The 71,618-nt window shown below is 42.8% G+C and overlaps 4 protein-coding genes across 11 annotated transcripts in view; 2 read left to right on the forward strand and 2 right to left on the reverse strand.

The window, feature by feature from the left end:
- Positions 1–6,822: 6,822 nt before the first annotated feature.
- On the reverse strand, positions 6,823–23,220 carry LOC108923304 (uncharacterized). 2 transcript variants are annotated; one of them, XM_018733967.1, is made up of 7 exons: positions 23,132–23,220; positions 9,746–9,898; positions 7,841–9,526; positions 7,594–7,698; positions 7,315–7,419; positions 7,187–7,230; positions 6,823–6,986 (listed from the first exon to the last, which is right to left on the reverse strand). In XM_018733967.1, the coding sequence occupies exons 1-6, from the start codon at positions 23,208–23,210 to the stop codon at positions 7,199–7,201; spliced, it is 2,160 nt and encodes a 719-aa protein (XP_018589483.1). In that variant the 5' UTR covers positions 23,211–23,220; the 3' UTR covers positions 6,823–6,986; positions 7,187–7,198. The 2 variants fall into 2 exon arrangements, with proteins under 2 accessions (XP_018589483.1, XP_018589481.1); XM_018733965.1 differs by lacking the exon at positions 6,823–6,986 and having other exon boundaries at positions 7,006–7,230.
- A 12-nt stretch (positions 23,221–23,232) lies between these two features.
- LOC108923305 (kelch repeat and BTB domain-containing protein 2-like) lies at positions 23,233–29,154 on the forward strand. Of its 4 annotated transcripts, none has more exons than XM_018733968.1 (4): positions 23,233–23,301; positions 25,254–25,854; positions 27,041–27,206; positions 27,566–29,154. In XM_018733968.1, the coding sequence occupies exons 2-4, from the start codon at positions 25,682–25,684 to the stop codon at positions 28,310–28,312; spliced, it is 1,086 nt and encodes a 361-aa protein (XP_018589484.1). In that variant the 5' UTR covers positions 23,233–23,301; positions 25,254–25,681; the 3' UTR covers positions 28,313–29,154. The 4 variants fall into 4 exon arrangements, with proteins under 4 accessions (XP_018589484.1, XP_018589485.1, XP_018589486.1 ...); XM_018733969.2 differs by lacking the exon at positions 23,233–23,301 and adding an exon at positions 24,759–25,116; XM_018733970.1 differs by lacking the exon at positions 23,233–23,301 and having other exon boundaries at positions 25,516–25,533; positions 25,641–25,854.
- A 21,100-nt stretch (positions 29,155–50,254) lies between these two features.
- On the reverse strand, positions 50,255–56,799 carry psme2 (proteasome activator subunit 2). The gene is made up of 11 exons (XM_018733972.1): positions 56,503–56,799; positions 54,572–54,604; positions 54,155–54,217; positions 53,595–53,681; positions 53,147–53,195; positions 52,682–52,779; positions 52,066–52,134; positions 51,797–51,864; positions 51,605–51,659; positions 51,256–51,342; positions 50,255–50,644 (listed from the first exon to the last, which is right to left on the reverse strand). The coding sequence occupies exons 1-11, from the start codon at positions 56,548–56,550 to the stop codon at positions 50,564–50,566; spliced, it is 738 nt and encodes a 245-aa protein (XP_018589488.1). The 5' UTR covers positions 56,551–56,799; the 3' UTR covers positions 50,255–50,563.
- Positions 56,800–69,469: 12,670 nt separating this feature from the next.
- Positions 69,470–71,618, forward strand: part of rnf31 (ring finger protein 31) — a 30,798-nt gene continuing 28,649 nt past the window's right edge. For all 4 annotated transcript variants that reach the window (XM_018733976.2, XM_018733977.2, XM_018733978.1 and 1 more), the window contains exon 1: positions 69,470–69,812. The gene's annotated coding sequence lies outside the window, so the exon portion shown is untranslated. The remainder of the gene's footprint in view (positions 69,813–71,618) is intronic.

The raw sequence follows: 71,618 nt of genomic DNA on the forward strand, positions 1-71,618 counted from the left end.
CTTGTGGAGCATGCAAAAAAAGCAGCACCCAACCAGGTTGCAAAATGAATACCAATAAAATTTAGGTAGGCCAGTACTGGAATAATATGTAGCTAGTCAAGTACATCTCAGATTGAGGAATCTGACTTGTAGCATTTTAAGTTTCTTTACTTCTCAGACACCAATAACCATTTTCCCCATGAGAAAAATTACCAACTAACAAGCAAGTAGACACTGAACATTAATAATGAAGAATTATATACTAAATGCAGAGACAAAACCTTTGGAAATTTTAAGGTCACCAATTTTCTTCCTACCCTGGGAAACATACAGAGATATAAAACATTGAGTCCTTAACCCTACTGAAGCCATCTGCTTGGTTTCATGTTCATCATGCCACCTGCCCTATTTTTCTTTCTAAAATAACAAATCATACCCATGATTGATCACATAAGCAAAACACACGTCCACCAAAATTAATCTTAACATACATCTAAATACATATCATATGCAAATACTGCTCACAAAAAAAAAAAATTCCACCACAAAAATGCTTCCTTAGAGAAAATCAGTAATAATTATAAAAATTAAACCAAACCCGCATTTATACCCCACACAAACATACAGCATCCACAGAATGACGCATCAGGTGATTCCCCTAAGAACAGAACGGGGGGGGGGGCAAATCACACTATTTTAAATTGACATAGCTTTGCATTACTGCTTACGTACTGCAAGTAACATACAATATAAGAAGTGGAGAGAAAGCGCTCAGGTGCGCTTAAATAGACGCGTTTCACGTGATGTTGAGCTCGTCAACAACCGTGCAGGAATGATGCGCGGATCATCGAACGCTATTAGCGCATGCGGTAGAGTTAGCAGGATGCGGTGAACACCTCACCATTGCGCTTCGTTTCAGAATCAGAACGAGCTTTATTTTTTCAGTGATACACGTACACATGTGTACTGACTGTATTGTTTGCACTTCGCAGTATCGGACTTTTAATAATCTTACAGTTAATAGAAAGTATAAGATGCAAACAAGTTCTATTTTTGTGTCCCTTGCTGCTGATGGTTTTCTTTTGTTTTGTTGCCGTGGTTAGAGCCAAGGAAGTTGCCCAGTTCAAACACACAGTGCAGTTGTCCTCTTGAGTCGTGCCTGCTCTGAACTGTTTAGTACAATACCATGATGCTGTATCTATGGGTAAATCACTGTGAAGTTCATTGTTTAACATTGTAAAAGGGCTTGGACAGAGGTATCAGCTACATTTTTTGAGGTCTTAATGCAGTAACTTGTTTCAATTATCAGTTTGAAGTTTAGTGTTATGGGGTAGTTGTTACTGTTGTCAAGGGTGGGTGAATTTACTGGTGTTTTAACTCATTCTTAGTTCATCTCTGATATTTCAGTGTTGAGTATATTGTGCTTTGTAATGTGAGAATGGGACGAGTTTTTGTTTCTGTTCAAGATAATGTTTGTACTTTAAATTGTTTTCAAAGATATCAGATTTTAGATGTTTTAAATGTGTATTAACACAACACAAGTTTATTAAAGTGTTACTTGGCAAATGTAAGATGAAGGTTGAAATTTATATTTAGTATTACTCAATGCAATTTTTTTGGAAGCTGTAATAAAGAAAAGCTTTAAGTGATTAATTTTTTGTTGTATTTTTCTCTGCAATGTGCACTCAATTGAGGAGAGAGTCTGCTAAATGAATAAATGTAAACTTTAAGGTGTTGAGATTGTGGCTGATTCAATTTTTGGTATTCAGTTTAAGGTTTTGAAATAGTCTTTAAGATTAAATTTTTAACTTTTATGTGTTTTACTTTTGTGTATGTTATGTCTTTTTTAATCCCATATATGCATATATATAATATCTAAACAGAAATAAATACATGTATCATAGTGAAAAAACTGTTTCCCCAATAGCCAGATCAAGCCTTGTATATTCTTTTGATTTAGTCTCACATCTGTTAAACTTTGAAAAGACTTAGATGGCAGCTCTCTTACAAACTAAAGGTTTTTGAAAGAAGTGTTACAACTGCAATGTAAAAAGTTACCTTGATTTAGTTTTTCACAAACACAACTGAGTAAAAAGTTAATTACAATATTTACATAGCTGATGTTTTTCTCCAACGCAACTTCCAATGAACTCTATATAGTGTTATCAACCCACATACCTTATTCACCAAGGTGACTTACACTGCTAGATGCACTGTTTACAATGGGTCACTCATCCATACACCAGTGGAACACACTCTGTCACTCACACACTATGGGTGAACCTGAACAGCATGTCTTTGGACTGTGGGAGGAAACCCATGCAGACACGGGGAGAACACACAGACTGAGTGGGGATCAAACCCACGTCCTCTTGTACCACCCAGGCACTGTGAGACAGCAGCACTACCTGCTGCACCACCGTGCTGGCATAATCTACATTTAATTTCTTAGGATCTAAGAACAGTGCTCAAGGAACCCAGTTAGAACCCAATTAGAAACACTAGGATAATTTTATCCATAAAAATAACTTCAAAATGTTAAGTTACAGATGTAAAGATATCTCTGCTAAATTGCTCCCCCCCCAAAAAAAAAAAAAGTTCAGCTGCAAAAGAGTCCTATAGGATGCATGAGAACAGCACCCAAATTATCAAAGCACTTATGGAAAATTTAAGGAAATTATATATTTCTAAGAGACTGGATTGAAATGCTGAACCATGTTTTGATAAATGGGATGAAACTGAAAACCTTTTGTTGATGTTCACACCCTGCACAGGCTCCACAGGTGAGATGCAGGTTCAATTACCCTTCTGATATCACAGATTTAAACAGGTGACTGAATGGATAGAGATGCCATCTTACATTCAATCTTTCCAGGTTTGAATGCCACTCCTGCCATAATATCAATGAGCAAGGTACTTACCCAGAATTGCTCCAGTAAAAATTACCCTGCAGTTTAGAAGGTATGTGTGAGGGTATGGACAACACATGGAGGCAGCAGTGGAGGATCGAAGTAGGTGGACCACAAATGTTTATTTTATTTAAAAAGATTTTCAATAATAAAATAGTTTAACACAAGCCAAATACAAAAAAAACCAAACACTGAGTTACAAAAGAAAATAAGGTATGAGCCATGTGCTTAAACCCCTTGCACCAACAGCAATACACAGCTCTCTGTGTATGTTCTTTGTGTAAGTCTCTGGTTGTTTCTCTAAGATTACAAAAGTGATTCCTGAAAACTATAATAAACATGTTTACTTTTAACCACCAACTGCATGTACTTGTCATACTTCTTTTATTAAAGAAAAGTTAATGATAAACATGGATACAGGTAGGCCTTTCCCAGCACCCAACCTTTCAAAGAGAAAATGTTACATTGTTCATTTTGGTCCATTATTTCATGTAACAGTACAAAGTAAAATGCATGTAAACACACAGCAGCAAAATTCAATATTTTATTGATGTATCCAAAAACAAAGCTAAAACAAAAGCAACTGGATTTACTTGAGTTTTCTTGAAAACATTTCACCACTCATCCAAGTGACTTCTTCAGTTCTAAAAGACTGGTGGGGAGTTTTTGGTTTTAAACTTGGAACATCTATGGGTGGAGCCCATTTGAGACTCACATGACTGGGGTCTGTTAACAACCCAATAATCACCTGCCAATTGGAGGATGTTATTGAAATTAACCTGGGTGGTGTCCTCTTTTTCTACAATTAGCAGTACTTAACAACCCATTAATGGCCAGAACCCCCAGACCCAAGGTGTAAATGGGTGGGAAACTTTTTGGGGATAGATGCTAAAACTGTATTATATATGGTTGATAAATTGTGTCTCAGTCCACCTCCCCTGTTCAGAGAGGGGTTTCCCAATTTTACATAGATGGCTTCCTTCACTTCTCTTTCAAACCATCTGTCTTCTCTGGCTAAAATGTGTATGTTGTTATCCTCAAAAGAATGTCCCTTGCCCTTCAGGTGTAGGTGGACTGCTGAGTCCTGACCTGAAGAACTAGCTCTCCTGTGTTGAGCCATGTGTTTATGAAGGGGTTGTTTTGTTTTGCCAATATACAGGTCTGTGCATTCTCAGTGCACTGAACTGCATAAACTACATTGCACTGCTTTTGCCTAGGTGTTTTGTCTTTGGGGTGAACAAGTTTCTGCCTCAGAGTGTTGCTGGGCTTGAAGTGCACAGGGATATGGTGTTTATTGAAAATCCTCCTGAGTTTTCCTGATATTCCAGCCACATAAGGGATGATGATGTTCTTCCGTTTGTTGTTCTCCTCCTCTCGGTCTGTTCTGGGTTTCCTTCTAGTACTTTTGACGAAGGCCCAGTTCGGATATCCACACGTTCTGAGTGTTTGTCTGTTGTGTTTTTGTTCCTTCTCCTTGCCTCCTGTCCTTGTGGGTATAGTCTGCACTCAGTGGTGTAGGGTTCTGATGACACCCAGCTTGTGTTCCAGAGGGTGGTGGGAATCAAATAATAGATGCTGATCTGTGTGCGTGGGTTTCCTATACACTTCAATGTTGAGGTTTCTGTCCTCCTCCACATACACTGCACAGTCTAAAAAGGCCAAACAATTCCCATTGATGTCCTCCTGAGTGAACTTGATATTGCTGTTCACTTCATTGATGTGCTGTGTGAAGGATTCCACCTCTTGCATTTTGATTTTAACCCAAGTGTCATCCACATACCTGAACCAATGGGAGGGGGTGGTTCCTGTATATGAGGTCAGGGCTCTGCTCTCCACATCTTCCATAGAGAGATTGGCCACTATAGGTGACACTGGTGACCCCATTGCACAGCTTTGTCTTTCCTGTAGAAGCCCCCATTAAATTAGAAGTAGGTGGTAGTCAGACAAAGATCCAGCAAGATGCAAATGTGGTCTGGGGTGAGGTTGGTTCTGTCGGCCAGAGTGCTGTCCTGTATTAGTCGTTCCCTTACCACTCTTGTTGCTTCTGGGGTGGGAATACATGTAAAGAGAGAGATGACATCATAGGATACGATGGTTTCTTCTAGGTCCAGTTGGATATTCCTGACCTTGTTAAAGTCCTGAGAGTTTTGAATGTGATATGGAGTATTACCAACTAGCGGAGACAGAATGGTAGCCAGGTGTTTAGCAATATTATATGTGACTGAGTTGATGCTGCTGACGATGGGTCTGAGTGGAGCTCCTTCCTTGTGTATCTTGGGGAGTCCATAAATACAAGGGATGGCCTCCCCAGGATACAGCCGGTAGTACAGCTGTCGATCAGTAGCCTTTTCCCTTTCCAGTTCTTGCAGGTAGTTTATTATTTTCTTCTTGTACGTATTGGTGGGATTCTTCAACGTCTCATATGTGGCTGTGTCACGGAGGAGATTACCACACTAAAGTGACCAATCAACTGTATTTAAAACCGCCGTACATCTTCCTTTATCAGCCGGTAAGATAGTGATGTCCTGGTCTCTTTGTAGTGATACGACTGCCTTCCTTTCATCAATGGTGAGATTGCAAGGCGGTGCTTTGGCACTGGCAAGGGCAGCTGTTACTTTCAACCTTAGTTCTGCTTCTGTGTTGGTCAAACTGTTTTTCCTAATGGCAGACTCTGTGGCTGTAAGGAGATCCACCACAGGTATTTGTTCTGGTGTTATGGCAAAGTTTAGTCCCTTGGCTAAGACATCCTTCTCCGGTTGAGTGAGCTCCCTGTCAGACAGGTTCTTAACCCACTTCTCCTGGATGCCCAGCTGCATGGTGTTATCTTTTTCCCTCCAAGTCAGTTCTTCTGTTTTGTATGAATTCTTATGCCGAGTTTGTAAAGAAAGAAATTTGCGTTTCTGCCGTTCCTTACCTTTGATGCGTTGCGAGATCTGTGCCTTTTCCACAAATTTAGAGACTTCCCCCAGAATCTCTTTGGAAATGCCAATGACCTGGATGACTGAGAATCTTCAGACATTTTATTGATGTATTTTTGCCAGCATCTCACTGAACTTTGGTACCAGCATGCCCATCACAGCTCCATATGGAACATCATCTCTTTCCAGGAAGAAAGTGAGGACAAAATAAGAAGTCTTGGCAGTAGGAAGGTACCTGACCACAGGAGGACTAATATTTTGCTCTCCTTCACAGAATCAGCACCTCAAATGTTTCTTCTAGGCCAAGCTCTTAGCTGTATTCCTGGATCACCACAAGTATTTTAGTCACACACTAAAAGAATTCAATGAAACCAATACTTAAGAGGATTTCTTTTAGCTTTTTTTTTTTTTAAGCTTAAACATATGTAAACTGGTATATTTAATGAAGACTACACTATTATGCAGCAGCTCTAGATGAGTAACCATGATACATTACACCCCCCATAAAAGTTTACAACTTAGTTTGAACATACTGACAAACAATGACTCTCTCTCTCTCTCTCTCTCTCTCTCTCTCACACGGTTGCAGCAAGCCAGAGCCTAACTTGACAACAGAGGGCATGAGGCTACAGTCCAGGACAACAGTCCAACATAAGGCACCCCACACCCTCAGAGAGCAGGCAGAGGCCAAGCCCCCTGCACAACCACAGCCCCCCCAAGACAGGTAAATTGAATAGTAACTAAACACTGTAGTCATTGCATTAGAGATAATGAAAATTAGATTATTGAAATACCATTATACAAAATGTCTGTTCTCAAGTTTCAGTGCATTTTTTAAATCCAGCTACTCATGTATGGTAAGTGACTGGACTTCGTTATTCACTTTTATCCATCTAAATGCTGTTTTCCTTACACAGTTCTACAATCATGAAGGGAAGGCATCTGCCAGATTAAGTATACAGCAATTACAACCAAAAGGAACAAAATAAGCAGGCTCACTGCATGAAGTGAAATGCAGACTTTAATCTATGTACATACAGCATAGATGTGTCCATTACATATACACATTGCTGAAGAAGGACCAGATTGAAACAGTTGAGGGAAGTAATGGCTCCTTTTCTGTTCAGCTATGTAGCAAGCCCCCCAGCCCCATTAACAGCAGTGTCTTCATTGTCAAAGACTGAAAGACAGGAGGGCAAAAAGGCAAGCAATCCAGCAAAGTGAACCAGATGACCATTCTGCTACCTTCTGGTAGAAGCAGCACTTAAATGCTGGATCAGTGAGCCATATCTTTAGACAACTTCCATGAAGCAGTGAAAACTTAAGTAGCCTGTGATACATCATTGCATTTAATTGTGGTTCCTGCTGTTGCACACTTACATTTAGTGTTCACTAAATTAGCTTCTTGTAGCTCTTTGTGGACCCTGGAAAGGGGGGTGGGGAAGAGACCATTTACAATGCAGAAAGTTTTAGAATCATGCAAAATGCTTCCACTGCATAAGACTCACCTTTTCCCTTTTGGCCTGGAGGTTCAGTTTCATCATTCAAGTCTTTCCTTTTATGTCTTTGATGCTTTAATGTCTTGCTGGGCACCCTTCTCCGTGTGGACTTCTCTGCAGGATTGTCAGTTGTATGAAAATATAGAACACCTTCTGGTTCATCTCCATTCTTCCTAAAACATGCTGGTCTATAGCTCTATGGATCACACTGCTGCGGGTTCATGTGATTAAACCACTGCCTTTCATCAAGTGGAATCAAAGAACTTGTGATGCCATGAATATCCTCACCTTGACCCTGTGAAGGGTGAACCTTGCAGCCTCTAGATCTTGGTTTTACACTACAGCTTTCCCAGTGCTCTTGGTCTGAGATATGGTTGTCACACAACTGTTTATCTAGTAGAGAGACAGTGTTTTTATACAGCACACCTTTTGCAGAAGTGAATGGATTGCAGGACATACAACAATCAGATGAATTACTGCATGATGTTAAACTGCAGCCTTCTGGAATTTACCTATAAGCATCCAAAAGTCTTACCTACACAAGGTCGGGACTTGACGTGCTTGAGTTCAAGGTCCCTAGATCTTGAAGCCTTGGATATTTGGCGATGTTTTTTACAGCACTGATGCTCCCTCAGGATACTCTGCTCCCATTCCTCCTGGTTTGTTAGGTTCTCAGTTCCTGGTTTTGTTTTCTGTTTAGAAGACTGTTGGCCTTGAAGTTGCTGAGGCCTCTGTACTTTATGCTTACCAACAACAGTTTTACAATGCTTGCATACACTTTGCAACATCTCACCAGCCTCCTCTGTCTCAGCATCACTCTCCCCTTCTGCACAGTCACAGCTCCCCAGCCCATGTGTTGGTCTCCTCCAGGCCATTTTGGAGGAATGTGAGCTGCAGACTGAGCACATTTTCTCCTGGTATTTGCAACAAGCCTCCTGAGAGGAGCTGCACAGCCCATCACCCTCTGAACATAGAGGGTCTCTGGTTGTTGATGTAACCCATCTGCCACCACCAGCATAGACATGACCTGAGATTAGATCAATGTCCTCCAGGTCAGTGGAAAACAACTCATCCCTAGAGGAGAGCTCCTCCAGGGAAGGGCTGAGCACACTCTGCCGTTCCTGGCTTGCCTGGGGGTAGTAACTATAGTAGAGAGCATTCCCAAGTGAAGACAGGTAACTGGAAGGAGGAAGGAAGGCAGAATCCACACACCACAGTGGGCTTCCTTTCTGCAGCTGTCCAGCAGCAGTCATTTTGTCACAAGGGAGCTGCAGGATTCGGTAAGGCAGGTTTTCAACATCAAATACTGGCTTTTCCAGCAGGTCTTTCCTATCCCCTGGGTGCAGTTGGGAGGACTTTGAAACCCTCTGGCTGTCTGGTGCCACACTGTCCACAGCTAGGGAAGTAGATGAATTTGGAGGAGGAGGTCCAGGAGAGTTTGTCTGACTAGGACTGACACCCTGTCTGAAAGTTATGTTACACTGCTCCAACTCTTGAGTCTGATGGTCTGGATGGGCTTTTGAGCCATCTGTTATGGGGGTTGCAGAACCTGGGCTGTCACCTTGCATACCCGAAAACCAAACTCTTTCAGGAAGGCAGCTCTGCTGGGGCAACTCTGCATCCGCTACCACAGTCTCCTCATGCACAGAAGAGCTGTCTATGGGTGGCTCCTCATCAGGTCCTACAGGCCAACTCTCTGGTTGAACCAGGTCACCCAAGTGGCTCTGACTGGATCCAGTCTTGAACACTGTACTGGTCTCAAATTGTATAGTACGTGAAGATGGGCGGCACTTACTGGATAATTCTCTAGTGGGCCAGTGCCTCTGAGGTAGGGGTTCCAGCTCTCTATTTGATCCCTCACAGTCCCCTACCTCCTCAGAGCAAGCACTTCCTCCAGATGTTTGGGATACCACAGCTGATTCCAACTCCTTCTCCACCCCAGTGGAGGACATGCATGTCTGAACTCTGCCAAGGCTTGCAAGCAGTTCATTAACAAGGTTGCTAGGCTCTGTCTGAACCTCTGAAGTGGCTGTCTCCCTTTGAACATGGGCCTGCTGGTTGCAGTACTGACCGAATCGGACATCATAAGAAATCGTGGGAAGGAGGTGGGGAGCAAACATTCTCCTATAATCAATGGGCTGTATTGGAGCATGTGGCACAATGTAACCTGGATAATGCATGTAGGGACAGGGTGACAAATATGGCCTTCCAAAGGGCATACCTACAAAAACAGTGGGAGATTAACAGGATACTTAGAGAGTGGGGGAGGGAAAAAAAAAAAAAAAAACCCACTTTAAGCAAAAACTGTTTCAAAAGGAATGAGGTTAAGCAATGTTCACAGTAACATCACTCCATGAACAAGTTATCACAAATAATTTAAAGCCATAAAGTAATACACAGGGCAGTCACCAAACTTCAGCCTCACACTTTGAAGCCCTACCTGACACTGGCAAGCCATAGTGACCAAAGGGGCTGTTCATCTGCCATTGACACATGAAATATGGATGAGAGGGTGGTTGAACATAGAAGAAAGGTCTTGAGTGACTAACTGGTGGTTGTCCACTTCCCATTGAATGGGAAAGATTGCTCACATCTGGAGTAAAGACAAAATTAGAAAGGGGGGGGGGAGGTTACCCTTTAACAATACTAGCCTGTTCTTCAGAAATATATGTAGTTTAGGCAATTAACAGTATAGTTGAACTAAAGCAAACAAACCAAAGGGACCGAACATTGTGCAGGTAGCTTCTACAGGATAATTATAATCCATGATATTTCAAAGTGTCACCTTCCATTTGTGTGTTCTCAGGACAAAACATCAGGATACAATGAGGAAAACACTATTAAAGAAGGGAAAACAAATATTAAGAAACACAAAGCAAAAAGATGGTGGAGACATATTAACCCCAAAACCAGGCACTTAAAAGCAGTTGGACCATCTAATATAAAGCAAAACAAACCTCAACAGTGAAGGTGAGCACTCAGTGAGCCTGTAAACAGTGCACCAAAACACAGGCAGAAAACAACAATAAAACACACACATATAACCTGTTTGTCACTGCCCCAGTCAAGTTTAAAGGCTCCACGGCCCTTGTGCCCGGTCGTTATGCTCATTATAGCAATTAATCTCCCATTAATCCCTAATGAGCCACCGCCCCAACAGGAACTTCATTCAGTTTAGATCAGGCAGCATTTAGGGTCATTAATGTGACTTCTGATCTCAAGAGTTCACAGCTTTTTAGACATGACTTATCCCTCTGGTTGTAGTCCATAGAGATTTCCATGTTTGGTATTCCCATCCACAGTTAGGCTGCCCAGCATAATTGTTTATAAAGCAATTGAAAAACTGATTATCGCTTCATGTTGTGTAATAGCATTTCACCAACTTAATTCTTAATCTTTATCACAGTTCCTGGCTTATTTTTAATTTTTGATCTGATACCTTTTACCTGAAATAATACACTCATATGTATGTATGAGAGAGAGACTCCAGAATCTGACATTACTCTTATTTTGGAATCAGCTAAATTCATAAGTGTAAATGGGAGCAAATTGGGCACTTCAGTTAAACACATATTTTTAAAGGGAAATTCTGATGTGGATCATATCAATAAAGTGCATTTGCTTTTCTAGGTTTGGGACTCAGGCCTTGCTCCACGCTGCAGGAGGGTTCCAACATCACATGATCCTGTCAGTAAAAACCTTTGTTGGATTAGTAATGTATAAGCAGCATGGTAGCACATTGAGTAAACCTGCTGTCTCACAGTGCCTAGGTAGTGTGAGAGGATGTAGGTTCAGTCCCTACCCAGGCTGTGTGGAGTTTGCATGTTCTTCCTGTGTCTGTTTCTTCCCACTCTCCAAAGACATGCTGTTTAGGTGGATTAGTGACTCTGAGTCACCCAGAGTGAATGACAGAGAGAAGGTGTGTTCTACTGTTGTATGGATGAGTGACCCATTGTAAGTAGTGTATCTAGCACTGAAAGTCACCTTAGATGAATAATGTGTGGGCTGATAAGACTACATAGTGTTAACCTGAAGTCACTTGAGAGAATAGTGTCTGCTAAATGAAAGAATGTACTGCCTCAAATTAAATGAAATACCCTTTGCTGTATTATTTTATGCATTTGAGAAATAACACCAGCACATTTGTACTATTTGTACATTTGTACTATTTATATTTAACATGAGTTTTATTGCAGGTTTGAAAAATCCCGTCTCACACCCCACACCCATTCTGACCTTCTCTCCACGCATCAATTAACACCTCCAGTAACCCCCACCTCCCCCCTCCTCTGCACTTTTGATCTGTGAAGAGGAAGTGTGTCGGGTCTTCCGCAAACAGAAGACAAGGAAAGCACCAGGCCCAGACGGTGTCTCACCAGCCTGCCTAAAAACCTGTGCTGACCAGCTGGCCCCTATCTTCACAAAGATCTTCAACGGATCACTGGAGATGTGCGAAGTTCCTTCCTGTTTCAAACGCTCCACCATCATCCCACCCCGAAGAAACCCAAAATCACAGGACTGAACGGCTACAGACCTGTTGCCCTAACGTCTGTAGTCATGAAGGCGTTTGAAAGACTGGTGTCGGCCTACCTGAAGGACATCACTGGACCCTTGCTGGACCCCCTGCAGTTTGCTTACTGAGCAAACAGGTCTGTGGATGATGCAGTCAACATGGGACTGCACTACATCCTGCAACATCTGGACAAACCAGGGACTTATGCGAGAATCCTGTTCGTGGACTTCAGCTCAGCCTTCAACACCATCATCCCACACCTCCTCCTGTCCAAATTAACCCAACTCTCTTTGCCCACCTCCATCTGTCAGTGGATCATCAACTTCCTGACAGACAGGCAGCAGCTAGCGAGGCTGGGAAAATTTTCATCCAATACTCGCACAACCAGTACTGGTGCCCCCCAGGGATGTGTGCTCTCCCCACTACTCTTCTCCCTGTACACCAACGACTGCACCGCAAAAGACCCCCCTGTCAAACTCCTGAAGTTTGCAGATGACACCACACTCATTGGCCTCATCCGGGATGGTGACGAGTCTGCTTACAGACAGGAGGTCCAAGAGCTGGCTGTCTGGTGCAGTCACAACAACCTGGAGCTGAACACGCTTAAAACGGTGGAGATGGGCCTCCTGGCATGTGATGGAGTAGGGTGGAAGTGAGGAGCTCTGCTGATACATTACATTAAAATGGTCATCTGAACCTTCAAAAGTTAATTAAGTAGGGACTAAGTGTAATATAACTACCTTAAGGCTTAACATCAACATTCTGATATGAAGAAAAATCTACGGAAGGGGAACACGAAACAAATTCAAAAAACGCTGACTCCTTTCGCAGTCGGCAGTTCAAAGATGACAGATAACGTAGCGGAGACCTCTCAGGATACCACACCGGAGTATACACTCTCTCTTCGGACTTTAAGAGAGGAATTACAGGTATCTAGGGAAGCGGTGCTGGCGCAATTAAAAGCCGAAATGGCTACATTGTTTGTTGATATTAAAGCAAACATCTCTCCTCTGCATGAGGAAATGAAAGCAGACATTCGTGCTATACGTGATGAACTATCCGGTGAGCTAGCACATCTTCGCTCGGCACATGCAGAGATAGTTAGCAATGTCAAAGAAATGGGAAACACAGTCGGTGAAACAATGGAAAGAGTAACGGCGCTGGAACAAGCACAACAATCGATCGCTAAAGAATGTAAGAAGTTACAGGATAAATGCCTGGATCTAGAAAACAGAAGCCGGAGACAAAGCCTACATCTCGTGGGTATCAAAGAGGGAGTTGAAGGTGGAAACATGATCAGATTCCTGACAGATTTCTTCCCTGAGGTGCTTGCTGCTGAGAACTTTGACTCTCCAGTGATAACAGACAGAGCGCATCGCACTCTAGCTCCGAGGCCGACCGGGGAGGGGAGACCCCGTACTATACTTGTTCGCCTGCATTACTACGTGGACAAACTCAAGATACTGGATCTCGGAAAGGCGAGAGGCAAACTCACATACAGAGGGGCCCAGGTACATATTTTCCCTGACATGAGCCCGGAAGTCAGCAAGATGTGCGTGGCTTTTAATCTGGTGAAAAGGAAACTCCACGATGCCAATGTCACTTACAGCCTATTTTACCCAGCCAGACTTGTCATCACTGTGGACAGCATTAGGCACTCCTTTGATTCTCCATGAGCGGCCAAAGAATTCTTCAACCAGAAGTTTACTAAAACGAGCTGAATTCCATGCAAGTAACATGAATGTCACTCATATTTATAGTCTGATAGATTTGGGTATATTTTGATAAGAAGTATTTGTTGATCTAAGGTATTATTATGTATCGAGAACTGAACGAATACAAGTGAACATTACTAAACTGCAGGAGCTCAGGTTTATGATTATGTTAAACTGACATGGATGAAAAATATTATTTTTAGTTTCCTTTGTGGTTATTTGCTCTTGCTTTATGGCTAAATTTAATAGCTGATTGAGGTTCAGATGTCTAAAATTGATAAATATCAAAGAGGAGCGGAGAGAATTTTATTTGGCTGTTGTTTAGTTTACTCTCTCTCCTTAAGCTGTAGAGAATAGCAATGTGTTTTTTGGTAAACACGTTATTCCCCTGCTACTTGTTTGGGAGGTAGCAGGGGGTAGGGTAGGTAAATGTTAATGTTAAAGAGTTTAGAGTTCTTATAGGGTTGAATGTTATTGTATGTGTATTTATTTATCAGGTTTTTTTTTTTTTTTTTTCTTTTTTTACTTCTTTTTTGGGAGGACACAAGGATATCCATTCATTTATTCTACCCTCTACCATTATAGAATGTTGTTAGAAACATGAGGGGATCAGGAACTTTGAAGACACTCGATAAGACGAGTGTGCAGTTTGTCACCTGGAATTGTAAAGGCCTGAATGGGGCTGTGAAGAGAGGCAATATACTGGCTCATCTCAAGAAGCTGGGGGCGGATGTTGCCTTTTTGCAAGAGACACACCTTAAAAATCAAGCACATAAACAACTATATAGAAATTGGGTTGGCCAAGTGTTTCACTGAAACTTTAATTCCAAGTCACGTGGAGTAGTTATCATAATAAAAAAAAAATATCCCTTTTATCACTTCGGATGTAATTTCGGACCCGAACGGTAGATACATTATTGCAACTGGAAAACTTTATAATACTCCTATAACTTTGGCAAATATCTATGCCCCCAACTACGATGATGAGAACTTTATAAGGTCAATATTAGCAATCCTTCCTAACCTTCATAGCCATAACCTAATTCTAACAGGAGATTTTAATTTGGTGATGGACCCAGTATTGGACAGATCATCGAGTAGGCAACAACATGTGTCTAAATCAGCTAAACTGATCCAGAACTTTTTGAAATCAGCAAATATAATAGACATTTGGAGATATTCACACCCAATTCAGAAAAAATATTCCTTCTTCTCACAGTCACACAATTCTTATTCTAGGATTGATTATTTTTCTTTTGGATTCTAAATTGCTTTTGTCAGTGAATTATATTGATTATGATGCTTTTGTTTTATCGGATCATGCCCCATTAAAATTACAACTAACCTTCTCTTTTAGATACACTTCCAGAACCTGGCGAATGGATAATAGTATATTATCAAATGAAGTACATGTTGAGTTTATAAGGTCCCAAATAGAGTTATACTTGCAAATTAATAGAACTCCAGGAGTCTCTAAAAGCACATTGTGGGAAGCTCTGAAAGCCTACTTACGTGGTCAAATTATATCTCTTCTTGCTTATCGGACTAAGATACAGAAAGAGGAAAGACAAAAATTAATAGAACGAATTTCAGAAATCGATCACCAGTATGCAATGTTCCCTACTACTGAACTTCTGACAAAAAAAGAATAACATTGCAAACGGAATTTAATCTTTTATCATCGGCCGAGACTGTTAAACTAATAAATCGCTCCAGACATAAATATTATGAATATGAGGACAAAATAGGAAAATATTTGGCCCATCAGATAAGAATTTCTGAAACATCAAAATTAATAAGGGAAATCCGCACTGATTCTGGTTGTATAACAAAAGACCAATTAGAAATTAAACAAGTATTTAAGCAATTTTATGTTAAACTGTATTTAACTGAGTCAACAAAAGATGTCAAACTCTTGGATGACTTCTTTAATAATTTAGATATCCCTTCCATTTGTGAAGGAGATAGGAAGTTACTGGAGGAACCTATTACTCTGGAGGAGGTTAAATTTGCTATAGGTAGTTTACAATCCTCAAAGGCACCTGGTCCAGATGGGTATACACCTGAATTTTACAAGATGTTTCTTGCAGATATTGCCTCTCTCCTTCTAGATGTGTTTAATGAATCTTTAGAGAAGGGTCTTCTTCCAGCTACATTTTACCAAGCATCAATTTCTTTATTACATAAACAAGGAAAGGACCCACTTGATCCAGCCTCATACAGACCGGTAAGTCTGCTAAACGTAGACAACAAAATATTAGCTAAAATAATGGCTATTAGGTTAGAAAAAGTGCTCCCAACAATAATTCATGAGGATCAGACAGGCTTCATTAAAAATCGACAAATGGCTCATAATATCCGTAGATTATTTGATATAATATACTCCTCTCATTCAAGATGTCATTCTGAGATACTTATTTCTTTGGACGCAGAAAAGGCCTTTGACAGGGTCGAGTGGGATTATCTCTTCTCGGCACTGTCAAGGTTTGGCCCAACATTATTTCATGGATAAAGCTTCTGTATGTATCACCTATGTCGTCAGTACAGACAAATAATGTCAGGTCAGATTACTTTGTGTTAACTTGCTCTACTAGACAAGGTTGCCCATTATCTCCGATACTTTTCGCGTTAGCCATTGAGCCCCTGGCAATCTGTCTGCGAAGCTCCACTTTTAAAGTGGGGTCTCTCGAGGTGGGGGGGAGCACAAGGTATCTTTATACGCGGATGACTTATTATTATATATTTCTGACCCGTCCAAGTCTATTCCTGGGATAGTCTCTGCTTTAAAAACATTTGGACAAATATCAGGGTAGAAACTTAATAGGGGAAAAAGTGTACAATTTCCAATTAACAATTTGGCTGACCAAAATTCTTTTGAAACCTTGCCCTTTAAAACTTTAATTCAGTTTAAATACTTAGGGATCAATGTCACTAAGGTCTTTGCAGATTTATACAAAGAAAATTTTTCAAAATTACTGGATCAAACAATACGGGATTTGCGAAGATGGTCTCATATTCCCATCTCGTTAGTAGGAAGAATTAATATAATAAAAATGACCATCCTCCCTAAGTTTTTATTTCAATGTATACCAATATATTTAAAGAAATGTTTTTTTAATGACCTAGATAAAATCATTTCAGAATTTATTTGGAATAGAAAGATTCCTAGAATAAGGAAGGCTTTTTTGCAGAAGCCCAAATCAAAAGGGGGAATGGGATTGCCAAATTTTCAGTTTTATTACTGGGCGAGAAATATAAGAATGATGGCCTACTGGCTACAAAAACAACCCCAATTATGGGTAAACTTAGAAGGAGCATGCTGTTATCCTTCTTCACTTTCAGCTCTACTATTTTCGCCATTACCTACTACCCGTCTTGATCCATTGGATAATCCAGTGGTTTTGCACACACTCAGGATTTGGTCTCAGATTCGAGGGTTTTTCGGTTGGCAAGCTGGTTCTCTCCAAAGCCCTATTACTAAAAATCATTTATTTGCTCCCTCATTTAAAAATACTACATTTGATGATTGGGTTGGAAAAGCTTTTCAGACATGTTTATTGACAAAGTATTTCCATCATTTGAACAGCTACAAAGCAAATACAACATACCTCGGTCAAACTTTTTTAAATATTTACAGGTACAAAATTTTATTATACAAAATAATCCATTATACCCTAACTTGCCAAATCAATCTGTAATAGAACTGATACTGACACGTGATCCTCACAAGAAAGGGGGTATTTCATATATATATATATATATATATATATATATATATATATGAAACGCTATTCCAGCTGACAAGTATACCAACTTTAGAATACTTCAAGTCTTCCTGGGAGGAAGATTTGGGTGTAGAAATTGCAGAAGAGCAGTGGGAGGCAGCCCTTAAACAGATTCATAGCTCATCGGTGTGTGCTAGACACGGTCTCCTACAATTCAAAATAATACATCGTTTACACTGGTCTAAACAAAAACCGAACAGGATATTTCCAGATATAGACCCTTCATGTGACCGTTGTGGGCTTGCACCAGCTTCATTGGCCCATATGTTTTGGAGCTGCCCTAAATTGTTAGCGTACTGGAAAGGTGTTTTTCTGACGCTGTCAAGAATATTGCAAAGGCCTGGCGGCAATTCTAGGTATAGTAGAATCCGAGATAGTAAAAAACTGTGCTGAACACAGTATGGTTTCATTTGTCAATTTACTAGCACGGATATTAATATTATTAAACTGGAAACATAAATCTGCCCCTACACATATAAATCTAATGAGAGAGGTTATGAAGTATTTGGAGCTAGAGAAAATTAGGTTCTCCTTGAAAAAAAGAAAAAAGAAAAATTTTATAGAATTTGGCAACCCTTCATAGATCATTTCAAAGAGATTAATTCTACAGGTGACAGCTAAACAATACAACCCCTTAATATACAGTGATGATGGCTCATGATGGCGCCGCGAACGGCCGCCTCGGTGTGGAGCTCCACAGTTGTTTTACTGTTTTTGTTAGTTTGCCCTGTCTTTAGTTATACTCCGACAATCAGTTTTACCAGGGAAGAACTGCTGAACATTCGGCAGTACACACCACCCGACATTTTACCGGTTTTCGACTTTTCTGATGTTTTGCTGGACATTGTAGTCGGAGGTGCAGCGGCACTACTCAAGCGCTTCAAGACGCGCAAGCGTGGAAAGCGAGCTGGCGCGCTTGTCAAGCTCCGAAAGCGCGGCTTTAGAACAGCGCTGCCTAGTATCCATCTGGCGAACCTCCGCTCCTTACCCAACAAAATGGATGAACTTTTCCTCCTGTCCCAAAGGAACAAGGACTTTTTAAACTCTGCTGCTCTGTGTTTCACGGAAACCTGGCTGAAGGAAGCCATCCCGGACAGCGCTCTACATCTGCCGGGCTTCCAGCTGTTCAGAGCGGATCGCGACGCGGAATCAGCGGGGAAATCACGTGGCGGTGGGACATGCTTCTACATCAACGAAAGGTGGTGTACAGATGTGACAGCGTTGAAGAAGATGTGCTGTCCCGACCTAGAAGCGCTCTTCATCAACTGTAAGCCTTTCTACTCGCCGCGGGAGTTTTCCTCGTTCATCCTTTTAAGTGTTTACATTCCACCGCAAGCGTGCGTGAATGCAGCGCTGCAACAGCTGGGCGACCAGATCACTGACACAGAGCAACAACACCCGGACTCTGTTATAATCATTCTCGGGGACTTTAATAAAGCAAATCTCTCCCGTGAACTGCCAAAATACAGACAGCATATTACATGTCCCACCAGAGACAGTAATATTTTGGACCACTGCTACACCACAGTAAAGGATGCATATCACTCTGTTCCACGGGCAGCTTTGGGGCTCTCTGATCACTGTCTGGTTCATCTTATACCGACCTACAGGCAGAAACTGAAATCAGCTAAACCTGTAATAAGGCCTGTTAAAAGATGGACTGAGGAAGCAGAGCAGGACTTACAAGCCTGCTTCGAGTGCACCGATTGGAGTGTCTTTGAGGCTGCTGCTAGCAATCTAGATGAGCTCACAGACTCTGTAACATCATATGTCAGTTTCTGTGAGGATATGTGCATCCCTACCAGGACTCGTTTAACATACAACAATGACAAACCGTGGTTCACTCCAAAACTCAGACAGCTTCGTCAGGCCAAAGAAGACGCCTACAAGAACGGGGACGGAGTCTTGTATAAACAGGCCAAAAACACACTGGCAAAAGAGATCAGAGTGGCTAAGAGAAACTACTCTGAAAACCTGAAGAAACAGTTTTCAGCCAACGATCCTGCGTCGGTGTGGAAAGGCATGAAAGACATCACAAATTACAAGACACCACCCCCCGGCACCGTGTCAACTCAACAACTAGCCGACGATTTGAATGAGTTTTATTGCAGGTTTGATAAACCCTGTCTCACACCCCACACCCATTCAGACCCTCTCTCCACGAATCAATTAACACCTCCAGTAACCCCCACCTTCCCCTCTCCTGCACCTTTGATCTGCGAAGAGGAGGTGCGTCGGGTCTTCGTCAAACAGAAGACAAGGAAAGCACCAGGCCCAGACGGCGTCTCACCGGCCTGCCTAAAAACCTGTGCTGACCAGCTGGCCCCTATCTTCACAAAGATCTTCAACGGATCACTGGAGATGTGCGAAGTTCCTCCCTGCTTCAAACGCTCCACCATCATCCCCATCCCAAAGAAACCCAAAATCACAGGACTTAATGACTACAGACCTGTCGCCCTAACGTCTGTGGTCATGAAGTCACTTGAAAAACTGGTGTTGGACTACCTGAAAGACATCACTGGACCCTTGCTGGACCCCCTGCAGTTTGCTTACCGAGCAAACAGGTCTGTGGATGATGCAGTCAACATGGGACTGCACTACATCCTGCAACATCTGGACAAACCAGGGACTTATGCGAGAATCCTGTTTGTGGACTTCAGCTCAGCCTTCAACACCATCATCCCACACCTCCTCCTGTCCAAATTAACCCAACTCTCTGTGCCCACCTCCATCTGTCAGTGGATCATCAACTTCCTGACAGACAGGCGGCAGATAGTGAGGCTGGGAAAATTCTCATCCAATACTCGCACAATCAGTACTGGCGCCCCCCAGGGATGTGTGCTCTCCCCACTGCTCTTCTCCCTGTACACCAACGACTGTACCGCAAAAGACCCCTTTGTCAAACTCCTGAAGTTTGCAGACGACACCACACTCATCGGCCTCATCCGGAATGGCGACGAGTCTGCCTATAGACAGGAGGTCCAAGAGCTGGCTGTCTGGTGCAGTCATAACAAGCTGGAGCTGAACACGCTCAAAACAGTGGAGATGATCGTAGACTTCAGGAGAAACACCTCAGCATTATCCCCACTCACCATCATGAACAGCACTGTGGCAACAGTGGAGTCATTCAGGTTCTTGGGCACCACCATCTCACAGGACCTGAAGTGGGAGCCCCACATAGACTCCATTGTGAAGAAGGCCCAGCAGAGGTTGTACTTCCTTCGCCAACTGAGGAAGTTCAAGCTGCCACAGGAGCTACTGATGCAATTCTACTCCGCAGTCATCGAGTCCGTCCTCTGCACCTCTATAACTGTCTGGTTCGGCTCAGCTACGAAGTCAGACATCAGAAGACTGCAGCAGATAGTTCGGACTGCTGGAGGAATCATCGGCACATCCCCCCCAGCTCTCCAAGAACTGCACTCGTCCAGAGTCAGTAAAAGGGCTAGCAAAATCATTCTAGACCCCTCACATCCAGGCCGCTTCCTCTTCGAACCCTTGCCATCTGGCCAGCGCTACAGAGCACCGAGCACCAGGACAGCCAGGCATAAGAAAAGTTTCTTTCCTCAGGCCATCTACCTCATGAACACCTAAATCTCTCCCCTAGAGAGTAAACCAGTGCAATACATAATGCTATTTATATTTATCACATCATATCTCTTACTCGCACTCCCTTGCATTTGTATCTAGTGACTATTTTTGTATATTGGGTACTTTATATTTTTAAATATTTTTTATCCCTTGTTCACATACTCTATCTTCTCACCTGTCTTGTCACTGTCATTTGTCTGTGCTTGGAAGTTCCTGTCACCAAGACAAATTCCTTGTATGTGCGAACATACTTGGCAATAAAGCTCGTTCTGATTCTGAAAGTAAGAAGTGGATTTAATGAATATATGAGGTATTCAATAGCCTAATGCCCCCTGCCATTCTTTACTATTTTTATTATTATGATTATTTTTTTTATTTATTTCCTTTTTTTTTTTTCTTCTTCTTCTTCTTCCCTGGACATTTTTTAACCTGTAAAGGTGACTAATGTCAGGAAAATTTATGGATTTTGCAATGTAAATTGCTTTCTCATAGATTGTCAATTATGCAGGCTACTCTGATAAATTTAGCCGTTTCTGTTGAATAAAGAACAGGTTCAGGGAGGAGGGATGCTGACACTACTATTTACAAGGAGAGGGTTCTTTTTTTTTTTGTGAGATTATTCTGTACATGGTTGTGGATGTGTTGGTTTATGTGTTGTGATGTTTTGATATATTTGATAAAAAATTAATAAATAAAGTGGAAAAGGAAAAAAAAAAAAAAAAAAACGGTGGAGATGACTGTGGACTTTAGAAGAAACACCCCAGCATTATCCCCACTCACCATCATGAACAGCACTGTGGCAACAGTGGAGTCATTCAGGTTCCTGGGCACTACCATCTCACAGGACCTGAAGTGGGAGCTCCACATAGACTCCATTGTGAAGAAGGAGGCTCAGCTACGAAATCAGACATCAAAAGATTAGAGCAGATAGTTCAGACTGCGGAAGAATCATTGGCACACCCCCCAGCTCTCCAAGAATTGTACTCGTCCAGAGTTAGTAAAAGGGCTAGCAAAATCATTCTAGACCCCTCACATCCAGGCCACTTCCTCTTTGAACTTTTGCCATCTGGCTGGCGCTACAGAGCACCGAGCACCAGGACAGCCAGGCACAAGAAAAGTTTCTTTCCTCAGGCCATCTACCTCATGAACAGCTAAATCCCCCCTAGAGAGTAAACCAGTGCAATACATAACGCTATTTATCACATCATATGTCTTACTCACATTCCCTTGCATTTGTATAGAACATACATATAATGTCTAGTGACTATTTTTTTGTATATTGTGTACTTTATATTTTTTATCCTTTATTCACATATTCTATCTTCTCATCTGTCTCTTGTCACTGTCATTCTGTCTGTGCTGTGGAAGTTTCTGTCACCAAGACAAATTCCGTGTATGTGTGAACATACTTGGCAATAAAGCTCGTTCTCATTCTGATTCTATTTCTTAGAAAATATTATTCATAACACTATATTTTTATGCATTCATTATCAATAATATTGATCTTATTTATTTATTTACTTACTTAATCAGTAGTTCGTATCAAGTGTTCTTTGTGCTGCTGTTCTCCTGAGGGTTAAGGGATTTCATTGTATTGTATGCAGTAACAATAAAGTCTTATCTTATCTAACACCAATTACTTAAGGACACTGACTGTACAAAGAAAGCAGTGGGGCCAGAAACACTGACACACAGGTTTTTACTTCATTTTCTCCCCACATTAATTCTGTTCTTTCCCTGACTGGTATTATCTGTATTTAGAGCACAATTTGGAAATGAATGTGACCTACCAGTTAAATTCCAGTGTGTACAGGTGTTAAATACAGGAGTACTTAACACACAGGTTGATTGATAATTTTTTTCAGATTTGGCTGATGTGTTCCCCTAAAATGCTGAATCTCTTTATTAAACATAAACTAGCGAATAACTTAATAATAATGATCAGGAGTAATATCAAAAGCACTCTCTCTGCAGATCCACTTCAACTTCTCCCTGCTGATTTCGTAACTGCTACTGTATCAATAATTCGTAGTGTTTTCTGAATAGCGCGGTTGTTTACTCTTAGTTTTACGTCGCTTTGGACAAGAACGTATGGTCAAAGAAAGAATAAACGTAAATCTGAACTGCTGCATATTTACATCATGTTCTCTGCACCGACAATACGTAACAGGTTCCACCACTAGAAGACAAGCCCCCGCCAGCGAAACCAGTTGTTGGGCGCATACCCGGTATCCTCACGTGGCCTCTTGCACCGCGCATGTTCGATGTCCTCGCTTGGCCTCTCGTGGCGTGGAGCGCGTGCATTGCTCGCGGAGATTCCGTGTTGCTTGGTATTTCGCTTCCGGAGCGTCAACGTTTGGAGGGAGCGCGTCGCTAACTTGAAAATATCCATAAAGTAATTAATATTTTTTTGTTTAAATTTAAACGTTTTTATTGGATAAATAGTTAATCGCGAGTGCTTTTTATATGAAGTTTGAAGTTGGGAGGGAGGAGAAGTGATGGGCTGAGTGGTGTGACATCTGATTATGACACACCGTCAGAGAGGACTTGGGTTGGAGCTGCTCGGATTTCCCTTTGCAGTGGCTTTGCTTTGAGTGCAATGCTCGCGCGCGGCCAGGGGGGAGCCGGAAGGATCGCGAGCTCCGTTCTTTGACTCTAATGCGTGTGACGTATGAAGAGCCAGAGCCTGTGCGCGCACACTCTCACAGAAGTTCTGTAGGTGGGCTGGCTCTGAGGCCTTGGACCCAGCCCGACTCGTGTGTCTGCCGAGCTTTGAGCGGGTTAGGGGCTCTGGTTTGTAAAACCGATTTTCTGTGGTTACTCACTGCTGTTGCCTTGTTCAAATCCCACCACCTGCTGTAGTACCCTAGGCCTAGGTCTGGGTACTTAACTTGAACTGATAGTTAATTGGCTCTGTAAATGGCAAAATCATCTCCCTGGGTAAAAACCATCAGTGAAACAAAGACTGATTATGATAAATGACTAAATGAAAATTAGTAAAAATTTGTCTTTGAAACAGTGTCTTTTGCTATTATTATTCATACAGAACATAACAGGTGGCTGAAGAAGTTCCACTAGTGGAAAAAAGAGTTCAGCATATATGCAATATTTAACTTTCCACAGTACTGGGCATAAAGAGAGCAGTGGGCAAATTTTTGTCTAAAATGATGTCCATTTTACTTGACTGTGACTTTGGGTATTTGCTATTTGCTGTCACTACTTGTGTTTGAATTTCAGATATCTTTGTACTGCTACATGTTGAATTCTTGAAATATTTTTTTTCTGTCAGTTACAAGGATTAATTTATAGTGAACTTGATGCTTTTGTCCAATGAGAGTTGCATTATTAGTTTTGTAGGTCAATAAAGTTAATGTGGATGTCGAGGTGGTGGTCTGAGTACTGAGCTGGTGTTCAGTCAGGGATCCAAAATGCACTTTAAAGATTTCATTTACTCATTCATACAGTCTGTGTTCACCTTCAGGGTTTATTTCAAAATACAAGCTTCAGAAGGCAGGTCACCAGGAAGTGAATTGTCAGAGTGATGCTGTTGAGGAAGCACTGACTGTAGGGATGGCAGCAATGGCAGCAGCAAACTGGGACACTTCCGCATGTGCTCAGCGTGTTGTGAGGGGTGGGGTACAGGCTTCATAGTGTTCATATCTCCAGAGCCATATACTGTATAAGATGATGAAACATACCTGGCTGTAGTGAACAGTGTCCAGTCACAGGCCAGCTGCTGTGTGGAAATTACTGCTCCATCACCACTAATTTTCTATCAGTTACCTACTATGTTTTGTTTGAGCAGTTAAAACCAGTTTTCTTAGTTATGCATTGTCATTGTATTTGATGATAATAATGTTTAGCCTGCTAAACTAATAGGAAGTTTTTACTTGGTTTTTTGATAGGTCTTTGATGCTGTAAAGCCCTCTCATACATGTTTCCAAATGAATTAGCTGATACATTTTGCATGCTTATAGTATTTAGTTTTAAAGTGGTTCTGCCTGAGGCACGGTGGTGCAGTGAGTAGTGATGCTGCTTTACAGCAGCTGGGTGGTGCAAGAGGACATGGATTTAATCCCAGCTCTGTCTCTGGGGAGTTTGCAGGTTCTCCCCATGTCTGTGTAGGGTGCTTTGATTTCTTCCCACATTCCAAACGCATGCAGTTCACATGGATTGATAAGTCTAGAAATTGCCCATAGTGTGTGAATAGGTGAGTAAGTGTGTGTGGCTACCCTGCATTTGTAGTTGTTGCTGTGGCTGTGCACTTATAACAGCTTTTCAAAGGTAAATCTAATGAAGGCATCAGGTGCTGCTACTGCTTCAAGTGTATATTCTCTTTTCCTGCAGACAATGAACCTGGACTAGCACTGACATAGCAGTTTGTCCACCTTCCCATCTATCTTCCTTATTCAAAGTACAGTCTCCTTGGCCCTGTCCTCATAGCATCAGGATCACCTTGCAACAAAGCGGTGCTAAGTGCTTTATCTATTTTAAAGCAGCAGGAGAAACTGGTCTATGTCACTTCAAGAACTGTGCTGACCAGGACGACCAGAGGTGTGAGTACCAATTATGGGAAACTTTTGATGCACTGCAGGATGAACTGAGACCCCTCTCCAAGCATCTGTAGGTGAATGTGTGTGTCCTAACATATCAGGCCTTGGTGCTCTCCAAAGAATAAAGGCTACTCCGCCACCTATTCCACATCACTGGTGGACGTTTTGGATTTTCCTCCAGAGTTTGGATTCATCAACCGCTTCGGTCCGTGGAATGCGACCATGTCATGCCTCAGTGAGCTTTATCCAGTCAACACGGTCTACGCTGTCTCCTTTCTGGAGCAGCTCAAGTTCTTCTATGAGAAGAAACTGCTGACAGATGTGGTACTGATGGTCGAGGATGCTGAGATCCCATTCCACAAGACGGTGTTGGCCACGTGCAGCTCCTACTTCAGGTGAGCACCTTATACAGCCAAGATTTCTTCTCTGCCATGTTCAGTGTCTATTTTCTGTCGTCAGTGCAGAATGTAAATAGAAACTGCTGAAGTGCAACCTGTAAAAGAAATGTTCGCTATAGATGGAGTGTTTAGCTTTCCATAATGCTGGATGTAAAAATAACTGTTGGAAAATCTCCAAAATGAGGTGTATTATGCCTGAATGTACCTCTGTGAAGTCATTCTTTTTTTCTGTTACTTATTGCATTTCAGTTTTTAAATAATGAAATATTGCTCAATATTGAAGTACTGAAATGTATCTGAACATTAAACTATTTTTTTTAGTTTGTAGAAAGCATAACAGTTGTGAAACTGTGCTAGAGATTTATGGAGAGTCAAAAGTAATGTACGAGAGAGGCTAATGGAGAAAGAGTGTGGAAATAGGTGTGTATATGTACCACTATAAGTCACCTTGAATAAAGTTGTAAGCATTATACTGCATGTAATGTGTACTGCTTTGGAGAAAAGCATCTGTTAGATGAATATATATAAATGTGTGTCCAGGGAGACTGGATGGATTAACTTCCGTCATGGGAAGGGTTTTCTGCTTCTCTTCATAGAGATGCAGCTCTCTTAAGGAGATGGTGTGCTGCTAGGTTTATGGAAATATATCAGCAAAACTGTGTGTTTAAGCACTTTCCCACAAAACTTCTATCATTCAAGTTTTTCTTCCTCTATTGTCCCTGTGATGTATGGGGTTTTAAAAGCACAGTATGTGTACATTGCAAGAATCTGCTGAGATGGCAGATTAACAATTTCTGTGGAATTTTATACTCGCAGGCCACTTCTGTGCTGTGTTGGCATCAGTGCATGCAAGCTTTCTGGATTGCTCATGATTATAGCATGGATGTATGATTTCAGTATGGCATGCTAAGTAGTGGAAGGTAAGTTAAGCTGACAACCATAATGTTGAAAAGACTGTGGAGACTGGGAAAACTGCTTTACATCATGAGAAAAAGTAATTGTGCCAGCTCCAGTAACCAGCATTATTGCAAGGGTACTATATTAAGTATCTCAAAGTCCTGTAAAGACAACCTGGGGAAGTGGCCACTGAAGCTGTGAGCATCTCTGAGGGTTATTGTAAAATAGTGAGAATTGCAAGTTGATGATAAAAACATGCCTTCATTCTCATCTCCGTTGCCCACAGAGCCATGTTCATGAGTGGCCTGAGCGAGAGCAAGCAAAGCCACATCCATCTGCAGAATGTGGACTCAGCCACCCTGCATATGATCATCACCTATGCGTACGCTGGTAACCTGGCCATTACTGACAGCATGGTGGAGCCGCTCTATGAGATAGCATGCTTCCTGCAAGTTAGTTTGACACACACAGCGCTTGTCACTGTCTAGTTCTCAGTACTCTCCTGGGAATTTGAACATCTTGTATTTTAAAATTTCCCTTAGCTTTGTGAGCCTTTTATTGATGTAGATACAGTATAGCATTATGTTAGATATACAACCTTTATTGCCAACTAATCAAAAAACAGCAGTTTGCTTCTTTGAGCAGAATCTGCATTTGTATTCCAAATTTAAACATGGTTGTGATTAATAGTTGATTTGATTATTGATGATTCCTGGCAAAGTATTTCTACTTATTTTGACAAATTTTACATTAAAGGTCCATCCCATTAAGAAGTTATACAGATTCATAGACTTTTGATTTTCTTCTTCAGGTAGATGATGTGCTGCTTCGTTGCCGGGAGTATCTAGTGAAAAAGATCAACACAGACAACTGCGTGCGCATGCTGAGCATCGGTGACCTGTTCGGTTGTGCCAAGCTAAAGCAGAGTGCCAAGCGTATGATTGAGCACAAATTCCCATCTGTGTACAGGCAGAAGGCATTCTTGCAGTTGTCCCATGAGCTCCTGGTGGACGTTCTGAGCAGTGACAATCTCAATGTAGAGCGGGAAGAAACGGTGCGTGAGGCGGCTATGCTGTGGCTGAAGCACAATATGGAGTCACGTTCACAACACCTGTCCTCAGTGCTCAGCCAGATCCGCATCGATGCACTGTCCAAGGTGACGCAGTGTGCTTGGTTCCAGAGTTTGCCGCCCAATGACAAGTCTGTGGTGGTGCAAGGCCTCTACAAGTCCATGCCCAAGTTCTTCAAGCCTCTCCTGGGCATGACCAAGGAGGAAATGCTGATCTTTATGGAGGTGGCTTCTGAGTATTCAGACACGTGTGTGCAGGCTGTGGTGTTTCTGGGCATGCTTTGCATCTTTGTTCGTGAGGCACACACGAACGAGCATGCACACTACACCATCTACCAATACGACATCGAGCTGGACTGCTGGCACTCGCGCCAGCTAGTCTCCGAACGTGTACTCTGGGACTTGGGCAAGGACTTTCGCTGTACTGTGGGTAAGCTGTACCCTCCTGTCTGGAGGAGTCTCCTTGGAAGCCTCCCACGTACCTGTTAGCCCCTGACAGGACAGAAGAATTTGAGGTGGACAGTGAGATGGTATCCCTGCCGCACTTCTAGCTTCCAGAAACTTCCTCTTCTCTCTCCCGTCTTTTAGAACTTTAGAAGGGAGTGGAGTTACGAATCAAAACAAGAGTATACAGTTAAATTCGATCTGGTTCGTAAGAACATGTACGATGTACGATTGTTTTCTATGAGCAGCAGCTGTGATCTTTGAATCTGTATTGGTCCTCGCTTTTCTAACTGGTGCAGAGACACTGGGGTGCTGCCACTGCTGTGCTGCTAATCTCCACACTCCCCAGCAGTACCAAATTGTTTACCTCAGGCTGACATTGTACTACACCTGCGGTTAAATATCTCCTGTATTCAAGTTCTTTCATCTTTTACTTCTGGATAGGAATACTGGTCTGTTTTACCGTTTTTAATAGTGTGTCAGTGTGACTGATTGACAATGATGACATCAGCGCACTCCAGAGCAACTGGCAACTATACTACAATACCTCTTGTCTTGTCCCAATGCTGATGAAGGGTAGACCTGCACTTCTCATGGCAACTATGAATAGGAATGTGGATAACGGCTGTTTTTGTGTGTGTAGGGGGGATGTCAATGATGCCTGCAAGTCTGGTCACCAACTGTGACATGCCCCCTTAACCCTTCCTTATCCATGTTTCCTTGGTTAGTCACCAAAAGTTTTCCCAATGAAGTGTACCCATCAACCATTTCTGCCACAAAGCACTGCTTGATGTTGGGAACCCCTCCTCACCCCACCCATATTCCTCCTTCACATGCGGGTCTTTTTAGTACTATTGTTACAGTAACTTTGGGCTCATGTATTTTTATTTGCTGCTGAAATACATGTATGACTATATATTTTTCATTTGTTTAAAGAAAAAAATCTTTGGAAATAACCAAGTCTATTTTGTGGTGTTTTTTTAATGATTTAATATGACATTACTGTCGTGTGATTGTGCATAGATACCCAGTTTCTTTGATTTTGTTTTTCTCCGTTTCATGAAAGGAGGGTGTTTAGGGGAAGATGCAAGCATTGGGGCGGTGCGGTGGCGCAGTGGGTTTGACTGGGTCCTGCTCTCTGGGTCTGGGGTTTGAGTCCTGTTTGGGGTGCCTTGCGACTGACTGACGTCCCGTCTTGGGTGTGTCCCCTCCCCCTCCGGCCTTGCGCTCTGTACTGCCTGGGTTAGGCTCCGGCTCCCCATGACCCTGCATGGCATAAGCGGTTTCGTGTGTGTGTGTGTGTGTGTGTGTGTGTGTGTGTGTGTGTGTGTGTGTGTGTGTGTGTGTGTGTGAGAGTGAGTGATGTGCAAGTATTGGCATCTCTGATTGGTGCCATGCATCAAGACCAGGCCACTATGTATGGAAGGGGTCCAGCTGCAATTAGAGCATTCATGCCACTCCCCTCCCCACAGCCAAGACTTTACAAACCATCCCAGGAACCAGTAGCAGAGAGCCCCCCCCCCTTATAGCATGCTTGGCTGCATCATGCCTTTCACACTGTATTTTGAACAACATTAATTTATTAAACAGCAAAGCTGATGAACACTTCTGTCTTTTGAGAGTGTTTGACCTTGGTGTAGGTTTTCATTGATTATGTGCACACTCAGGCTTAAGAATGGGTGGTGTGAAGCTTCAGGTTTGTCTGTTTGTCACTACCCTTGACCCTTTTCTGTTGATCTTTTTCAGTTTGTGTATGTGTTGAACCCATATTCCCAGGCATACGCACCAGACTTGAGTGACACAAGGCTTATTCACCACCTAAAAGGATTCTTTTGCTGTACTTTGTCTCCAATATCAAGTCTAGCCTGCTATATCAACACAGGATACATGTGGTTCCTGTACCATATAACATACTTCAGCCCACACTGTCACACCCCAAGTAGACCATCCATGGTAGACCTCTAAAAGAGGAATGTCACTTTCAGGATAGTGTGCAAATGCTGAGCATCACTATATGGTACAGATCAGTATCACGATCCTTTGACCAGAGGAGTGTGAAGGTTCCATTTGTAGGTGAAGTAGAGTGTTTTTTGAAGCCGAGTTCTGGCAAGGCTCAAGGCTGGATGGGATCCGCCCCAAGTTTCTCAGGTCTCTGGATGTTGTGGGGCTGTCTTGGCTGACACGCCTCTGCAGCATTGCGTAGAGTTTGGGAACGGTGCCTCTGGACTGGCAGACCGGGGTGGTCTTTTTAAGAAGGGGGACAGGAGAGTGTGTTCAAACTATAGGGGGGTCACACTCCTCAGCCTCCCTAGGAAAGTCTATGCCGGGGTACTGGAGAGAATTTGACCGATAGTCGAACCTCGGATTCAGGAGGAGCAATGCGGTTTTCACCCTGGCTGTGGAACACTGGACCAGCTCTATACCCTCACTAGGGTGTTGGAGGGTTCATGGGAGTTTGCCCAACGATTCATCCCTAAACCCTGGAAAAACCTATGAACACACAGTAGACATATTGCTGAAAAGTAAATATGTGAATATTTAAAAACTAATAATACACTGAAATAAAATAGAATTTAAATAAAATAAATAAGGTATAATATTTTAAAAAACACCTATCTGTATAACATTAAACATTTATATACTGCTATTTACAATATTCAGAAAGGCTATAAATAATTATAATCTATGAATGTTTATCAAAAGTAATCACATTCAATAATAATATTTAGTATTCAAAGCACACACAGCTCAACAGTCGTCATTTTGAATTTATATCTTTGTCACTATTTAAATAGTCTTTCATTTGTTTCCATATTTTATCAAAAGTGGTAAGTCTGTCCGACGTAATACATCTCACCTCTTCTAAGTGAAGTTGCTGAGTTTCCTGACCCAAATTTCAAAGGTGTGTACTCCTTCCAGTTTCCACATCTACAGTATAATATTACTCTGAGGGTATGGACGACGGATGGAAGCAGCAGTGGAGAATTGAAGTAGTTGGACCAGAAAGGTTTATTTTCTTTTACTAAAAAGTATTCCTCAAAACACATTAACCCCCAACCAAGTACAAAACAAGCATTAAGTTACAAAGAACATGAGGCCTATGAGCGATGGGCTTAACCCCTTGTATCAACATTAATGCATAGCTCTCCTGTTTACTGCATGAGAGTGTCTACATAAGTTTGCATCAATTCACCCCCACTAGTGCCCTAATACAAACTTATATAGCAGTAACTCCGCCCTTCTGGTTATACCATAACAGCCTCAACTATTCCAAAGTACATTTCCCCAAAAATTCTTCGGTGGGCTCATCACCTGCCGGAGAAACCGTAAGGGGCCGGTGCATTGTGATTTGGGCGGTGGTCGGGGCCGAGTGCCCGGCTGACCCAAACCTCGGGCGCCAACTCTGGTTTTTGGGACTTGGAATGTCACCTCACTGGTGGGGAAGAAGCCTGAGCTGGTGCGGGAAGTTGAGAGATACCGTCTAGATATAGTCGGGCTCACTTCCACTCACAGCTTGGGTTCTGGAACCACTCTCCTCAATCGAGGGTGGATTCTCCTCTATTCTCCACTATTCTGGCGTTGCCCAAGGTGAGAGGCGGCGGGCTGGTGTGGGCTTATTAATAGCCCCCCAGTTCAGCCGCCATGTGTTGGAGTCTACCCTGGTGAATGAGAGGGTCGTCTCCCTACGCCTTCAGGTCAGGGAACGGTCTCTCACTGTCGTTTGTGCTTATGTGCCTAGCGGCAGTGTAGAGTACCCGGCCTTTTTAGAGTCCCTGGGGGGCGTGCTGGAAAGCGCTCCCACTGGGGACTCTGTCGTTCTACTGGGGGACTTTAACGCCCACGTGGGCAGCGACAGTGATACCTGGAGGGGCGTGATTGGGAGGAACGGCCTCCCTGATCTGAACCCGAGCAGTGAGTTGTTATTGGATTTCTGTGCTAGTCGCGGTTTATCCATAATGAACACCATGTTCATGCATAAGGGTGTCCATCAGTGCACTTGGCACCAGGACACCCTAGGTCGGAGGTCAATGATCGACTTTGTAGTCGTTTCTTCTGATCTTTGGCCATATGTCTTGGACACTCGGGTGAAGAGAGGGGCTGAGCTGTCAACTGATCACCACCTGGTGGTGAGTTGGATTCGATGGCGGGGGAAAAAGCTGGACAGACCTGGCAGGCCCAAACGCATAGTGAGGGTCTGTTGGGAACGTTTGGCAGAGGCCCCTGTCAGAGAGGTCTTCAACTCCCACCTCCGACAGAGCTGGCTGAAGTTGCTGAGGTAGTCAAAAAACTCCTCGGTGGCAAGGCTCCGGGGGTGGATGAGATCCGCCCCGAGTTTCTCAAGTCTCTGGATGTTGTGGGGCTGTCTTGGCTGACACGCCTCTGCAGCATCGCGTGGAGTTCGGGAACGATGCCTCTGGACTGGCAGACCGGGGTGGTGGTCCCTCTTTTTAAGAAGGGGGACCGGAGATTGTGTTCCAACTACAGGGGGATCACACTCCTTAGCCTCCCTGGGAAAGTCTATGCCAGGGTACTGAAAAGGAGAATCCGACCGATAGTCGAACCTCGGATTCAGGAGGAGCAATGCGGTTTTCGCCCTGGCCGTGGAACACTGGACCAGCTCTATACCCTCACTAGGGTGCTGGAGGGTTCGTGGGAGTTTGCCCAACCAGTCCATATGTGTTTTGTGGACCTGGAGAAGGCATTCGACCGTGTCCCTCGTGGCATCCTGTGGGGGGTACTTCGGGATTATGGGGTTCGGGGCTCGTTGCTACGGGCTGTTCGTTCCCTGTATGACCGGAGCAGGAGCTTGGTTCGCATTGCCGGCAGTAAGTCAGACCTGTTCCCGGTGCATGTTGGACTCCGCCAGGGCTGCCCTTTGTCACCGATTCTGTTCATTATCTTCATGGACAGAATTTCTAGGCGCAGTCAGGGAACGGAGGGTGTCTGTTTTGGTGGCTGCGAGATCTAGTCTCTGCTTTTTGCGGACGATGTGGTCCTGTTGGCTTCATCAAGTCAAGACTTGCAGCGTGCACTGGGGAGGTTTGCAGCCGAGTGCGAAGCGGCGGGGATGAGAATCAGCACCTCCAAATCCGAGGCCATGGTTCTCAGTCGGAAAAAGGTGGATTGCCCCCTCCGGGTTAGGGGGGAGCTGCTCCCTCAAGTGGAGGAGTTTAAGTATCTCGGGGTCTTGTTCACGAGTGAGGGAAAAATGGAGCGGCAGGTTGACAGACGGATCGGTGCGGCGTCCGCAGTAATGCGGTCATTGTACTGGTCTGTTGTGGTGAAGAGGGAGCTGAGTCGTAAGGCGAAGCTCTCAATTTACCGGTCGATCTACGTTCCTACCCTCACCTATGGTCATGAACTCTGGATCATGACCGAAAGAATGTGATGGCGGATACAAGCGGCAGAAATGAGTTTCCTCCGCAGAGTGGCTGGGTGCACTCTTAGGGATAGGGTGAGGAGCTCAGTCACCCGGGAGGAGCTCGGAGTAGAGCCGCTGCTCCTCCGCATCGAGAGGAGCCAGTTGAGGTGGCTCGGGCATCTGTTCCGGATGCCTCCTGGACGCCTCCCTGGGGAGGTGTTCCGGGCTTGTCCCGCTGGGAGGAGGCCTCGGGGCAGACCCAGGACACGTTGGAGAGACTATGTCTCCCGGCTGGCCTGGGAACGCCTTGGGGTTCCCCCAGAGGAACTGGAGGAGGTGTGCGGGGAGAGGGAAGTCTGGAGGACTCTGCTCGGACTGCTGCCCCCGCGACCCGGCCCTGGATAAAAGCGGAGGAAGATGGATGGATGGATGGATGGATGGATGGATTTCCCCAAAAATTACATCCAACATAAATACTAAAACATACAAACAGTACAGAACATTTTCTACTATAAATATCCCTACATTACAACTTATAAAAACATTTATCACACTACACAATAGAACACCCCTGCCTAGTTGGTTGTGCCCAAGGACTCCCACCTAGATATACCCCAAATAGTTCACTCCATCTGGTTTACAACACAAGGCACCAAACACAACAGAATACCAGACAGCTGCACGGTAAGGAAAAAGTCTACAGAAATGATCTTCTAAAAACAATAAATACATTCACTCTCCACAACCAGTTACATATACCTGCCATACCTTTATAAAAGAAATATTATTAGTTAATGACAAACAGACAGATACCGGTAGGCCTTTCCCGGCACCCAATCTAGTTCAAACAAAAAGTGTTAAACTGAATACTAAACCAGAACAAGCAATATAACAATACAAGGTGAAATGCATGTGACAGGCAACAACAGCAACAAGGTTCAGCATTTCATTGATGGTACCTTGCCGGCATCTTACTGATTCCTTGCAACCAACTTGCCTGTCCCAGCTCAGTCTGTGACAATTACCTTTTTAGCTATTACTATACAAAGATGGTTCTGGAAAAGTACTCTTCATTGATCACGTACATGTCTTTTTAAAAGCAGTCTTGACAAAGACACAACAGACAGTACAAGACAGTCTGCTGAACACTTGACAGTTCTCCCAGGTCACTCTGAGCCCCCTACTCCACACAATGGTTTGGGGGTCACCTCTTAAGCCCTCCAGAATACCCCCATGGCAGACTGAGCATCAGTAATATGACAACTAATCAGGAAGGAACACAGGACCATGTACAGGAATAGACACTAACACCAACTACTTACATTAATCCACACCAGCCTCCCTCAGCACCATTACAATATTTTCAAGACCTTCCTTCTAAGCGTCCCTTGATATTTTTATGCCTAATTTTTTCTGCCACTTCTGTTTACATTTTACTTCATCCACTGGTATCTTACTCCTCCCACAGTATTTTACAGAAGAAAAACAGCTGTGCCATCCAGAGGTTAATGCTTGCTGATTCTGTGTTTGGTGCATTTGCAAACTGTAAAACTTAAGAGTATTTTTTGTTATGAAATCCCTGATTTGTAAGTATCTCTAGAAATGAGAAGGTGGTAAAGCACACACACACATTTTCAGAACCACTTGTCCTGTACGGGGTTGCAGGGAACCGGAGCCTACCCGGCAACACAGGGCATAAGGCCGGAGGGGGAGGGGACACACCCAGGATGGGACACCAGTCCGTCGCAAGGCACCCCAAGCAGGTAAAGTGGTAAAGTATATTTAGTTTTAAGTTGTTCAAAAGAGATCCAAACCTGGTAGAGGTCTCATTGTTATCAATTCAATTCATTTTTATAGAGCGCTTTTCTCACCAGTGACACAGAGCGCTTTAACACAGGCGTAAGATAAGAAAAACAGATACAAAGAAGACAGTAGACTAATGGCTACCATAAAAAAGTACTTTTATACAGCTATAACTATAATATAAGTATGCCTACTGGCCACTGGGAAAAGGAACAAAAACTCCCAACTGAAGGCTGAGGGAGAAAAAACCTCTGCGGGGTCCACAGGCCAGTGGTTGCCCACCCCTCCTCATTCTGGAGTAACAATTTAATTTGTAAACCAGTTTAACAAGTAATAATGATATTGTTGCTATAGTATCTTGGATCCCAAGCTCAGCATAGAACGCCTCGTTCATCACAGCAGTTGGTCATCATCCTCAGAGTGTCACGCGGAACACAGGGAGGGAGCCGGGATGGTTGAACCCAAGTGCAGCGTTGTTTGTCCGGAGATGAGGACAGTTTCTGATGTCGGGGACAGGCGAAGGGTCGGTGGATCGGCGGTCAGGGTCAGCGCGAAGATCCATAGACGACGTCGGGAGACTTAGCGAAGGGTCGGTCGAACGGCGAACAGGAACGAGGATCCGCGGTCGCGGAGCGCCAAAAACCGGAGGCCATGAACGAAGTGTCACGGGAAAAAGGGGCGGTTGTCCCTGACGAGATTCCCCAGGGGTACGGTGTGGTGATCAGTTGTGTTTTCTGTTATTACCTATAGAGGGCAGAAGTGTTCGGTAGGTACAGGAAGGATACGGAGGCAGCAAGGAAGCGGATTTAGCGGAGATACAGAAAAGCATGGTTGTGAAAACCCGGCGTGAACATTAAACGAGGCTACGTGCCAGTTAACAATATCATTCTCAGTGTGTTTAGTGAGTAAACACAACATGGTACCAGGAGTGCTCTGAGCAGCTGACAAACGCGACGAATACGATGGATGCTGTTAAACCACCTGAGTCCTTGAAACTAACCGGGAACGTCGACAGCAGCTGGCGGGCGTTCAAGCAGCAATTCTCGCTATACAGTTATATACATGCAAGCGGTTGGGCTGGATAACAAGCCGGATGCACGAAAGATTGCGCTGCTTCTGACGGTGGCTGGACCTCAGGCACTGGACGTGTACAACATCTTCACCTTCGCAAGACCTGGGGATGGCGAGGTATTTGAGGAAGTCGTCAGGAAATTTGATGAGCACTGCTCGCCCAAGAAAAAATGAGACGTACGAGAGGTATGTGTTCCGCTCGCGCGTTCAGATCAAGGAGGAGAAAGCTTCGATTCTTTCTTAACTGACCTGAAGCTAAAAGCGAGAACGTGCAACTTTGGTGTTTTGACTGATTCGTTGATTAGGGATCAAATTGTCTTTGGCATTCACGAGATGAAAGTGAGGGAAAGACTGCTTAGGGAAGTGGAGCTAACGTTAGATGATGCTGTCAAGATTTGTCATGCGAGTGAACTTGCTTTGCTGCATTCGAAAGCTTTCGGTGACAAAGTGGGCGCTGCTGTTGCTGACAGTCCAGTAGTCGGCGCTGTCACTCCACAAATGAAACAGCGAAGTGAACGATCCACGCCGAGGATAGGCACTGAGGCATTTAGTTGTAAAGGATGTGGCTCGGTGCATCAACCCAGGCGATGCCCGGCTTATGGGAAACAATGTGCGAAATGCAGAGGTATGAACCGCTTTGCCAAACGATGTTTCTCAAAGAAGAATAAGTCGAAGTCAACAACAAATGTGCATGCTGTGGAAGAGACGGAACTGTCAGAGAATTTCTTTGTAGGAATGATCAACGGTGATACAGAAAGTGTTCAGCAAAGCAATGAGACTAAAGAAGAAAATGTCTCAAATGTGGACAGTGTGTCTGGGGATAAATGGATTGTGTCATTAGAAATAAATGGATCCATTGTCTCACTGAAACTTGATACTGGAGCTAAGGCCAATCTGATAAGCACAAGTGACATAAGGGAGATGAAAATTAGACCTCACATTCGGAAAAGTCCAGTGTCGCTTAAAGCTTACAATGGGCAGGACATAAAGACTCAAGGTGTGTGTAGACTCAAAGTACATGTAAAGAGCAAAATTCATCGCCTTGTCTTTGTTGTAGTCCCAGATGATCATCACTCCCTTCTTGGTGACAAAGCCTGTGAGGAGTTAGGATTGGTCAAATGAGTGTATTGCATCAATAGTCATGATGTAGCATTGGCACAACAGGAAACTGCAAATGATATTGTCTGCAAATTTGAAGATGTTTTCAAGGGGCTGGGAGCTCTCCCATTCACTTACAAAATTCAGCTTAGAGATGATGCTCAGCCTGTGATACATGCTCCAAGAAGAGTTTCAGCACCACTAAAAGATAAACTAAAAAAGGAGCTTGACAGGATGACAGCTCTGGGAGTTATAAAGAAAGTGGAGGAACCCACAGACTGGGTGAACTCCATGGTTTGTGTGAAAAAGCAGAATGGTGATTTGAGGATATGCATGGATCCTCGAGATTTAAATGCAAATATAAAAAGAGAACATTACCAGATTCCAAAGGGTGAGGAGATTACCAGTGAGATGGCTGGTGCTAAGTATTTCAGCAAACTTGATGCTTCTCAAGGGTTCTGGCAATTCAAACTTCACAAAGGACAGCACCAAATACTGCACATTCAACTCACCATTTGGATGCTATTCCTTCCTACGACTCCCCTTTGGCATAATATCAGCATGTGAAGTCTTTCATCGTGCCATGGGGCACATCATAGAAGGACTTAGTGGAGTTTGTGCGTATGTTGATGACATAGTGGTATGGGGATCGTCATTACAGGAGCACAATGAGAGGCTTCTGAAGCTACTTCTAAGCATTCGGGAATATGGACTTCGACTCAACAAAGCCAAGTGTCAGTTTGGTGTAACTGAAATTACCTTTCTGGGTGACAAATTGTCAGGACATGGTGTAGGGCCTGATAGAAGTAAAATACAGGCAATCCTTGACATGCCGAGTCCAGTGGATAAGAAAGGAGTGCTGCAGATCATGGGGATGGTGAACTTTGTTGGTAAATTCATTCCAAATCTCTCCACAAAAACAGCTAGACTCAGGGAACTGCTGAGTCACAAAAACGAGTTTCAATGGACAAGCAAGCATGAGGAAAAATGGAATATCCTCAATTCAACGTTGACAACGGCACCAGTTCTTGTATACTTTGATGCATCCAAGAAGATCAAAATCTCCACAGATGCATCAAAATATGGGCTAGGCGCAGTCTTGCTCCAAGAAGAGGCTCACGGCTGGAAACCAGTAGCTTATGCCTCCAGAACAATGTCACAATCTGAAAGCCAATATGCTCAGATAGAGAAAGAGTGCCTGGGACTTGTGTTTGGATTTGAGAGATTTCATGACTACGTATATGGTTTACCATCATTCACTGCTGAAACAGATCACAAGCCTTTGATAGCAATCATTCGAAAGAATCTGAATGAGATGTCTCCACGCATTCAGTGTCTAATGATGAGACTGCAGCGTTATGACTTTGAACTAGTGTACACTCCAGGGAAGTACATTGTCTTAGCTGATGCATTGTCTCGCGCACCATCAGTATGCAAATCGCATGAAGTGAGCTCTACTGAAGTTGATGTGGACATGCATGTGAAATCTTGTTGTGGAAAGCCTTCCAGTGTCTGATCAGAAGTCCAAGCAAATAGCTGAAGAGACGAGAAAAGATCTAATTCTGCAGACGGTGATTACAAATTTGAACAATGGATGGGTCAAGAGTTCATGTCCACAGTTGTAGCAAATGGTCTTCTGTTGAGACAAAACAGAATTGTAATTCCATAGGTCCTGAGAAAGGAAATGCTTTGCAGGATACATGAAGGACATCTTGGAATAGAGAAATGCAAGAGAAGATCAAGGGATGCAATATATTGGCCTGGGATGAATGCTGACATTGAGAAAATGGTCAGTACATGTGAAATTTGTCTCAAGCATCAGAACAAGCAGGCAAGAGAGCCCTTGGTCACAGTGGACTTACCTAAGTATCCATGGCAGAAGGTGGGTACTGATCTGTTCCATTTCAATGGGAAGGACTACCTTTTGGTAGTGGACTATTTTTCCAGTTACTCTGAGATAGCACTGTTGTCCAATTCTTCAAGTGCATGTGTGATACAGCATGAAATCCGTTTTCGCCAGGCATGGCATTCCAACTGTAGTGATGAGTGACAATGGTCCTTGTTACAGTTCAAGTGAGTTTCAGGACTTTGCCGCTCACTATGATTTCCAGCATGTGACTTCAAGTCCACAGTTTCCTCAGTCCAATGGGAAGGCGGAGAAAGGAGTGCACATTGTGAAGCAATTGCTCAAGAAGGCATCAGAGAGCAAATCAGATCCATATTTAGCTCTTCTGAGTTATCGCGCATCGCCTCTGGAACATGGTGCATCTCCTGCAGAACTCTTGATGGGTTGCAAAATCAGGACAACACTTCCTTACAGAGGTGACATGAAGCAAGATGTAATAAAAGACATCACAATGAAACCGAAAGCTCTACAACAGAGACAGAAGACAAACTACGACAAAAATACCAAAAGACTGGAACCATTATCAGAGTATGACGTTGTCAGGTTGGGGATTCAAACCACTGGGACAGGAAAGCTGTTGTGCTGGAAGAAGTGAATCCGAGATCATACATGGTTAGAGCAGAAAATGGACAGGTCTTCAGGAGAAATCGTAGGAGTCTTCTCAAGACACAAGAAACAAGTCAACCATTGGATGATCATCAGAGAGAAGAGGTTCAAGCCTCATCACAGGATCAACTGCCTTTGAGCACACAGGCTTCCTCGTCCATAGCACCTGACAATGATCACTCTGCCGGGACGAGTGATCCTCTGGTACTAAGAAGATCACTGCGAACCATAAAGAAACCCGACAGACTCAATTTGTAGATGCCTGTTTTCTGTGGCCTTTGTGCATATAGAATATGTATAATTTTGAAATTTCATGCTTTCTATAACACTTGGCTATCTGTTGTAATATCATGTCTTGGTTCTGTTTATCTAAGTTTCTACTTTCAAAGGAAAGGGGATGTGGTGATCAGTTGTGTTTTCTGTTATTACCTATAGAGGGCAGAAGTGTTCGGTAGGTACAGGAAGGATACGGAGGCAGCAAGGAAGCGGATTTAGCGGAGATACTGAAAAGCACATGGTTGTGAAAACCCAGCGTGAACATTAAACAAGGCTACGTGCCAGTTAACAATATCATTCTCAGTGTGTTTAGTGAGTAAACACAACATACGGGAGCCGAAGAGGGTCTTTATAAGGTGAGTGATTACTCGTGAGTAAGTGCGGAGTCAGGTGTTGTTGCTTGTGCTGTGGGCGTGGACGTGACACTCAGTCAGCATGGGATTCGTTTGTCACCACCAGCCAGCCTCCTCAAGTCTTATATAGCAAGGCAATGCTCAACAAGAAGAAAGAACAGAGTAATGAGTTCTTAAGTTAATTTATTACGCATTTTTCTAATGGTGTTAAAAAACAACCAAGGCAAGTGGAATTACCTCTCGAGGTGGAGTACCTGAGTGAATATGTTAAATGTAACAACAAGTAGCTACATAAAACTTTATCTGAATCATGTCGATGATTCCTAATCACTTTTTTTCTTCATAGATTTAAACGTTTACATCACACGAGTAGCTGCGTGAAGGTTTATTCGTTATTTAGGTACGATCTATAGTTGTAGTACTTGAATATTTACACATTACATCATGTATGTGCTTAAGAGATCATGGGTGAATTGAGTATGGAAGAGGTGGGGGTCCACGGGCCAGTGGTTGATCCCTAAACACTGGAAATGTCCTGGGCATTTTAGAAAGTAACGGTTGTAAGCCAGTGTAACAAGTAATAATGATTATGTTGCTAAATGGCATCCTGGATTGCCAGCTCAGCATGGAACGTCTCATTCGTCATGGCAAATGGACATCATCCTCTCTCTGCATGGGATTCGTCTGTCACCACTGGCTGGCCTCCTCAGGTCTTTTGTAGCGAGGTAGTGCTCAACAAGAAGAAAGAACAGACACACACACACACACACTTTCTGAACCGCTTGTCCCATATACGGGATCGCAGGGAACCGGAGCCTACCCGGCAACTCAGGACGTAAGGCCGGAGGGGGAGGGGACACACCCAGGACGGGACACCAGTCCATTGCAAGGCACCCCAAGCAGGACTCGAACTCCAGACCCACCGGAGAGCAGGACCCGGTCCAATCCACTGCACCACCATGCCCCCGGTAGAAGAAAGAACAGAGTTAGTAATTTGTTACGTAATTTAATATGCATTTTTATAAAGGTGATAAAAACAACCAAGGCAGGTGGAATTACATTTCGAGGTGGAGTGCCTGAGTGAACATGTAAGTCTTTAGTCGGGATTTGAAAACAGAAACAGACGGGGCATTTCTAACAGTAACTGGTAGACTGTTCCACAGTTTACATGCTCTGTAACTAAAGGCACGACCTCCTACTGAGGTCTTATTGATCACAGGTACTTTAAGGTAACCTGCATCTAATGAACGGAGATATCGTCCTGGAATATAAGAATCAATGATCTCTCAAAGGTAAGCCAGAGCAATGCCATGTACTGCCTTATAGGTCAAAAGTAGGATTTTATAATCAACTCTAAATACGACCGGGGGCCAATGCAACGATTTAAGTACCGGTGTTATATGGTCAAACTTGCTAGTTCTAGTGACAATTCTTGCAGCAGCATTTTGTACCAACTGTAGCCTGGATACAGTCTGGTATGGACAACCCGATAATGAAACATATTGTGATATTATTCACAAGCACAATGTTAATTTCCATTCGTATGCTGATGACACACAGCTTTATGTATGGTTCAAGCCTGATGATCCATCACATGTGGTGTCTTTAATTTTTTTACCAGTAGAAAATTATGGATGAGTAATAATTTTTTATCTCTAAATGCCAGTAAAACAGAGGTACTTGTGGTGGGTGGTGACGCTAAAACTCTCAACACAATCACAACAATCTTTACAACAAATGGTATTACCTTCAAGCGTACCGATTGTGTGTCAAGGATTTGGGTGTCCTGCTGGATCTAAAGCTGTCATTTGTATTGTATGTAAATGCTTTGACTAAGTTGTGCTTCCTTCAATTAAGAAGCATAGCTAAAATGCGGCGATTCCTTTGTAGACGGGATTCTGAGAAACTGCTTCATGCTTTTGTTTCCAGCAGGCTGGATTACTGTAATGCTTCATTGTCAGGTTGTCCGTACCAGACTGTATCCAGGCTACAGTTGGTACAAAATGCTGCTGCGAGAATTGTTACTAGAACTAGCAAGTTTGACCATATAACACCGGTACTTAAATCCTTGCACTGGCTCCCGGTCTCTTATAGAGTTGATTACAAAATCCTACTTTTGACCTATAAGGCAATACATGGCATTGCTCCGGCTTACCTTTGTGAGATTATTAATCTTTATATCCCAGGACGATATCTCCGTTCGTTAGATGCAGGTTACCTTAAAGTACCTGTGATCAATAAGACCTCAGTAGGAGGTCGCACCTTTAGTTATAGAGCACCTAAATGTGGAATAGTCTACCAGTTACTGTCAGAAATGCCCCGTCTATTTCTGTTTTCAAATCCCGACTTAAGATTTATATGTTCACTCAGGCATTCCACCTCGTAATGTAATTCAACCTGCCTTGGTTATTTATTTTATCACCTTTACAAAAATGCATTTTGAATTTACTTAAGTAACAAATTACTAACTCTATCCTATCTTCTCATTGAGCACTACCTCGCTACATAAGAGCTGAGGAGGCCGGCCAGTGGTGACAGACGAATCTCATGCTGACAGAGGATGACGTCCATCTGCCGTGACGATCGAGATGTTCCATGCCGAGTCGGGGATCCAAGATGCCATTCACCAACATTATAATTACTTGTTAAACACTGGCTTACAAATTGTTATTTTCTAGAATGCCCAGGAGGGGTGGGCTACCACTGGCCCGTGGACCCCCAGAGATTTTTTCTCCCTCTACTTTCAGTTGGGAGTTTTTGTTCCTTACCCCGGTGGCCAGTAGGTATACTTATAGCTCTATAATAAGTTCTTCATTATGGTAGCCATTAGTTGACCGTCTTCTTTGTTTGTATCTGTTTTTCTTGCCTTTGTCTGTGTTAAAGTGCTCTGTGTCACTGCGTGAGAAGAGCGCTCTATATAAAAAAAAAATAATAATAATAATAATAATAAAACATTACAATAATCCAGCCTGCTGGAAACAAAAGCATGAACCAGTTTCCCATCATCCCGTCTACATAGGAATTGCCGTAATTTAGCTATGTTTCTTAACTGAAGGAAGCACGACTTAGTCAAAGCATTTACATGCGATACAAATGACAGCTTTCCATCCAGCAGGACACCCAAATCCTTGACACAATCCGTACGCTTGAAGCTAATACCATTTGTTGTAAAGATTGGTGTGATTATGCTGAGAGTTTTGGCATCACCACCCACCACAAGTACCTCTGTTTTACTGGCATTTAGAGATCAAAAATTTTTACTCATACATAATTTTATACTCGTAAAACAATTAGCTAACGACACCACATGTGATGGATCATCAGGCTTGAACGATACATAAAGCTGTGTGTCATCGGCATACGAATGGAAATTCACATTGTGTTTGCGAATAATGTCACCCAATGCTAACATATAGAGTGAGAACAGTAATGGCCCCAACACAGAGCTCTGTGGCACACCATATTGTGTAGTTGAGATGGAGGGAGTGCAGTCATCAGATTTCAGTACAAGTTGTTAATGGGTAGCTAGATACGATTCAAACCACTTCAGTACAGTACCTCTTAGTCCAACTAGATTTCCAAGTCTACTCAGTAGGATACTGTGGTCTACAGTATCAAATGGATTCAAGTCCAGTAACATAAGAATAGAGATCTGACCAGCATCAGAAGAGATGAGAATATCATTAACAACACGCGTGAGCGCCGTTTCAGTGCTGTGACCAGTGCGGAAACCAGACTGAAATTTCTCAAATATATTATGACGATAGAGATATTTTACCATCTGGGAAGCTACGATTTTTTTCTAGAATTTTGGATAAAAATGGTAGATTGGAGTGGGGGTGCGGTGGCGCAGTGGGTTGGACCGCAGTCCTGCTCTTCGGTGGGTCTGGGGTTCAAGTCCCGCTTGGGGTGCCTTGCGGCGGACTGGCGTCCCGTCCTGGGTGTGTCCCCTTCCCCCTCCGGCCTTACGCCCTGTGTTGCCGGGTAGGCTCCGGTTCCCCGTGACCCCGTAAGGGACAAGCGGTTCTGCAAATGTCTGTCTGTCTGTCTGGTAGATTGGAGATCGGTCTATAATTACATGGGTTATAGCAATCCAGATCTGATTTCTTTAGGGGTCTAATAACAGCGATTTTAAAAGCTTTTTGGAACACAGCCATTCAAAGCTACTGAGATGGTGCGGACAACTAATATTATCGTCTGAAGCGCTTATGCTAGCTAAAACCGAACTAGAGGGCACTATGGATTTGCGGATATTCTCTATTTTATTACTGAAAAACGACATAAATTCATCATTAGTAATGGTGGCAGAAATACATTGTTTATCTTTGTGTTTACCAGTTAAGTAAGCGATGGTATTAAACAGGAAGCGAGGGTTCTTGTGATTTTCATCAATTAGCTTTGCATAGTATTTGGATCTGACATGAAAAAGTGCTTTTTTATATTTTTTGAGACAATCGGACCAGGCTACATAATAAACGTTTAGTTTAGTTGAACGCCATTTACGCTCTAATTTACGACATTCTGACTTTATTGCATGGTGAGTTTCTTACAGTTAGAATAAGTTTAGTTTTTGGTGGAGCCGCAGAGGGTGAATTTTACCACCGAATTATAATCTAAAGCCATGATTTGATCAATATCTGCTCTCGTTCCAAAATTCAAGCTTCTAATATGATAAACAATTTTAACTAGTATTTTCATCAATATGCCGCACGATTTTAGTCTTACTATTGTCAGACGGCACCAGCAGGTCAAAGGTTAATAAATGATGATCAGAAATAGCCTCGTTTAAAGGGATAATATTAACATGATGGACATCTACGCCGTAGGTTATGACAAGATCGAGCGTATGGAATGAGTAGGACTGGTAACAACTTGAGTAAAACCGACGGAGTTTAGGAGAGACGTAAAACTATTAGTGAGAGTATCCGATGACATCTCTCTCTCTCTCTCTCTCTCTCTCTCTCTCTCTCTCTCTCTCTCTCTCTCCGTGATGAACTGAATGCGTTTTATGGCCGCTTAGAGTTCGAGAACAAAGACCCCCCACTGCGAATTCCCACAGTAAATGATAACGCCAGTCTCACCGTCTCTGTGGCACAAGTGAGAAAAACTTTTAGCGGTGTCAACATCCGCAAAGCTGCTTGTCCGGACGGAATTTCAGGGCAAAGTTTAAAAACATGCAGTGAGCAACTGGCTACTGTCTTCACGGACATATTTAACACCTCCTTAAAAAGCTCAGCTGTACCCACTTGTTTCAAGAACACCACCATTATCCCCGTTCCTAAGAAGAACAAAGTGAGCTGCCTTAATGACTATCGCCTGGTGGCACTGACCCCCATTGCAATGAAATGCTTTGAGAGGCTGTTGCTGGGACACATTAAGGACACCATCCCAGGCACTCTGGACCCACTGCAGTTTGCCTACCGCCACAACAGATTTACTGAAGACACACACTTCACACCATTGTCTCACCTGGATAATAAAAACTGCTATGCAAGTGCTATGTTTGTAGACTATAGCTCAGCATTTAAGACTGTCATCCCTACCAAGATCCAGAAACTACTAGGGCTGGGACTGAGTGCCACATTATGCAATTGGATCCTGGATTTCCTCACCAACAGACCCCAGCGTGTGCAGATTGGCAGTAATACCTCCTCCCCACTGATCCTCAACACTGGCATTCCACAGGGAAGCATCCTGAGCCCAGTGCTATACTCCCTGTTCACACATGACTGTGTGGCTAGTCACAGCTCCAACACCATCATAAAGTTTCCTGATGATACCACCATTATGGGTCTGATCACCAACAACGATGAGACAGCCTACAGAGAGGAAGTGAGGGTCCTGGGAGAGTGGTGCCAGGACAACAACCTGTCTCTCAATGTCAGTAAAACTAAGGAGCTGGTGATTGACTTCAGGAAACAGGATACGGTTCAGGCACCCATCTACATAGGAGAGGACATTGTAGAGAGGGTCAACAGCTTCAAATTCCTCGGGGTCACCCTCATTGCCAAACTCACATGGACTGAGCACACAGCATCAACCATCAAAAAGGCCCATCAATGCCTTCACTTCCTCAGGCGTCTGAAGAAAGCCAGGATGTCCACTACAGTCTTCACCACTTTCTGCAGGTCTGCTGTGGAGTCCGTCCTCACAGGGTGTATTACATCCTGGGGTGGCAGCTGCTCCATACAGGACAAGAAAGCCCTACAGAGGGTGGTCAAAATGGCTCAGGGAATTATCGGCCAACAGCCACCAGTAGTCCAGGACACCTACACCACACGCTGCCTCATAAAGACGATGCGCATCACGAGAGACCATAGTCACCCGGCATGGGCACTCTTCTCTTCCCTACCATTTGCAAAATGACTTCAGTCTATTCGAACCCACACAGCTAGGTACAAGAACAGCTTTTACCCCACTGCTGTAAGAGTATACAACACTAACCAATGTGCCACCTTTAATAACTAGAGTTGGACTGCTCCACCCAAGCACATTGGTAAATTACACTGCCACTTTAAGCCTTCTCATTCTCATTCTCTCGTTCTGAGTTCTCTGACTGTTGACTGGCATATTGTTACTACTGTTACCATTATTTATTGCTATTGCAATAAATAGCAAGCTGCTCTCTGAATCTGAGGTCGCTGACCTCCTGATATCGCGCAGAGCCACCACCTGCTCGCTTGATCCGGTCCCTTCATCACTCCTTCAGAACATTTCCCTGCAACTTTCCTCCTTCATCTCTTCTATCATCAACTCCTCACTCTCCTCTGGCTGTTTCCCAGCTGCCTTCAAAACTGCTCTAATTTCACCTCTGTTAAAAAAATCCTCCCTGGACCCCAATCTGGTTGAAAATTACAGACCAGTCTCTCTCCTCTCCTTCCTGTCCAAAACCCTTGAGCAGGCAGCTTGTGATCAACTGTCCGATTTCCTCACCTGGAACCATCTCCTTGATGGTTATCAGTCTGGTTTCAAAGTTGGTCACTCCACTGAGACCGCCCTTCTGGCGGTATCTGATGCTCTCTAAGCTGCTAGAGCTGCCTCCCTCTCCTCGGTCCTCATCCTCCTCGATCTGTCTGCAGCATTCGACACCATAAATCACCGGATTCTACTCTCCTCTCTTAACCAGCTTGGGATCAAAGGTGCGGAACTCAGATGGTTTGAGTCCTACCTCTTTGACAGAGAGAGAGGGGACCGGGGGGGGGGGGGGGGGGGGCAACCCCTCGTTCTCCACCATAATACATCATCATTACAATGTACGTGGTACTTGTATCTATGACAATAAACTTGAAACTTGATATGAATATTGAAATCACCCATCAGGATTCTTTTGTCATGATTAATGAATCGGTTATGAAGTTGCTAAATGCTTCGAGAAAAGAGGAGTACGACCCAGGACGATAGATAAGGAACATAATTATATTGGGTTTTGAGCTGAAATCTAGTTGCAGAACTTCAAATGAGGTGATATTATAACGATTTCTCTGTGTTATTTGTAATCTATTATTGAAAAGAATGCCGACTCCACCTCCACGACGTACAGAACAAGATTTATGGAAATAATCACATCCGTCTGGAGCGGCTTCTATTAGCAGAATTGCATCGGACTCACCGAGCCAGGTTTCAGTAAGAAAGAAAAGATCTGACTTGTAACTTAATATTAAGTCGTTTACAAGGACAGCTTTAGTTGTTAGTGAATGAATATTTCACAGACAGCATTTTATATTACAGTTTGGCCTCGGTGGTAAGTTGAGAATGTTTGTTTTAACCTATTTTAGGTTTCTGGTGCAAGCGCTCCTATCACTAGTCTAGTTAAATGTCGTGGCCTTATAATCGTTTGTATGTTTTGGCTGCACTTAATGCTTTTATTTAATGTTTTGAGGCCCACACTGGACACAGCACAAGAAACCCCATCACATGAGAAATGACCACTGATATCAGAACGAGTAACAGAACCATCATGCACAGCTACTAAAGGAGACGACCCATGGCTTAGTCAGTCCTGCATCTTGCAGGCCAAGTTCTGGGGCAGAACAAACGAACCCCTCCAGCTGAGGTGTACACCAACACGCGTGAAAAACCTGGGCCTTTCCCAGAAAGCTTCCCCGTTACTAACAAATGATATACGATTAGAGCGGCACCACGTCTCCAACCACGTGTTAAAGGACACTAGTCTACTGTACAATATGTCCCCCATGAAAAGTCTAGGTAAAGGACCAGACACTATTAAATTACGACATTTCCTTCTGGCCTTATTACACATAGAAATAAAGCTGCTCTTTAATACCGCAGACTGTTGAAAACGAATATCATTACCACCAACATGCACCATAGTCGATATGGCGTTATCGGCCAGAGAACTGACACGAGCCTCCATGTCGGACACGTGCACGTGGGAAACACTTCACCTTTACACTTCGATTCCCAGGCCCCCGAACCTTAACATTTCGGATAGCCGAATCCCCCAAAATGATCACATTATTATTATTATTAGTATTATTAGTATTATTAGTATTATTATTATTATTATTATTATTCTTATTATAAAAATAGGTGAACTGCTTAGAGCCGAAAGTCTATTTTGGGTTTGGACAGGAGAACCCGAACCAGGAACCCATAGCTTAAGCTTCACTTTATTCGACTTCTTACTCCGAACCGTAACCCAGTCGCTGTGAGAGCGCTCTGGGGTACCTAGCTTCTCATTAGCTGTACTGGGGCCTGTAAGTGTCAACGCCGAGTTCGACACTACGGAGGCATCAGGACACACCAAGTCCAACTAACTATCCGTTTCTCATATAGAAATCAAATTCTTAATGCGCTCTTCTAAATCGCAGACCTTCCACACCAAGTCATTATTTGTCACGCATTTCGAGCAAATTAAATGTTCTACAATGTCAGCAGGTGCAACTAAGCAATACATGTTACATGATACACAACACACAGGTGTGCTGTCAGACGATACATTCAGGATAGAACTTACGTTTTTTCCCGGTTCACTGTGAACCCTGAAAATGAACTGAATGTTTCAAGTAAATGTAGCAATGGTGGAACAGAGTTTTCTGGTTCTGTATAGAAGGATATCATCTGTTGCATCTGCTTTGGACAGCCATTTACTATGATAGGGGTGGCATGGTGACACAGCAAGTAGCCCTGCTATCTCACAGTGCCTGGGTGGTGTGAGAGGACATGGGTTCGATCCCCACTCAGTCTGTGTGGAATTTGCATGTTCTCCCCGTGTCTCCGTGGGTTTCCTCCCACAGTCCAAAGACATGCTGTTCAGGTTCACCCATAGTGTGTGAGTGACAGAAAGAGTGTGTTCCACTGATGTATGGATGAGTGACCCAGTGTAAGTAGTGTATCTAGCAGCGTAAGTCACCTTGGTGAATAAGGTGTGTGGGCTGATAACACTAGTACATAGAGTTCATTGGAAGTCACTGTGGAGAAAAGTGTCTGCTAAATAAATAAATGTAAATGTCTGAGTGTTGTCTAATACTTGTGGCTAATGGTTCCATTGTTATAGCAATTAAAAAAGGTGACAAAGGACAGCTGGATACAGGTGGTAATGATGCTGATAAGTTATGATTTGTTATAATAGACCAATACTCCTTGAGAACCCTTTAAAATCAATGCTTTATTGAGATGAAACCAGACACCAGACACACAAAAATGTACTAGGAAATCAACATGCCACACTGTCCTTTGCTTCTTTTTTCTTTAATGTGAAGTAAACTGGTATTGCTGCTAAAGATGGTTTGACAGAGGGAAGAGAAGTGCAGACATGTGCCACTCCCCCTTCCCCATCCATTCTCCATAGCTCCCATTCATCAGTACATAGAGGGTTTCTCTTCGCCTTTCGGGTTTGTCACTTTGTCCTGATTCTTGCTGATAATGTCATACAGCTCTGCCTGAAAAATAATAAATTGGAAAAATCTTAAAATAAAATGCCAGCTCACAAACCTTTACCAACAGACCACACACAGTGCCCACAGATCTCCAATGCCTATTGAGCCAAAGTTATTTTTATCCAAATGTATTCATCTCTGAACCTATCATACACCCTCCATTACATGTACCTAATTTGTTAAGTGTAATAGGTCACACATGCATATCTAGTGCAGAGACACAGCCATGTAGAAAGGAAAGTAACATATTTAATGATACCACAGTCACAAATTCAGTAAAGCAAATCTGAAACTTCTAAAAATACCCTGCTAAACTCTGTCCTCGGATTCTTAAAGAAAAAATTCAGTGGAATTTTAGTGATAAAAGCAAACACGAAAAAAGGCAGATGCCATGCTTATCAAAATTTGGAAAAGCCAGGGTTGGTAATTAAATGGAGCCTGCAGGTGAATTTTGCTGGAGGCATCACTTTGCTTTTCATTAATTTTTCCCCATTTCAAAAGCCACAATGTGGCCCTTTATGCAAAAGGTAATGGACAAATATTTCACTACAAACATTGAATTCTGCCCCTGGCCCCATCAATACAAGGATTTTCCTCAACATGTTGTCACTCACGTAGAAGCCACGGATGTCCAGCACCACCACTCGGATCTCAGAGTAGGCCGCCTCATCCTTCTCATGGACCAGTGAGCGGTAGTCCATCTGATTAATGTGCGGACAAGGGAGGTGGGAAATTAGAAACTTTTAAGTGCCTGTATAGCAATATGAGCAAACCACTGACGCTAACACAGGTATCAGTCATATGATAAATAGAAACAGTTCAGAAGTTCTGCAAAATTAAACACAAGGATACACACATACTCAGGATACACAGTAAGAGCTTAGAGCCCTGTACACTATTTGTATATTCAGGCTATAAGTATAACTGCCATAACAATCAATGGAAGTTAAATATGGGACTGACCACATGGGTATCTTTGGATGCTTTGGCCACAGCATCACCTCTCTCTGAAAAATACCTAAAGGGACAGATTATTGATGTAATAGCAGGAAATAAATTTCAGCTCTTAGTTATTGAAACCTGTGGGTGTTAAACTGCAGCGTGAAAACCAGATATGAGAGAGACAGCTCATGATTGCAAGGACTTTACACTCACTTGTTGATGTTGGTCTGAAAGCCCTCCAACTTTGTTTTCACTGCTGTAATTCTTTCAAGAATTTTCTCCTGAAAATTAAAGACATTGAAGGACACCACCCAAGAAGTTCCTATTTTCCAATGACATTTACTGTATGAAGTAATTTTAAATCTCATCACCCATCAGAGCTAATGGGGGCCCTGCACAAGAAAAGGGGACACAGATGAGATAATTTTTTTTTTAAATTTCCTCTTCTTTGAGTATTTTTAGATGGATATACTTGAAAATACCTGGATTGCAACTCCAAAGTCATTGCCATCCTCTATCTTTGGGATCAAATGCTGAATCCAGCAGGCCACCTGGGGAGTAAAAATAAAAAAAAAAAAAAAAAAAAAAAGGATCGCAGTGTCACAACTTGTGAGTTTGTGTGGGAATATCCAATGCAATGATAAAATGATTTTAAAACAGGCTCAACAGCAGCAAACACTTACAGGTGGTTCACTGAGGTCTAATCTCTCCTGTAATAACTGCTTCCATTTGAAGGATCAGAGAGTGCCTTTCACAGCATTATCTTCTTTGTTTATTTGTAAAAAAAAAACTATCGATAGTTTACACATAAATTAGGTATTTTATATATTATGCTGTCATGTTCTAGATTAATTTGTCTTTGGTGTCACCTTGACACAGTATGGGCTTCTTCTCTTACACAGGAAGTGTGTATTTATATAAGAACAAAACACTTTTGACAGGGTTATGCAAGTTATTTAATAGGAATGTCCCTGTAACAGTGTGGATGTATAACCAAGGGATGAAGAATTAAGTCACAGGGGATGGTCAATATTACTACAGGAGGAAAACAGTGACACACGGGAGGGGACAAATGGGGTGTAAAGCCAGAAAACTCACCAAAATGCAGGTTTCCTTCAAATCTCGGATCTCTGGCTTCACCCTGTTCAGCAACTTCATCATCTTCTCATTGCCCCCAATGTATCCACACTTTGGAGCTGCTCAACAAGAAGTAAAGCAATATATAACAACCCAGCTAAGAGTCTATGTTTCCAGAAATGTAAGAAGGCCACGAGAAGATCTCAAAGTATAAGAAATCCTGAGTTCTGGCTCTCCCAGTGACTTCTATTTTTACTCAAATATGGGTTCCATCTGCATCAAATACACTGGAGTGTTATGCCAAACAAAATATGCTTTCCAGATTTTTCAAGATTATTTTTTAGAAATGTCCATAGTGCACATTTAGTTGGCTTGGTGTATAGGGATACAGTGAGAATGAAAACTGAATCCTTTACCCACTATTGCACTGATGACAGTTAGGAAAGAAGCAAGGAAAAGGTGTGTGACTGAGTGTCAGACTCTAACCTTTCTTCTTTTTCTTCTCATCCTCTTCATTCTTGTCAGTTTCCATCTCCTTTGAAGTAAGTGGGCTTATTTTAACATTCGAGAATAGTGGGTATTCCAGATAGGTGCAAAATTAACGTTAAAGTAAATTATGTGGCAGCTGGATATGTCACAATGGGAAGCACTCTGGCTTAGTTGGCTTAGTAGCCTTAGCACACACACACACACACACACACACACACACAGACTGAAACTGCTTGTCCAAAGCAGGGTCGTGGCAAACCAGAGCCTAACCCGGCAACACAGGGTGCAAGGCTGGAGGGGGAGGGGACACACCCAGGATGTGATGCCAGTCTGTCACAAGGCACCCCAAGCAGGACTCGAACCCCAGAAAGCAGGCACAGGACAAACCCACTGTGCCACCGTGCCCCCCCAGCCTTAGCATGTGAATGACTAAAATAATAATTACCTCATCTTCAGGGGTGGGGGGGTCTGGGATTGGAATATCTAGGGGGGCATGGAGTAAGGATAGATCTGTGACATTAAAGTCAGGTTCCTATGAGAAAAAGACACAATTAGATGAGAGTATATACTTCATTAAATGCAATCATAACAGGACAAAAAATAATGATGAATTCTGATAATTATGTTGGGTGATGGACTGAAGGCCAGCATACAATATCATTAAGTTAATAGGAAGAATAACATAAGAAAACAGGTTATTATAATTTTTGTAACATTGTCCTTCTGTGCAAGTTTTCCTCATTTTTTAAATGTTTAACCTTCACATTTGTTTAGTGTTATGCTACATACTTTGGATCAAGGAGAAGCGTTTGAAAAATATACATCATATCAGTAAAAGCATGCTCATGAAACTACGGTGAGAGTGATATAAGGTAAGGTGAGTTTAAATATTGTCAGTAAGGAATGTCCATGTCACCAAAAGTGCAAAGCCGCACTGAAGAGGGACACACTGAAAAGTTTATTTATTGACACACACACACTTCAATTGGATCAGCAGAACATTACCTTTAAGAAATTGTCCAGCTGTATGATCTTCAAGGGAATTTGATTTGAGAATAAGTCCTCTGCCTGCAACGTGCACAGCAGAACTGAGTATTCTACATACACCACCATCTAAGCTCACCAGTGCACAATCTTGCCAAACATAAGGGCACAGTTTTTTAGGAAGCTCACAATAATTTTGTGCCCAAAATGATGATTACATTTTTTACTTTACATGAACCAGGTTTTGTGGTAAATATGAATACTTTTTGTCTGCTATTTTTTATCACTGTGACACATAAATTGAAAGAGTTCTAGCACCTTCAGTGCATGAACCCCTAAAAAGAAAGCAGAAATAAAAGATTTAAAATACACTTGTAAAAAAATATTGTTAATTTCCCAAAAGATTTATAAACACACATCTTGAAGACAGAGACGTACCTGCTGAAACACAAACTCGCGGAACTTTTCAACCTAGGAGACAAAAAAAAGCATTAGATTGGGGGTTTAAACAATATTCTTTCAGCCATATCATATGAACAGATGTGCCATCTTTTGATTATTTCTCTTGTTGGTGTAGCCACTAAATGTCATAACCCATAGAATGGCCTGTAAAGTGATATGAAAGAGGATCAACAAATTCATGTTATGCAAAAAAAAGACGCCCATCTATCCAACTTCAATAACCGCTTGTCCTAAGCAGGGTTGTGGTGAACTGGAACCTATCCTGAAATAATAGGGCACAAGGTTTGTGGGGAACACCCTGGATCGGATACCAATCCATTGCAGCCACACGTGCACATTCTCACTCAGTCATTCACACACTAAGGATAATTTAGCATCAGCAGTTCACCAGAAGGAAACCAGAGCATGCAAAGGAAACAAAATACAGACATGGGGAGAATATGCAAAGTCCATACAGATGGAGTGCAGATCAAACCCACATTTTCATAATCCAAATTCTGTGAGACAGCAATGCTACTTGAAAAGAATACACAACTATTAATATGTTTATTATAAAACATGTAACTTAAGATTTGTAGAACCTGTTCACAGTTACATACCCATTTAAATGTCATTAAATGGGTACTTTTAATGCACCAGTTCAGGGTAAGTACCTTTCTCAAGGGTACTAAAGTACTGAAGGGAGATTCGATCAAGGCCCTGAGACTGCAAAGCCTTAACCACAATACTAAGTCATCCATTCATACAGAGCATTTAGACTGGGTATTACAATGTATTAATCCAGGTGTATGAACAAGCATCGCCCCAGGCTTTGTGTGCGTTACCTACTTTTTAAAACTTTATCCACAGCTTTGTTGGAGTTTTTCAGTTTCTTTTGCATTATGCAGCCTGAGCTGAGTGCATACATTAAGTATGCAAGCTATAAATCAAAATGACTAAAGGGAGTGCTCCAGAAGGAAAGCAACTGTGAAAATAAACAAAAAAAATACTGCAAGCAGCAGGAATCATCATGGCTAGAATTGCCAAAGGACCCATGTTACAATCCCTACAATTTAAACTTTGGCATCTCCTTGGACCTCGTCAACATTAGGGCTAGGCTTAAGCCCCCTCTCCGCGAGGCTCTAGAGTCTCTCTTCCCGGCCGTGAGAAAGTACCAACAACGAAATGTCCCAGGTGTAAATGGGTAAATAATTGCACACAAAAAGCCTAACAAATAATTTCGGAGGAAAATGTCAGCTAAATGAAAGAAAAAAAAAATACTACGGTTCACACGCCTACCGAGTCGGTTAAGAAATGGTCATGATGAGAAGCATACATTTTACTGGGGAATACCAGCAACATGTTACATTTACTTTCGATTTCAGTGGGAATATGGCTCCAGCCTTCACACAATGACGAGGCTTTTTTGACTATGTCTTAAAACACCATTACGCAAAATTATACACGGCCTGCAACCAGATGAACATCTGCTGTTTCACCGAATTTCAGTGTTTAACTACATCTCAGTTGAAGTCACATGTGTTGGCTGCACGCATCACTTCACTTGACCACCATCGTGTGTACAATAAACACGCAATCAATGCCCTTTCATATCTCAGCGACATAACTCCAAAGCCAGTTGTTCATAATCCCTGTAACACGTTCTTACGCAAACATATTTTCTGAGCCATCAGATCATGCAGAATCACAACCTAAGAAGAATTTCGTTTTCTATACTATAGTACGTTATATTTAGAAATATTTACTTTCACTTTCTGAAAAAATTCAGGTAACTTCAAAATTGTGGCTGCACGTCTTCTATTATTTTTTTCTTTCGAGAAACACGTCTGCTACGAGTACATAAATAAAAATGAACGCACACGACTGAAGTGAGGTCCGTCGACGAGGCGCGCACCGAGCGCACTTACCTTGGCACAGTTGACCTTGCTAGTTTTGATCACGGCCGTTTTTGACATTGCTGCTGCTACAAATTATTAACTATGTCTATCAAGTGTTGCTCTTAATGACACTTTAGCATCAGATCAGTGGTCCCTCTGTCTGGGTTCGGTTGGTCTGCAGCTCTTCCGGACACTTTCGGAAAGCTTTCACTTTCACATTTGGTCGCCGAGCTCCTCCTTTTTTACCCTTGGTCGTGTTTGACACAGCTTTCCACCTATGGTGTTCTATGGACTCAGTATAATTGCAAAAAGCACGAAGGTTCTCGGTTCTTCTGGCTCCGATGTGTGGTGAACGACCTCCTCCTCTCACTCAGAAATGCTGAATCCCTGTCTTAAAACTCACCTCTTTCGGACTCACTTCACCCATGATCTCTTAAGCACATACATGTAATGTGTAAATATTCATGCACTATAACTATAGATCGTACCTAAATAACGAATAAACCTTCACGCAGCTACTCGTGTGATGTAAACGTTTAAATCTATGAAGAAAAAAGTGATTAGGAATCATCGACATGATTCAGATAAAGTTGTTGTTACATGTAACATATTCACTCAGGTATTCCACCTCGAGAGGTAATTCCACTTGCCTTGGTGTTTTTTAACACCATTAGTCTAGAAAAATGCGTAATAAATTAACTTAAGTAAGACATTTACTCTGTTCTTTCTTCTTGTTGAGCATTGCCTCGCTATATAAGACTTGAGGAGGCTGGCTGGTGGTGACAAATGAATCCCATGCTAACTGAGTGTCACGTCCCACGCCCACAGCACAAGCAACAACACCTGACTCCGCACTAACGCACGAGTAATCACTCACCTTATAAAGACCCTCTTCGGCTCCCGTACCCCTGGGGGATCTCGTCAGGGACCCCCGAACACTTCGTTCACGGCCTCTGGTTTTTGGCGCTCCGTGACCGCGGATCTTCGTTCCTGTTCGCCGTTCGACCGACCCTTCGCTAAGTCTCCCGACGTCGTCCATGGATCTTCGCGCTGACCCTGACCGCCGATCCACCGACCCTTCGCCTGTCCCCGACATCAGAAACTGTCCTCATCTCCGGACAAACAACGCTGCACTTGGGTTCAACCATCCCGGCTCCCTCCCTGTGTTCCGCGTGACACTCTGAGGATGATGGCCAACTGCTGTGATGAACGAGGCGTTCTATGCTGAGCTTGGGATCCAAGATACTATAGCAACAATATCATTATTACTTGTTAAACTGGTTTACAAATTAAATTGTTACTCCAGAATGAGGAGGGGTGGGCAACCACTGGCCTGTGGACCCTGCAGAGGTTTTTTCTCCCTCAGCCTTCAGTTGGGAGTTTTTGTTCCTTTCCCCAGTGGCCAGTAGGCACACTTATATTATAGTTATAGCTGTATAAAAGTACTTTTTTTATGGTAGCCATTAGTCTACTGTCTTCTTTGTATGTTTTTCTTATCTTACGCCTGTGTTAAAGCGCTCTGTGTCACTGGTGAGAAGAGTGCTCAGTAAAATAAACTGAATTGAATACTTGCGTGATGAACATTACTTCCACCATGTGAACCAAACTACTTTAGAATCACTGCTGTATCTAAGTCTCTTCTCCTGCTAATGTACACATTGCATTTTCTATGAGATGTATGTCATTTTAGCATCTGCTGAATAAGTGTAAATGTAACTTCAAAAATGAAATATAGCACATAAATTATCACCTGGTGTTGTCTTACACCTCTTAACTTTACTGCTAGTTATTGTCATGTTTTATGTTCATAGACCTCCTTACTTGAATGATACCATTCTTCAATAAAATAAGCACCTTTTATCTGTTAGTTGGATTGCAGTAACAACCAAAGCAAAACATCACCACAGCCTATTTTGTGTCAACATTTAATGTTACTTGTTTTGAATACTTGGAGGTAATACACTTTTCTCTGAGGTGCATGTTTGAAATAAAAGCATCTGCTAAATCTAAATGTAATGATGTAAATGTTTCAAATCTGGTAATTGTGGCACATAATGGCATCTGTTGTACTCCCAGTCCAAACTGACTAAGATTTTCTTCATGAAAATAGTGGGGGGGGGGGTGGGGAATTTGCAGTGTAAATTTAGACTTGACAACTTCAATTTATAAAGACCTTCTAAAACAAAATGAGCTGCCAAATTCTGTGTTGTGAGCAAATACTTGTGTGTGCATTCAGGCATCGCAGTGGCATTACTGTGGCAAACAATGCTTGTTCTTACATCTCTCAGGTGGAGAGCTGGCATCCCTCCTTCCTGTCTCTTCTTTTGTTGGGAGTAACTGCTGAGGAGGTAGAGTTTGCTTCCTGTAAATCCCTGATTCAGTCTGGCAGCTATTGGTGTGTGAGGAAGGTGCTTTAAATAAGAGCAGTCACTATAGCTCTCCCCAGGCTTTCCCAAAAGAATCCCCCCCCCCCCCCCCGACTACAGGTTGGATTGATCTCTATCTACTAAACACAAGAGCATTGTATAGCAGACACCTAAGCTGTTGCAGAACATCACCTTAGGCCAACAGGTGGTCATTCACTTGCACATGTATGTACCAATAACTTTTATCCAGGTTGTCACCTCACACTTTGTTGTGGTTGTAATTGAGGATTGCACTGGACTTCTTGTCGCCATGGTTCTTACAAAGGCATCCTCTGCTGTGTGCTCACAAAAGGGATATTTTTGTTTTTTGGAGACTATAACACAAGAGTGTCTCTGAAGGCAAACTTTGACAGTCAATCTCCATCTTCTGGTGCCAGCAGTGCAGGAGGAAGCTTAGGCTTGTGTCTTTGGACTGTTTCCACCATGGTCAGTTTTTTCTGGACTAACTGTCATCTCAAGCAAGAAAGAGGTATCTCGATTTGTTTTCTGCCATCTACCAACATGTTTGCCAGCGTAACACTGTATGTTAAACTTGATTATTAATTTTATGTGTTCAGATGCGGGGGTCATGGTGACACAGCGGGTTTGGCCGGGTCCTCCTTTCGGGTGGGTCTGGTGTTTGAATCCTGCTTTTGGGGTGCCTCGCGATGGGACTGGCGTCTTGTCCTGGGTGTATCCCCTTCCCCTTTGGCCTTGCGCCCTTTGTTGCAGGGCTAGGTTCCAGTTTGCTGGGACAAGCGGTTTCAGCATGTGTGTGTTCAGATGCCTGTAATGGAAGACGTCATGAAACTTTCTGACAATCTGGTGGAAGAAACCATAGTTTTGATAGAAGAAGGTTATTAACAACAGGAGGGTTAAACCAACTCTCTCACTTCGCTCCTTCATCCCATGGCTTTGTGAAGTACAGCTATTAGTTCCTAAGCCATATGGAGGAACAAAAGGACACCCAATGAGAACTGGTGTACAGAAAAGTATAGCAAGAAATGTGGTCATTTAATAACACTGTTATTAAATGAGATGCTCATCAGTAAATTGTACAAAATGTATGACTGCAAAATTGTAGAGAAACCAGTTTTGCACCAATTCTCTTAGCTGAAGTATCATAGCTACGTCGCTTTAGGGAAAAAAAAAACGTGTTACCAATGTAAATGTTGTCACGTCCACGCCTACAGCACAAGCACCTGACTCCGCACTAACTCACACGTAATCACTCACCGTATAAAGACCCTCTTCAGCTCCCGTACCCCTGCGGAATCTTGTCAGGGACAACCGCCCTTTCCTGTGACACTTCGCGCATTGCATCGCATCCTCCAGTTTTTGACTCTCGCTTCGTTTCCCGACCACGTCCACGGATCCTCGTTCCTGTCCTGTTCGCCGTTCGACCGACCCTTCGCTACGTCTCCCGGCCTCGTCCATGGATCTTCGCTCTGACCCTGACCGCCGATCGACCGACCCTTCGCCTGTCCCCGACACCGGAAACTTGCCTCATCCCTCGTCTCCGGACAAACAATGCTGCACTTGAGTTCAGCCATCCCAGCTCCCTGTGTTCCACGTGACAAATGTAGACTACTGTGTTGTTATTTCAATTTTTCCAAATTGTATTTCATACCATTAAAGTTAAACACTCAAATTTAACACAAAAACTTATCCAGACCATACATCATTAAAACCTTTGTCATCGTAAGATGAGATTGTTCACTCATCTGAACAGAGACTTATCTTTTCAAATACAGAAAGTGAAAAACAGCTTTAAGAACAAAACTTGGGATTTTAAACCCTTTTACCTTTAAATGTGTTTTAAGAAAAATAGAAAGTAGTAAAATATTGTGATTAACCTGTCAGTGAAGTACCCAAGCATTATCTTTAACACTCTTACTCATTTTCCGTTATTTTAAAAACAAACATTCATACAACACACATTTAAAACATTATTAAATATCAAGTTATATTAAAAGTCAACATTCAAACAATTTCTCTCAACAGAAATTTCCCCTCTGCCCAACTACCAGGTGGGAACTCTTCCCCTAGCCCTGACAAACTGAACCTAGGAGGAGATCCTACCCGGGACAGATCAATGAACAACAAACCCAAATGATTGGGTACCACTATGAAGGAGGGGTATCTTCTCAACCATTTTGGGGGTTGCAGTCAAAACTAGCTAGCCAATGCAGTACCAGTAACCAACCCACCCTCCCTTCTGCATTTCTTTTTTCTTGGAAATTCCTGAAAAATCCTGTGCACTGCACATGTGACCAGAAGTGTTTTGACTCTTTCTCAGCCAGGGACCCCACAAAAGTGCCCAGCAAAGAAGTCCCAGTCACACTGGCTTCAGACGAAGAAACACAGAGCCGCCGCACACATCAAGCAGGACTGGAACCCCAGACCCATCACACGCAAGGCAGCAGCCAAACCCACCGGGCCACCAAACCCCACTCACTTTGGTGATAGGGGACATAAAAGGTTCAAAATACTCTGACCAGCCCCCTGAAGGAAAAGAGTAATTTTAAAATTGTATTATTAATAATAAACAGGACCATATATAGCCTGTTTATTGCCACAGGTAATTGTATGTGACTGCTGACGAATAGTTAATTCATAGTTCTTTTAAATAAGCCTCAGTTAATGCATAGTACTGCAGGAAGCATACAATATCTATCCATCCATCGTCAGCAATCGCTTGTCCCAAACAGGGTCGCAGCAAGCTGGCACCTTACCCAGCAAGGCAGGGTGCAAGGCCAAGGGGGGAGGGCACCCCAAATAGGGCTCGAACCCCAGACCCACCCCACAGCGGACATTAACTGAACCTGCCACACCACCACGCCCCCCCATGGCATACACCCTTTAATAGTTATTAGTAACTACTAAAAAAGTAATAATTATCTAATTGTTACTTACCCCAAAAATTACCTACTGATTAGTTAATCACTTTTCCTTATTAGTTATCAGTAGTTACTTCAGTGTTAATGGAGCACTACCCATTAGTTCTGCATTAGTTCCTGCATGGAACTATGGAACAGTATGGAACAGTATACTAATGTGTTACCGAATTTAGCGTATTCTTCTGTTTAGTGGTTCTATGTACAGTAGTTAGTACAGCAGATTTAGGTGATCACTTTTACATTTATGATTTTGGAAGATGCTTTCCTACAAAATGAGTATTAAAATACTTTCATTTATTTGACAAAAAATGATACATGAGAGGTCAGTAAAATACCTCACATTTTTGATAAATGCAGCTTTCATTGCTTCAGAGTTGGAAGATAGGTTGCAGTCTTGGTGGAATGTGAGTCCATTGGAGGTCATTCCATTCACACATGCACACTGTCACACAAAGTCATGCAATACAGGCAAATATTTCACCACTGGTCTTCCACAGCATCCCAAAATAATCCCACAAAAGCAAAAGGACAATTGCAAAGGCACTATACCACCCTGCCACCCACGATCTGGACCAAAATTACAATAACACGGCCATCTGTTGTGGCTGAGGAGGTGGCTTGAGGGTATGGTCTCACACTTTACTGTTCAAACTCACATCAAAATCCGATTTAGACAGGCTGAGGAACGGAACACGTTCATAATCCGGGGACTGCTTGTATTGAATAAAAAATTACTGTAAAATTTATGCCCCCTGGAGGCACATTGCGATATTACACTTTGATCTTAGACAACAGGCCGAGAAGAGATTCAGTACCTTTCCTGATTTCTTAGACACCTTTGTTTGTATCAGTATACCATGCAGTTGCAACAGAACTATTAGTGAATGTTATTCGTACATTACGTCCATCTGCAGGAAGCATTTTTGTAAGACACCAGGTAGCAAAGTAAATGTTAACATGCACACAGTGATTCAAAGTTCGTAGTAAACAGGAGAACAATAGTATTGTAATGAGGACACTGCTTCTTTTGATGGGGGCAATGCAACGACCTGCATTACTGGGAGTTTGAGCTGGGTTTTTTCCCCTCTCATGGATAATAATGGATTACCAGCCCACCAAAGGTGTCTGGTTCCATAAACTGTCCAACTGGACAAGTAAAAATTTCTCCAGTCATCATTTCTGACAATTTAAATCTGTATTCAATAAATAAATGCTAAAAACTCATGCCAATGACAAATTCAAAAACAATAAAATCAATAAAACCAACTAATATAAAGACAGTATGACAAGACCTTTAAGACACTAAGAGACGTACGCCAAGGCTAAAAACCATAAATAATTGAAAGGAACTTAGCGGTGGAGTTACCAGGTAAAGAGTGGCTGTCCCCTGGCCTGTTCCCAGGGTGTTACCATACACCTTGCCTATTGTTCTTGGGTGTTTTCCTTTTTGTAACATATCTCCCCATTGACATTTTAGTAAAACAGGTGAATACTACAGATAAATGTACATTTGATCAAATACACAAGCACAATTAAAATTAATAAACACCCACACAAAATAAACTAACATACACCACACTAAATCAAACCATAAAGTAAATAAATAACAATGACAAAATAAGTTAATACAAACACACTACACAGGTAGTCATTTAAATGACTACTTAAGTGCAATAAGTGCTATAAATTACAAAAAATGTGCAAACAAAGTGTTAAGAGACAGAGGCCCTTCCACCTCTTTTTGGCTTCTAAATAACCGCATTGCATGATATCCTTCTCCATCCTAAACATTAGGTCGGCCCAAATTTTATGATACACACCCTGGACGCCCAAGTCTACCCATCTGGTCCAGCTGGGTTCTTGTGTTCCAAAGCATTTGCTTTGCTACTCTAATCACCAGCCACATCCGGGCGGCTGCTGCCTTCTGAGCACCAGGGTTCCATCCTCAAGACTTTGTTGTATATCAAAACCATCTCTGAATTGATCTTCCTGTACAGGAGGGTTAAACGTCAGACCTTCTGCACCTGTCTGCAGTCCCAAAAGGCATGTGTGAGAGTTTCGCTATCACTGCACTGGAGTTGTGGGCAGAGTGGATGGCTTGTCAGTTTGTGCTTGTACAGGACTACTTTGGCTGGCAACTTGCTTTGTGAACGCCAGGTCAAATCTTGCAGATGGTGGTCTAGCTCCTTTGGTTGAATCCTGGCCCACGTGCCTTCCTTGACCCCTAAAAGAACTCGAATTCCTCTCCTCTCGAGCAGGGCCTTATACAAAGCCCTGCGCTTGAGGAGGGTCTGTGCCTCGACCCTGGCTGCCGTGTCTTACTCCACTTTATAGCATGGCTGTAATGAGCAGGCTGTGTCACGTACGAGAAAGGTATGGGAACAACGTAGTGTCATCTGCGTACTAGGCCACCTTCATCGCCTCACCGTCACCTCCCCCAGCAGGAGAAGGCCACCAAGCCTCGGGTGGGCATGAATGGCAGCCGCCAGCAGCTCGATGTAAAGAATGTAGAGGAGCGGGGACAGCGGACAGCCCTGCCTCACTCCACTAAGCTGGGGCACCCACCCCCCGAGGGAGCTGTTGATGACAACTTGGCTACCTACCTCTGTATAAAGCACATGCACCCACCTCAGGAAGTTGGGACCAAAGCCCAATCTGCTCAGAGTGCTAAACAGGAAGCAGTGACCCACTTGATCAAATGCCTTCTCCTGGTTCAGACTAACCAGCGCGAGGGGGACCTTTCGGTCCTTCGCCCAGGTGATCACATTCCCAAACCAGGTGCAAATTCCAGAGGGCACAACACCCAGGCACTCTGCACATCTGGTCATGATGGACCAGGTCGGTCACAACCTTCTTCAGGCACTTGATCGGGACCTTCGCAATGATCTTTGCATCCATGCAAAGCATCATGAGGGGTCTCCAGTTGGCAAAATCGGCTTTATCGCCTTTCATGTACAACAAGGAGAGCACACCTGTCCTCATACCTTTAGTAAGCATGCCCCTGCCCAGCATTTCCTTGACAAAGCACAAAAAAGGGAGCCCAAGACATCCCAAAAACGTGGAATAAAATTCAATAATCAATCAAACACCCGCTACTGCACTACAGTCAGAACGAGCTCGATTCGAACCAAAAATTTTAGGACTAACTAAGTCTTTACTATACCACCTGTTCCAATATCGACTGATGTTATCTTAGTTCTGAGGTGTTGGCGCAGCCATCTCTGCGTTTGAGAAGTGGTAAATAGATTATACTTAACGGAGGTAACAAAGTACACGTTCACACCATCGGTTTGCTTAAACCGGAAGGGGAGAACATTTATTTACATACGTGCTTCATCAGAACACATCACGCACAACAAAGGTCATGTGATCGATACTTCACCAACATGAGAGCACACTGAATAGAATCTCCAACACCCCCACTTGCTCTCATTCTCTACAGGTCCATTTACAATACAACACACAGTTACATCCCTGTATCAGCAACATTTATGCCCCAAACATAAAGCTTTCAAACTTTTCTTTCTTATACTTCGTCATTGGTTTAGTCATCACATCAGCAACCATTTCTGTTGTTGGACAGTACTCAATTGTTATTTTACCATCACTAATTGCTGATCGAATGAAGTGGTACCTAACGTCAACGTGTTTACATCTTTGTCGACAAACAGGGTTTTTGGAAAGAGCAATTGCACCTTGGTTATCCTCAAAGATTTTTACCGGTGCATACTGACATCCATTTTCCAGTCCATTCATCAATTGTAAAAGGTACAGACTTTCTTGTGTGGTCGCAGCCAGTGCCATATATTCCGCTTCGCATGTTGACAAAGCAACTGTAGGCTGCTTCTTTGACTTCCAGGAAATGAGGGGACCATTTTTGGTTAGACTAAAACAGTATCCAGTCGTACTTCGTCTGTCATTTGGATCTGATGCCCAGTCAGCATCGCTGTATGCCGCAAGTTTCAGCTTCTCGTTACTCTTCTTGTACGTCAGTTCTTGGTTTACTGTACCTTTCAGATACCTCATCACATGCTTCACTGTACACCAGTGTTGCTCATTTGGTTTTGACATAGATTGAGACAATTTACTCACAGCCCAACTAAGATCTGGTCTAGTACATGTCATTAGATAGATCAAACTACCTACTGCTTCACGATACTTTGTGTGGTTTACAGAGTTTCCATCACCGTTATACTCTAGCTTTTGTTCACATGGGGTCGATCTGGACTTACTATTCGACATGTTGAACCTTTCCAGTATTTTTAAGATGTACCCCTTTTGATTCATTTTCACAACTCCATCCATTTGCTCAAAATCAATGCCTAGGAAATGTTTCAATTTACCAAGGTCTTTCATCTTGAATTTAGCTGTCAGCATCCTTTTCACATCATTTAGTAACTCGTTGGTACTAGAAGCAATAATCAGATCATCAACCCAGATTATTAGCATCACTCTCTCTTTTCCAGTTTGTCTGCTGTAGACACAAGAGTCTGCAGGATTTTGCATAAAGTCATTTTCACTCAGGTAATCATGCAGTAACTTATTCCAGTTTCTACCTGACTGTTTCAGACCATACAATGACTTGTTCAGTTTACAGACAAGTTTTTCACCAGTATTCGATTTTACCTCAAAACCTTCTGGCTGTTCCACATAGATCTCACAATCAATTGGAGCATGTAAGTAAGCCGTTTTCACATCCATCTGATGTAGAACAAGGTCATACTGTGCTGCCATTTGCATCAAGACACGAACTGATGTGATATTTGCTGTTGGAGAAAAGGTTTCCTTATAGTCTCTTCCCATTACTTGACTATAACCCTTAGCAACATATCTAGCCTTATATGTTTCATTGTTATCTGCATTGTTCTTGATTGCATAGACCCATCTACCCCCCCACTGCATGTTTGCCTTCGGGTAGAGCCATCAACGTAAAAGTTCCATTTTCTTTTAGAGAATCCATCTCTTCTTCCATGGCTTTAATCCAGATCTGTGATTTGGTTGAACTCATGGCTTCCTTGAAGGTTTGTGGTACATTACACATTCTGTAACAGTAGTCAATATTAGTAAGTATCTGATCATCATCTTCAATATCAGTTACGTAGTCAGATAAGTATTGGGGAGCTTTCCTGTTCCTTTCGGGGTTGCATCTATTCTGAATATTTTCAGTCTGATCATCATTTTGAAGATCTGTTTTGTCTCCACTATCTTGAGACTTCCCTGAACTCTGTTCAGTGATGTTTGTTGTTACCTTAGATGGCAAATAACTTCCTCCATAAACATCCTCATCTGGTATTTGTGGGTCAGTTTGAGTTTGCTGCTCGACAGCACATTTCTTGAAGAATTTGACAAGCCTGTGTTTAAGGACTCTTCCAGTGTCTGTGTAACACACTAGGTATGAAGGGCTATTCTTGTCATACCCAACAAATATTCCCTTCTCACAACGTGAATCTAGCTTCTTTCTGTCGTGTTTGTATGCATAGCACATGGATCCAAAAATTCTCATCTTTGAAAGATCCGGTTTTCTTCCTGTCAACATGTAGTATGGAGTCTGCTTTACTCTGTTATTAATGCATCTGTTGCGAATTACTGCAGCAGTCATCACAGCGTAAGTCCATAACTCTTTTGGTAATTTACTCTCAATGAGCATGCATCTGGCCATTTCAAACAATGTTCGCCAACTTCTTTCAGCAGTACCGTTTTGGTGGGGTGAATACGGTGCAGAGGTCTCATGTTTAATGCGATTTTTGCTTAGCAATGACCGAAAATTTGTTGCTGTGAATTCAGTGCCATTATCTGACCTAATGCACTTTACAGTACCATAAAGAGCAGTGTCTGCTAGGAATTTTTCCGTAGCCTTTACAGTGTCACTTTTCGCTTTCAGGAAGTAAACAAATATTGTGCCTGAGAAATCATCAACAAATACAAGTGCATACCTGTGACCATCTTTAGCCTCTGGTTGAATAGGACCAGCCAAGTCTGTGTGCACAAGTTCAAGTGGGACTTTGGCACGTGCATCGGATTCTCTGTTCCTGCTTTGCGCAAATTTGCCTTGTGTGCAGATTTCACAGTGCAGTTTGGACTTGTCAATCTTTCCTTTGATTTCCATTCCTTCCACAATATCTGGTAACTTGGAAACATCATCATAGTTGCAGTGGCCGAGGATTTCGTGCCAAGTTTGAATGTCGTAACACAGCCGTTACAATAATCTCCTCCCTTATCTATAGTGTTTAGATAGTACAGTCTATTATACTCTTTTATTTCAAATCTCGTGCCATCCTTGTGGATGAGCTCGTCATGTCCTTGTCGAAAACGAACAGAAGCCCCGTTGGCAGTCGCTGCTTTAACAGAGAATATGTCTTGTGGATATGAAGGAATGTACAGTGCTTTCTTTAGCGTTGTACTCACTTGCTTTCCTTCACTGTCAATCAAACATATCTCCGCGTCACCTCTCTTCAGCGCAACGCCACTCGCTCTTGTCCCGTCCGCAAGCTCAATGAAATGTTTGCCCGTTTGGAAAGTCTCGTCAAATTTCTTAAACTTTCCGATGTCGGTAATTATGTGTGATGTTGCTCCCGTATCAACCATTAGTCCTTTATGTTTCAGCCCGTCTAGCTGGTAATCACACGTTTTGAAGACAAATGCATGTTTATCTGCGTCCTCTTCATGCGTCGCTTGTTTTGCGTCGTCCCTTCTTTTGCGTCTGCAAGATGCGTCTTTGTGTGTTGAGCTTTTGCAATAGCTACACCACTGTTTTTGACTTTTACGACGTTCATTTGGACATCTCCAGGTTTTATGTCCTTTTTGACCGCAATTATAACATGTAATATTATCAGGGTCTGCGTTTTTCTCTCTCTCTCCTCTTCTCACAGGAGCTGCACCACTCGCTTTCATAACGTTGTCGTCATTTGACCTAGCATACTTTTCAGTGTTTTCAAAACTTCTGAGCTTTGTCTTAAATTCTGCAAAAGTCATAGTTTCATCACTCTGTGTTACATGAACTGCGAATGGTTTAAACGATTCTGGCAAACCTTTAAGAATCATTGCAATCAACAGTCCGTCACTGAGCGTCTCCTCAGCATTCCTCAGAGCGGTAATGGCTGTTTCTGCTCGAATAATGTAATCCGTAATACTTTCCTTTGCAGTTTTCTGAAGGGATGTTAATTCTGTGTACAGGTTAATAATTCGCGGCTTCCCTTTTCCTGCATAGTAGCCCCTCAGTATTTGCAGCGCCTTTCTTCCGTCATCTGCGGCTTCTCTCATTATAAGGGAAAGACTTTTATCATCCAAAAACTGGATCAATGAATTCCGCGTAAACTTCTTCATTTTTATCAGTGTCGTCAGTCTCATCTTCGTCTGCGCTGTCTCTATCGCTCGGTGTGGGGACTTTCAATATGGTCTCTTTTAGTCCCAGCAAACGCAGGTGCCCCAAAAACTTTGTCTCCCAAAGTTCGTAATTCTTTTCGTCTCCGTCGAAACACAGTCTACTCAGTCTATTACCTACTTCTCTTCTGGGCCCATAACCTGTTGGCGCAGCCATCTCTGCGTTTGAGAAGTGGTAAATAGATTATACTTAACGGAGGTAACAAAGTACACGTTCACACCATCGGTTTGCTTAAACCGGAAGGGGAGAACATTTATTTACATACGTGCTTCATCAGAACACATCACGCACAACAAAGGTCATGTGATCGATACTTCACCAACATGAGAGCACACTGAATAGAATCTCCAACATGAGGTAATTTATAATCAGCACGAGTACGTCTTGGGTTCTCCTGCTAGTGGGCCACTGAGTGGCGCGTCATGTCCGTCACTAACACACCGTGGAAGCCCCTTAAGGACCCCCTACTGACGTCACAACAGAGTAGTACTTCCAGACGAGCGAATCAGAGGGCCTTGATGAAGTTGATTTCCATAGCTCTGCTTTCTGCTGTTGTGACAATCGTCATCGCATATCATGTATTTTTGAACGAATTATGAAACGATATTATTTTGAAGGATAAAAACACGGTGTGAAGAGGCAAAAGACGGCAAGGTAAGCGAGTGCGGTTTCGGTTCGGCCAGTTGTCAGGTTGCATAGCGTACGCCGTATCTCATCTGGACAAAAAACAGTGCGACACTCACGATAGCGGCGGCCACACTGCTTTCCGTTACTTGTCATGCGATACGGTGTGCGGGGTTTGAGCCTCCTGAATGTGGTCCTGATCGGCTGCGTGCAGTGATCGCCTCTCCCTGCGATCATCGCCATAAACACAGATGTGAAATGGTGTATTAGCAGGAGCTTGGCGACCGCAGGCCTAATCTGTGTAGTGAAGCGCGTTCTTGCCCTTCAGATCAGCAGAATGTTGAATTAGAATATTAAACTCTGAGTCTGTCGTGTCGAAAATTCTCTATTGCTTAAACTTTAAGTTAATCATAACATTCACTCGCATTTGGCACTATAATCAAATTACGTTATTCATATCTATTAATTATGCACCTCACTGTGAGTAGGTGGTTTTCCCTTGTTATTGGTATTCATTCAGCAGGTCTGTTTGTATTTCTATTTGTGTTTTTGTAATACTTCTGCATTCATCGTATGTGCGACTAATGTTAAGCAGCACCAGGGAAATTTATGTTACACCCGAACCTGATCAAACCTTATTGTCCTTCTGCCGTACATCCCTGTATAGTGAAGGAAATCATTGTAACGACCCGCGTTACTGTGTTTAGCGGGAAATCATGTGTTTTATTGTTATTGGTTAGTGTTTCGTGACACACGGGAAAAAGGGGGTGTTTGCGTCTGCCTGGGGGAGAAAGAGGAGCGAGCCTGGGGGGCTAAGCAGGCTGGGAAGGCTAGCTGTAGGCATAGGTCCTGGAAGAAACGGGGTCCTCGGACCGAGAGCATTATTTCCCTGGTGGTGTTCAAATAAATCGTTCGTAATGAACGCCGCCTCTGCGTCCTTTTTCGCCCCATCCAAACCCACGGCGCTGCGCGCCACATTATTTATCGTGTTGATGAATGCTGAAGCGATTTGCTCAGGTTCACGACGTACAATCTTTATCAATTCAGGTTTCGTGCCCAATAGGGAAGCAGCATGTGGCAAAGTGGTTATACTTATACTATATAGTCTTGTACTTAAAAAGGCCAGACTGAAATTCCACTCCTTGGAGCAAGGCTCTTGCTTGAATCATTCCAAAAAAAAAAAAAAAAAAAATCCCTCAGCTGTGTAAATGAAAATGGGCAAAACAACTGGTATTTTAACACTCTAAGTTGCTTTGGAGAATGTTAGTAGTACTGGTGCCTCCTCTATTGCACCCAGTTATTTTTATCTGCTTTATCTCCCTCATGGTCCTTGATGTAGTGAAAAATGTAGAAGAGAAAGAAGAGATTAAGATAATGTGTCAGTACTTAGTATCCTGTGTCATAATGTATCTGTAAAGTTTAAAAATTTATTTTATTGTAGGCTCCGGTTCCCAACGACCCCGTATGGGACAAGCGGTTCAGAAAATGTGTGTGTGTGTGTATGTGTGTGTGTGTGTATGTGTGTGTGTGTGTGTGTGTGTGTGTAGCCTATGGTAAATTACAGTTAGTTTACAATTAGACAGGGTGCCAGTGAATGCTATAGTAAAACTGAAAGCTTAATATTTTGTAGGTCTTACCTACTGGTTTTGTTCCATTTGATGTAAGTATCAATTGAATGTTTTCTACAAATAATTACATGTCTGATAGTTGCTTTATAACAAAGTATTCTATAATTAATACTAATTTCTTTTCATTCAGAATAAACAACTATGTCCTTCAGAAATTAGTTTTGGTGAAATAGTATGTTATTAGATGTCAGTTATTAGAAAACTTTAG

This window comes from Scleropages formosus, chromosome 17, assembly GCF_900964775.1.
Source record: "Scleropages formosus chromosome 17, fSclFor1.1, whole genome shotgun sequence".
NCBI lineage: Eukaryota > Metazoa > Chordata > Actinopteri > Osteoglossiformes > Osteoglossidae > Scleropages > Scleropages formosus.

Excerpts from the sequence above, each read along its gene's own strand:
- psme2 (XM_018733972.1), bottom strand. The coding sequence starts at position 56,550 with ATGTCAAAAACGGCCGTGATCAAAACTAGCAAGGTCAACTGTGCCAAG. Across the intron at positions 54,218-54,571 it reads GCGAGTTTGTGTTTCAGCAG|GCAGAGGACTTATTCTCAAA; the intron begins GTACGTCTCTGT and ends TGCACGTTGCAG. Across the intron at positions 51,865-52,065 it reads ACTTTGGAGTTGCAATCCAG|GAGAAAATTCTTGAAAGAAT; the intron begins GTATTTTCAAGT and ends TTTAATTTTCAG.
- LOC108923304 (XM_018733967.1), bottom strand. The coding sequence starts at position 23,210 with ATGCACGCGCTCCACGCCACGAGAGGCCAAGCGAGGACATCGAACATG. Across the intron at positions 7,699-7,840 it reads CAAGTCCCGACCTTGTGTAG|ATAAACAGTTGTGTGACAAC; the intron begins GTAAGACTTTTG and ends TCTCTCTACTAG. Across the intron at positions 7,231-7,314 it reads TCCAGGCCAAAAGGGAAAAG|GGTCCACAAAGAGCTACAAG; the intron begins GTGAGTCTTATG and ends CCCCCTTTCCAG.
- LOC108923305 (XM_018733968.1), top strand. The coding sequence starts at position 25,682 with ATGTCATGCCTCAGTGAGCTTTATCCAGTCAACACGGTCTACGCTGTC. Across the intron at positions 25,855-27,040 it reads ACGTGCAGCTCCTACTTCAG|AGCCATGTTCATGAGTGGCC; the intron begins GTGAGCACCTTA and ends CGTTGCCCACAG. Across the intron at positions 27,207-27,565 it reads AGATAGCATGCTTCCTGCAA|GTAGATGATGTGCTGCTTCG; the intron begins GTTAGTTTGACA and ends TTTCTTCTTCAG.